General features: G+C 41.1%; 3 protein-coding genes across 5 annotated transcripts in view; 1 reads left to right on the top strand and 2 right to left on the bottom strand.

Moving 5' to 3' along the window:
* Positions 1–223: 223 nt before the first annotated feature.
* On the bottom strand, positions 224–31,808 carry LOC138632075 (LIM/homeobox protein LMX-1.2-like). The gene is made up of 8 exons (XM_069717354.1): positions 31,390–31,808; positions 29,988–30,174; positions 10,293–10,525; positions 9,973–10,142; positions 8,266–8,343; positions 5,293–5,359; positions 3,758–3,928; positions 224–2,772 (listed from the first exon to the last, which is right to left on the bottom strand). The coding sequence occupies exons 1-8, from the start codon at positions 31,454–31,456 to the stop codon at positions 2,615–2,617; spliced, it is 1,131 nt and encodes a 376-aa protein (XP_069573455.1). The 5' UTR covers positions 31,457–31,808; the 3' UTR covers positions 224–2,614.
* A 6,854-nt stretch (positions 31,809–38,662) lies between these two features.
* mvb12ba (multivesicular body subunit 12Ba) lies at positions 38,663–48,333 on the bottom strand. Of its 2 annotated transcripts, none has more exons than XM_069717312.1 (10): positions 48,033–48,333; positions 44,983–45,139; positions 44,481–44,588; positions 44,246–44,342; positions 43,973–44,102; positions 43,633–43,776; positions 43,124–43,218; positions 42,600–42,655; positions 42,300–42,359; positions 38,663–41,278 (listed from the first exon to the last, which is right to left on the bottom strand). In XM_069717312.1, exons 2-10 carry the CDS (start codon positions 45,091–45,093, stop codon positions 41,192–41,194), a joined length of 888 nt encoding a protein of 295 aa, XP_069573413.1. In that variant the 5' UTR covers positions 45,094–45,139; positions 48,033–48,333; the 3' UTR covers positions 38,663–41,191. The 2 variants fall into 2 exon arrangements, with proteins under 2 accessions (XP_069573413.1, XP_069573412.1); XM_069717311.1 differs by having other exon boundaries at positions 44,983–45,105.
* A 2,713-nt stretch (positions 48,334–51,046) lies between these two features.
* The window catches only part of mapkap1 (MAPK associated protein 1), a 13,848-nt gene continuing 3,946 nt past the window's right edge, over positions 51,047–60,948 (top strand). The window contains exons 1-8 of one of the 2 annotated variants that reach the window (XM_069717341.1): positions 51,047–51,230; positions 52,117–52,557; positions 55,164–55,253; positions 56,568–56,716; positions 57,510–57,682; positions 58,572–58,748; positions 59,474–59,583; positions 60,826–60,933. In XM_069717341.1, the coding sequence (XP_069573442.1) occupies positions 52,275–52,557; positions 55,164–55,253; positions 56,568–56,716; positions 57,510–57,682; positions 58,572–58,748; positions 59,474–59,583; positions 60,826–60,933 (1,090 nt within the window). In that variant the 5' untranslated portion in view covers positions 51,047–51,230; positions 52,117–52,274. Of the gene's footprint in view, positions 51,231–52,116; positions 52,558–54,109; positions 54,194–55,163; positions 55,254–56,567; positions 56,717–57,509; positions 57,683–58,571; positions 58,749–59,473; positions 59,584–60,825; positions 60,934–60,948 lie in introns of those variants that run through there. The other variant, XM_069717342.1, reaches the window with a different exon arrangement.

Below are 60,948 nucleotides of genomic sequence, written 5' to 3'. Positions count from 1 at the left end.
CAAAATATAGTTTAAAGCTCTGCCTACAACCTCATAGAGTTGCTAGTCCCATTTTCCATGGCTTGATGGCCCATGTTGGAATATACAGTATTTTGATGTTATATCTTACAATATCAGAGTTACATTTGATCAATTAAAATTTTGATATCACTATTAGTTGACTTTTTCTAAAAAAAAAAAAAAAAAAAAAAGATGAGAAAAAGAAGACAAAACTTCACAACAAAGCATTTTTATTTGGAGTAGCAACACTTCTGGTAAGTTTGCACATTTGAAATCCATCTTTGATAACATCCGGATGATCTAATTGAAAAAATAAATAGCAAAGTCACACTAATTTGTACAGCCATTAAAACAACACAAATACCATAAATACCAGAATCAAATCATTTGTTTTGTGGACTTTACAATGGGATCATATTGTTATTAAATAGAATTGTTTCAATATATTGTAAACGCGTATTGTGAGAAATAAATAACTTGCTGTCTGTTCTAACATAAAAAACTGGATATTACATTATATACATTTAGAAACAGATAACAGTCAGCTGGCTCACAGACTGTTGGAGTTTTACACCAGAAAAGCTTGGTGGTCAGCTATCATCACAAAAAGTAGTTTCAATGTTTTCTCAGTACCAAAATTATTTTTATTTTTTGTTTAATGCAGTGCTGATTTTTGACAAAAAAAACTAAAATATTAAGAACAGTATTGGAATAATAGTTGTCAAAACATGGAATTTAAAATTATTTTTTTAAATTAAAAGACTGCGAATATTTTTACAATATCAATGCAAGGCAGTGGAGAATCCATAAAACAACAGGAATGAATTATTGCACTATTGTGTGTTGAAACATTTTTGGCCCTAATATCCAACCAAGACGAAGGAGCTAATAAAGATCAACTCTTCTCATGTTCACATCTCTCCACTTTCACACCGCTGGTTATAAAAAGCTAAACACTGTTCAGTGTTTTCTTGTTTTTTCTTACATGTAATTGGTTTTGACAATAGATTAGTACATTAATTAAATCAATAATTGGATTATTGTAAATAATTCAACCCAGTAGCACGGCAAAGCATGAAATAGACACGCCAGTCCACTCCAGCAAAACGTGAGATAGCCACGCTTTGGGCTGTCTAGGCGTGAAAGTTACATGTTTAAATGTGTGAAACTTACAGGCATGTAAATGTCATGTGACGTGCGTATGGCGGTATAAGGAGGAAGGAAGGGTGGCTTGGTGGCATTAGTCACAGATTGCTATGCAGGGCGACAAGTTTTGAGTCCAGCAGGTGAGGACATTTTTCTAAAGTTTTTTTGTTGTTGTTTCCAAACTCAAATCATTTGTTTTTCCTAAATCCAACCACGTTTTTATCTTTTGCTAACCCCAACTATATGCTGATTTAGTAACCTCAACTTGGTGTTTTTGCTAAAAGATTAATTTCCCTGTAAATCACATGGCTTTAAGGATGCAGTAGGTTTCATTTTCATCCACTACAGGAAAACGTGTAACTTTCACGCCTAGACAGCGCAAAGCGTGGCAATCTCACGTTTTGCTGAAGTGGACCAGTGTCTCTATCTACATTTTTCTTTGATACTGGGTTGAATAATTAGGTCTAGGTCATAGTGTTATCAAAACCTTTCCCATGTGTAGTACCCTGATGTCCCCGATTGGCTTCGGGCTCCCGTTCGAACATTTATGCACCAGAAGGCTTTATCAGCATCGATATCTGGCTCTGGATTTAATATTGACACAAAGAGCTACTCAGTAAGTAAGAATGAGTGGAAGGAGGACTAAAGCAAGGCCATAGGTGACGTTACATTGTTGTGTCCCTTTGTCTTTGTTTTCCCCTTCGTCCTGCAGATGCTTTAAACAACCTCAGTGGTTAAACAAGATCTGCAAAAACAACTTCTGCCCGATGAAAACTACTACTCTGATATAAATGTTCATTTCCACTAGATATCAAACAGCGTCATGACTCAATCCAACTCCCAGGTGGAGGTTGGTGCCCCACTGACAGCATTTTCTGGTAATAGAAATAATTATTGAAAAAAAATGTACATGCCATGATTACCAGTACTGATTGAGTATGAACTGATCATTAGTAACAGGTGCTGTTGATCTGCGTACTTGTGAATGTCTGACTTTTAGCAGATTGTAATACCCTGACATTCTGGTGTTAGTATGCTGTGAGACACTGAGATATTTGCTTTATTTTCCCATTGAAAACAACTGACTTCATACTGAAACATGTAGACTGATGTTTCTGTGTCACTCTTGGATTTAGACAGTTTCTCACTCTTCGTACCCTCGATAAACACTTCTGCTGCGGTGTCTGTGCAGCTGCCTGTCCTACTAATGAATCCAGCTCAATCTACTCCGTCAAGCAGACATGTGTGATGGCTATTTCAAGTTTTCCCATTGCTTTGGCTGGTGGAGTTCAGTCAGGTGAATTTGGTGGATCGCGTCCTGCAGTCAGATGTCCCTGCTCGCCACCTCGTGTCCTGCAGGACGACCCGGTGGTCTTCGTGTCTTGTGTCTGCACCGTTGTGTGTTCACTGTCCCTGACCTGGGAGGAGTCGTGGTGGACTGGGTTGGACCAACGGGGATGACACAGTCTCAGGAGGCAAAGTAGGAGCTGTGCATAGAGTAAAGACGGTCGATGGGGTTTCCCACCGCCGCCTGCAGGGAGCCGATATCTGAAGCGGCCATGAAGCAGTCGTTGAGACTCGTTAGAGAGGCGTCACTGTCAATGTCATGAAACATGGAGTCAGTACCTGGACAGAGTAGAGAAGATGTGGAGAACACAGAATCAGCTGGACAACAACATACACTGAGAGGATCATGCAGAGACTTCATTAAGCTATCACTTATTTATTACAAATAATACACTTATCATGGGGCTACGAAGCTCTGTTGAGCCGAAGGAAACTGAAGTAATATTTCTCTGTCGGTTTGTATTTATTTATTGAAAACCAATATTGGATGGTGGTGATCTTCGGCCTTCAGGCAGCACTGCATTAAAAACAGACACTATTCTGGAGTGGAAATCACTGCATGGGCTCAGGAACACTTGTGAAAACCATCGTCTGTGAACACAGTTCATCGCTGCGTCCACAAATGCAGGTTAAAACTCTCCAAAGAAGAAACCAGATAGAAACATGATCAGAAACACCGCTGCCTTCTCTGGACCGAGATCATTGAAGATGGACTGAGGTGAAGTGGACAACTGCCCTGAGGTCTGATGGATCACAATCTGAGATTCTGTTTGGAAATCATGGACGCTGCATCCTCCAGGTTAAAGAGGAGAGGGACCATCCAGCTTGTTATCAGCACTCACTTAAAAAGCCAGCATCTGTGATGGTACAGGGATGCATTAGTGCACATGGCATGGGTAGCTTGAACATCTGGAAGGAACCATTAATGCTGAATGATATATTCAGGTTTTGGAGCAACATATGCTGCCATCCAGACAACGTCTCTTTCAGGGAAGGTCTTGTTTATTTCATCAGAACAACGTCCAACCACATTCTGCACGTATTCCAACAGCATGGTTCTCTAGTAGAAGAGTCCGCTGATAAACTGGCCTCCTGCAGTCCAGACCTGTCAATCATTGAAAACATCTGGAGCATCATGACATGAAAAATGCATGATGGACAAGAGTCTCCGGTCCTCAATGATTTAGAAAAAAAAACAGGAAAATACAGAGAACACATAACAGGAAGTCCACCCAGTAAAACAGATAGAGAACATGGTGCTAACCGTAGGGGTGCATGTGGTCACCAGGCATCTGTGGTGGGGTGAGGCCCTGCTGGAAAGGATCCGTACTGTAGCCGCTGTGCTTCATGGTCATCAGCTGCTGCTGCTGCTGTCTTGGATGTAGAGACCCTGAGTAGGAAGTGAGCAGCCCCTCCATACAACCTGACATCACCTCTGGAAGAGTCAGCGGGAACAAAGAGAACAGGGTTACAACTGTAGACTGTATCTCACACTCAGCCACCTTCACAGACTGTGAGAAAGTCTAATTTGATCCTTGAGACCACAAGTGCTCATCTTTACAGGCTTCACACTCACTGACTCTCAGACACTCAGAGCTCTGTGATTAAAGAGATCAGGGATTAGATCAACACTGTAGCAGAGCACTGCTCTTTATATGTGACCACGTGGGTCACACAGAGTGGAAGAAAACTCATCATCTAATTTGTAAAAGGGGAACACTTAAAGACTGTGTCCCAGCAGTCAATTATTATTATATATTCTATGTTCTGTTCATGCTGAATATAAACGAGTAAATGTGCAAACATCTGAGACAATTGAATATAAATGGGCTTGTGTGTTTTTATTGTGTTATTTGAGATACTTCCCTGTGTGGCTGCATAAATATAAATTTGAAATCAATGACAAGCAGTAATGAAATAGGATTTCCTTGCTCTGGGAACAAAGAGCTTAAACATCTCTAAAGACATGAACACAGACACAAATGTTTTTTTTATTTTTCTCTCCAGACTCTAAAAACTGTACAACAAATGGTTTCTGATCAAAAAAAAAAAGAAGTATACTGTGAATTTATTCTCTAAACTGGAAGTCTGTTTGATGTTGAAGATGCCTAAACAGTCATCCAGGAGGCTTCTTCACATTCTTACATCAACTTTAAATAACCCCCATTTGCTGGTTTGCTTTGCTCATTTGGTGAACACCAGCAGCTTCCACTGTAATAAATCCTGCTGCTATACCAATATTGACATGCTGGAAGTCCCTGAACAGATAGAGGCGATGCCTGCCAAAGCACTGAGACCCTTATCTAAACTGTCTGCTCATATCCGCCATGAGACCACGGTGGCAATAAGCCCGCTAGCCATGAGGAGCGAAGCTGCGGGGAGAACGCCGGCTTCGCTTTACAGCCCTGCCGGTGGAAAAAAGGATATTTACCAGCGGAGATGTGACTTTGGCTTCAGACTCATGCAAAGCCTACAAAACTGGGAGTGTTTGACGAGTGACTCCAGAGTTTACTGTTCCCAGAATAAATCTAATATTTCAAGCTGTTTTGCCAAATATTTCATAAATTATCTGTCTGTCAGTAGATGGGGGACAATTATCATGGACAGATTCAACAGTAGTACTGTTCCTTTTGTTGCATGATGGAAGGCAGCACACACACACACACACACACACACACACACACACACACACACACACACACACACACACACACACACACACACACACACACACACACACACACACACACACACACACACACACACACACACACACACACACACAGGATAAATCCTCACCTTGGCCTAGCCTTTGGCTGCTGTGTTGCTCCTGCTGTTGCTGTTGTCTGCGGGCTAACTTCTTCATCTGTAAATAAATAAAGAGGAAGCAGCTTGGTGTGTGTCTGACACACACTTAGTGAGGAGACTGTGTCAAAACCAGAAATCATGTGATGTGAGAAATCTAAATCTGAATGACATATCAAATGATTCAGATGAGTCTGAGGTGTAACATGGAAATCTATAAAATGTGCTCATCGACCGCTTTAAACGTTGTGGGATTCAGAACGGGACCCCTGTGTGTTTGTTAGCTGTTCTGAATGAATGAACTGGTGTTAAAATGCAGTTAATGAACAATAAAGTGTTTGGACCAAAGGTTATTCATGGGACCGCCACCAGCAACAAGGACATAGCGGCTCCGTTTTCTTCCTTCCAGTGGTAGTAAATGAAGTGGACACGGTCCCTCGGGACTCACGAGAGGATGACGTGATGTCAACAAGGGCATCAAACTCTCAGCTCCAAAGCGGTGAAGGTGCATTAGCACCCGGGTGAGCTGTCGTTTCAGGGGGCGGAGCCTGTGAGTGTTGAGGCCCATGATGGCTCAGAGACTTCCCTCAGGAGTTCTGGTCCCGTTGTAAGCAGCGCTGCGTGCAGCCCTGGCTAAGATTGGTTTGGACGATGCTCCACAGATACTCATCTTACTGGCAGTCCGTTCTTCAGACGGACTCCTGTCACCTCCTGTTTACGGCTCCACCATCTCCTGCCTTCTTGGAGGAGATGGAACGCTGCTGGGCAGATCCAAAGGCGTTTTCCCAGCATGGCAGGGATGCCAGGACCTTGGCCTCCATGCACCATGTGGAGGAAGCTCTGAAAATCGAGGCCCGTTGCCCCAGCAACCCACAGTGCAGGTCGCTGACACCGACATGACATCAGGTGGGGCTTGTGCAGACGCCTTCAGATGAATGGAGGCAGACACTGTGGAAGGTTCCTGTTGTTCCGGGTCAGCTGACTTTATAGCCACACAAAGTATATCTGATGTTGGACGTGCAGAGAAAACGACTACCGGTGACTACCAAACATGTCACTGATGACTTCAGTATGTTGTAGATCATGTGACTTCAGTATGTTGGAGATCATGTGACTTCAGTATGTTGGAGATCGTGTGACTTCAGTATGTTGGAGATCGTGCGACTTCAGTATGTTGGAGATCGTGCGACTTCAGTATGTTGTAGATCGTGCGACTTCAGTATGTTGTAGATCGTGAGACTTCAGTATGTTGTAGATCGTGCGACTTCAGTATGTTGTAGATCGTGCGACTTCAGTATGTTGTAGATCGTGAGACTTCAGTATGTTGTAGATCGTGCGACTTCAGTATGTTGTAGATCATGTGACTTCAGTATGTTGGAGATCGTGAGACTTCAGTATGTTGTAGATCGTGCGACTTCAGTATGTTGGAGATCATGCGACTTCAGTATGTTGTAGATCATGTGACTTCAGTATGTTGGAGATCATGTGACTTCAGTATGTTGGAGATCGTGAGACTTCAGTATGTTGTAGATCGTGCGACTTCAGTATGTTGGAGATCATGCGACTTCAGTATGTTGTAGATCATGTGACTTCAGTATGTTGGAGATCATGCGACTTCAGTATGTTGTAGATCGTGCGACTTCAGTATGTTGTAGATCGTGCGACTTCAGTATGTTGTAGATCGTGAGACTTCAGTATGTTGTAGATCGTGCGACTTCAGTATGTTGTAGATCGTGAGACTTCAGTATGTTGTAGATCGTGAGACTTCAGTATGTTGTAGATCGTGAGACTTCAGTATGTTGGAGATCGTGAGACTTCAGTATGTTGGAGATCGTGTGACTTCAGTATGTTGGAGATCATGTGACTTCAGTATGTTGTAGATCGTGAGACTTCAGTATGTTGTAGATCGTGAGACTTCAGTATGTTGTAGATCGTGCGACTTCAGTATGTTGTAGATCGTGAGACTTCAGTATGTTGGAGATCGTGAGACTTCAGTATGTTGGAGATCGTGTGACTTCAGTATGTTGGAGATCATGTGACTTCAGTATGTTGTAGATCATGTGACTTCAGTATGTTGTAGATCATGTGACTTCAGTATGTTGGAGATCTTGCGAGTTCAGTATGTTGGAGATCGTGTGACTTCAGTATGTTGTAGATCGTGTGACTTCAGTATGTTGTAGATCATGTGACTTCAGTATGTTGTAGATCATGTGACTTCAGTATGTTGGAGATCGTGTGACTTCAGTATGTTGTAGATCATGTGACTTCAGTATGTTGTAGATCATGTGACTTCAGTATGTTGGAGATCTTGCGAGTTCAGTATGTTGGAGATCGTGTGACTTCAGTATGTTGGAGATCGTGTGACTTCAGTATGTTGTAGATCATGTGACTTCAGTATGTTGGAGATCATGCGACTTCAGTATGTTGGAGATCATGTGACTTCAGTAAACTGTGTTTGTGTAACACTCACAGTGGAGTAGCGTGTTGACTGATCATTGACTCCAGTAAAAACCTGTTGGCGAGCTGATTGTTTGTGATGCTGAGCAAACAGCAGATTATAAACTGTTGATCCAGTGAAGATTAACTGATGAAGAACTGGTGTCAACAATCTAACACGTCCTCCCGTCTCCGGCATCTTCATACACGCTGTAGGTTCTACTTCCAATTGCTGCTCATGAATATCCTTGTTGTTGTTGTTTTGGCTTAATATTGTTTTTAATTCTTTTAATTTTGTTAATCGTTTTGTTTGTTTTTACTCACTTAATTGTTTAAAGTATATCTGATTTGTTTCCATTCTGTCTGATGCTGTTAAAGTCAGTGACGTCACTGTTCCTGTCAGAAGGTCCTCAGCTGTCTGAATCCTCATCAACACATCACTGCTCTTCATCTCACATTGTGAAAACAGCATCAGCAGGAACACATTACAATATGTTGACGGCTTCTTTCTGTTGGTTCTGTTTCACTGACCTTCGCTCTCTGGTTCTGGAACCAGACCTGGACCACGCGAACACTGAGTCCCGTCTCTGCAGCCAGAGTCTCTCTGACCTGCGAACCACAGAACAGTCACACTCATTTTATATGCAAACATCCTGTGTGTCTCAGTTTGGTGCATATTTACCAGACGTGAGAAGCAGGTGAGACACGTTATTAATCTCAGAGAGCTTTACATGAAGCAAACATCGTGTACTTCCTTCTGGAGTCCAGTTTTGATCCAGCAGAGTTTTTCTGGAACTCAGTAAACCACACAGCACTTGGAGCATGTTGTTGCAGACAGCAGCACACTGCAGGATGTGGAAGTGCCGGCGTCCAGCAGGGACGTGTCCCTACCAGTGTTTGGGGAGGACAACATTGTCCTGTCGGATATTTAAGAGCGCTCGTTGGTTATGTTTTTGGAGTCAGCTCGTGGGAACTGTGCTGCATGCGTGAAAAATAGGCGTCAGATCTATTTTCTAAATGATTCACCGCACACGTGAGACGCAAACGTAAACTAGTCACCACATTGATTTCAAATGTGAACCTGCTGGTTACCTGATGTCACCATGTCTTCCTCTGTAGATAATATAGACGGCTGGTAGTTAACCATGTTAACGACAATCATTTTCAATCTCCTGCCTCAGAGCTCTCGGTTTGTGCAGCAGTTGATGGAAAACAGAGAACTGGAGTTAAATATAATCAATAAAGCTGCAACCGATCTGTTAAAGAGTTATCCCTGGAAACACGGAAAATATTCACTTCATAAATTCTCATTGAGTCTCAAGCCTCACATTGCAGATTTCCTGCATCAGATCACTATGATTGCCAGATGTTCTTCTTTGTATTCAGCATGCTGATGATCTCCTGACGGTATGAGGAGCTCCACTTGCCGTCGTCTCCTGCGTCACGTCGTTTATTTCCTTTGTATCAACTCAATAAGACCGGACATGTTGACTGAGTGTTCGGCAGTGCAGTTATTTACACCTTATTATTATGCTCTCGTATTAAAAACTCAGTCAACCTCTGCTGCACTAGGTAGACACTAATATTGTGTATTCTTTAGAAACAAACTGATTTCATTTGAAATAACATCCTATTCTTTGTTAAATAATGAAATCCACATTATATTATCTGATATGAAATGATGTCGCGCTGCAACATGTTGACTTTGTTCTATTTTCATTTAAATATATGTTTATGTGATTTGTAAATCACTGTATTACGTTTTTATTTACATTTTACACAGCGTCACTACTTTTTTGGAAACAGGGTTGTATTTTATTTTATTTTATTTTATTTTAATTTGATCCGTTTTGTCTCAGTTTAAAAGAAACAGTTAAACGTGAGATAAACTGAGAACGGTACCACAACATACAGATAATAATCTATGTTGGTTATAAAATATTATTTACAACAAAACAAAAACCGAACCACATTTCTTCTTCGTCTGTTACGGTTCAATCATCACATCACACAGTGAGTCTTCTGGCAGTTTTGGGGAACTTATCATAGTTGTGCAGTATTTCTGTGACATGTTACTGGAGCTGAACGACTTCAGTCTTCTGCTGTCAGTGTGAATCCACCTGAATGACACGAACAGTCCTGCAACCGTTCTGATCCGACTGACAAGTAAAGTTTAACTGTCATTTTACAGTTGATCATTTCAGTAGAATCTGTGACTATAAAACCACCGGTGCTCACCTTCCTGCAGGGTTTGGAGGAGACCTCGAAGGAGGCCTTGAAGGCTCGTCTCTGCTGGGTGGTGAGGATGGTTCGGGGCCGTTTGGACCGACGAGGGTCTTTCATGTCATCGCTGCCTTTTCCTGCTGCGGGGAACTTCTCTGACTTCACATCCTCATCCTCACTCTTATCTGTCACCACACACACAAACACGCAGTTCTCTCATCTCACACTGCAGATCGGTCTGAAGTGTTTCTCTCTGACACCACTGATGACAAATGATACCAGCACAGCAGTAAATAACTAGATGTTACGTTGCAGTCTGCAGCCGTCTGTCTCACCTGAGTCGGAGTTGTCTGGACTGACGGCACCGAGCAGGTCCTTCGCCCTCCCGTAGTCACTCTTACACAGCAGCTGACCTTCTTTGAGAACAAACTGGTCTCCTTTGCAGAGCTGGCGCTCACAGATGCAGCAGCAGAAGCAGCCGAGGTGGTAAACCTTCTGCGCAGCTCGCATCACCAGCTCGGAGCGTTCGATCTTCTCCAGACAGCCGCTGCACTTCGAGGCAAACAACCTGGAGAGAGACGAGCGTCGTCAGTGCAGCGGTCACGTACGAATTGACGTGCTGTAGCCATGGTTAGGTTAGGTTAGGTTAGGTAGTTACTTTATTAATCCCCGAGGGGAATTTTTTTTTCGCTACAGCAGCATACAGAAGCAATAAGATAATAATAGAACAATAGAAAAGCAATAAAATAGCAGTAAAATAGCAGTAAAAATATAAAATATAAATATAAAATGCACAGTATATACAGTATATACAGTACAGTATATATCTATATATATATTATATACAAACAACCAAGAAACACAGTCAACAGTATTATTGTTATGTGATGTATTTTGCCAGAGGTGAGTTATTGTACAGTCTAATTGCGGTCGGCAGGAATGATCTCCTGTATCTGTCCTTGTGACAGCGGAGCTGAAGGAGTCTTTTGGAGAAAGTGCTCCTCTGTCCCTGCAGCAGGTGGTGGAGAGGGTGGTCAGGATTATCCAAGATGGACAATAGTTTGATCAACGTCCTCCTCTCCACCACCTTTTCCAGACTATCCAGTTTGTAGCCGATGATGGAGCCGGCCTTCTTAACCAGCTTGTTAAGTTTGTTGGTGTCACCGGCTCCAATGCTGCTCCCCCAGCAGACTACTAGAAGTACAGTTCACTGGCCACAACAGACTGGTAGAACATCTCCAACATCTCGCTGCACACATTGAAGGATCGAAGTTTCCTCAAGAAAAACAGTCGACTCATCACCTTCTTGTAGACAGCGTTGATGTTGGTCTTCCAGTTCAGTCTGTTGTCATGGAGACACCAGGTACTTGTACTCCTCCACCATGTCCACCTCCTCTCCCAGAACTCTCAGCGGTTGTGGAGCCGTCGTCTTCCTCCTGAAGTCGACCACCATCTCTCTGGTCTTGGCCACGTTCAGGAGCAGGTGATTTCTTCCCGCCCACTCCACAAAGTCCTCCACTACTGCCCTGTACTCGTCCTCCCGTCCATCCCTTATACACCCGACCACTGCAGAGTCATCAGAGAACTTCTGCAGATGGCAGGACTCTGGCAACCACTTATCATTTTTCATTCCTTGTTTGTTATCTGTTCCTTTCTCTCTCCACTCTCCGTTCACCCCAGCAGGAACGTTACAGACGGACGTCCATTGGGTTCTAGTTCTGTTGGAGGTTTCTTCCTGTTAAAAGGCAGTTTTTACTTTCAACTGTGGCTAAATGCTTTTTTCTCTGTAATATTGGAAGGTCTCGAGCTTTCTGTGCCGTGAGATGACTTGTGTAACTCCTCATTTACAATCAGCACGGTTCCTCTCCTCTCAGCACCAAAAAAAAACTTCACTGGAGGAAAACCATGACGAGCTGAAAACCCGGGTTTTGCGGAAATGTGGTCTTGAAATTTGTTATTTTTTTTCTACACTTGCAATTTTATGTAATTCCCATCAATTTACCACAAAAATCTCACTTAAAACTCAAAAATTATATTGCAATTTTTTAGAAAATCTTCCGCAAAGTCAAAAAAAAATTTTTTTATCCAACAATCACAAAAAAAACCTCTAAATCCTGGAGGGACTGAATAATAGCTGTCAATCATTAAATACCTCCGACAGCTAGAAATCCTGCAAATGCCGTGCTCCCTCTCAGAAAGCGAGATCCTGTGCTCTCAGTGTGATGCTCAGATGTGTGAGATGCTGCTGTGTATGCATTGGCTCTATAGTTTTAACATAACGACCTCACGCTGAAGAGGTGCTAATGAGCCGAGCCAAGACTGGCACTCGAGAAGAAGCCACAGTCGACAGCCAGCTCGGATCTCAATAGACACATTCTTCTTTCTGATGGTCAGAGTGAGAAACCGAGAGGAGACGGAGAGATGAGAAAAGCCAAAGAGAGAAAAAAGATATCCAAGGAACAAAAGACGAGCGAGATGTGAGGACGGGTGTGTTTGGAAGTGTGTGTTTGCGTTGGGGCAGACGGAGGCTCTATGAAGTAAAGAAGTCCTTTCTTTTCTGGACCTCCTTGTCTTGGATTGGATGTTAGTCAAATTTCAATATCTGTGACTGGAAGAAACCAACTGACTAATGGTGTGATGCACATCTGGGATGTCTCTATATTTGTTTTTATTGTTCCAAAACTACATGTTTTGTTGAAAATAAATACAACCCTGTTTGATAAAAAGTTGGAATGTTGTGTAAAATTTAAATAAAAACAGTTGATTATTTGTAAATCACATGAACCCATATTTAAAATGGAGAAACTTTGTTTTATAAAAATATCTGCTCATTTTGAATTTGATGGCAGCAACACATCTCTATAAAGTTGGGACAGGTTCATGTTCACCACTGGGCTGCATCACTTCTTCTTTTAACAACACTCTGTAAACATTTGGGAACTGAGGAGACCAGTTTCTAGAGTTTTGAAAGTGAAATGTGGTCCCATTCTTGTCTGATATAGGATTTCAGCTGCTCAACAGTTCAGGGTCTCCTTTGTTGTATTTTTCACTTTAATAATGTGCCAATTTTTTTAAATTGGAGACCACGACCATCCAATAATAGCTTTCAGCCTTGTCCCTTGTGTTCAGAGATTTCTCCAGATTCTCTGAATCTTTTAATGATATTATGAACCGTAGATGATGAAATCCACTAATTCATTGTAGTTTTATGTTGATGAATATTATTCTTAGATTGTTGCACTATTTTCTCACACAGTCTTTCACAGAGTGGTGAACCTCTCCCCATCTTCACTCTCTGAAATCATCTTTTTATACCCAATCATGTTGCTGATCTGTTGCCACGGTAACCTGATTAGTTGTCAGATGTTCCACCAGGTGTTTTTTTTTTTACAAATTATTTGAAACATGTTGCTTATATCAAATTCAAATGTTCGTCTTTGGTCTATTTTCAATTAAATATGGGTTTAAAGGATTTACAAATCATCACATCGTTTTTAATACAATTTTACACAGACTCACAAGCTTTTTGGAAACAGGGTTGTATAAATAACTCTTACCCGGGTATTATGACAACAGCTGTTCAGTGTAGGAGGCAGTTCAATGATAGAAGACAAAGAGCCAACCAAAAACATGCGTCTTATTGACCTAAAAAAATTTCATTAATTAAATGTCAAAGTGAACAAAGAATATTCATCCAATACAATGAAATCAGGAGCTGGAACCATGTTGAGGAGTGAGCAGAAATAAATTACACACAATTAAAGTTCCCGATGCAACTCATTTATTAACACATATGAGCAATTTGCTTAAAATATCACTGATGTCGTGGTGTTAATAAATTAATTGCATCCTGAAATTTCAGTGTGAATACTCTCCAATCATTACATCAATAGCCTAAACGTGAATTACCCAAAAAAATTCGTCCATAAATGACGTTGAGTCACTCTGTGGTTGTTCACGGCCGTCTAGAGTTTCCTTTTATATTTTATGTCTGAGATCGGCTGCTGCGTCATGACATGCTCCAACTGACTGATTCACATCCAATTCAACAGAGTCAGCTTCATTTTTATATGACTTACTGATTCAGAAGGTTGCATTAAAGATGTAGTTTTAATTATTGATGTGAGTGGTATTAAATACGCCGAACATCCACCAGACCTGCCTGTGAAGATGGATTGGCGTGTCGTGTGTCTCTGAACACTGAAGCCACGAAAAACAAATACTGTTCGGACTTATACGTTTCCTGTTTCTTGACATTGTCCCCTTGCATGAAGCCAGCACCATAAAGAAAAGGTTTTAGCAGTTTACTGTAGAAAAGCTCCTTCTGACATGTAAAGGGCTGTGAACCAGCGGTGACGTCGCCCACTCATATGAACGGCCATTCTGGAGCCTCAACTTTGGATGTTGGCCGTCGCCATTTTGCTATTGTGGTGACAGAAGTGACCATATTAGGATAAACTGGGAGGAGCGAGCGATGGATCTGACTGATTGGGAATCAGAGGAGCCCCCCCCTCCCACAGTGACCCCAACCCCACCGAACACCGTTCGGATGAACTGAAACACTGACTCTGATCAGCCCTCATCACCAACCATCACCAACGTGTTGGACCTCAGGAGTACAAATCTCTGCAGCCTGGTTCAACATGTGATGGAAACACTGAAAGTGAAAGCAGCATTTTGAATCCTATGCTCTTAGAATCAAACCTTCCACTATCACACAAAGTGTCTTGATTTGACATATTTTATTTTGGTGTTCACAAAGTGTTTGATTTCTGACAGAAATAATAAAAGCATTTTTCCATTGACCTGCCTCACCTTCTATTTCCACCCGACTCCTTCAGAGAAACGTGAACATCCAGAGGGTGAATCAATGATCTCATCTGATTGGTGGCTGAGATCATTTCCATGCTAACAAACATGTTGAAGTGCGTCCCCCGAGAACCTGCAGGCCTTACTCTGACTTCTTGAGCTTTGGCTGAGCAAACAGCACATCCCCACTCTCTGAATCCTTCTTTTGTTTCCCCCTGCCTCCTTCATAATCATCTTTTGATTATTCCGACTAATTAAAACTCCAACAAGCTGCCACCCCAAGCCGCCACCCACCCACCCAGCCGCCGCCTTTAGGTCAGCCAGCCTCCCCGAGGAGGGAGAACAAACAGAAGAACACACACAGTCTGTTTTTACTGCTTCATCCTCTCTCCACTCCTCTCATCCTCTCTAATCCTGTACCTCTTTATGCTTGTTAAGCTGCCGGAGCAGTGTGGAAGCAGAGGGCGGCGGGCCAGGGGTCACGGCTCCCTCAAAGAGGTGGGCCCCTACCGTCACTGCTCCGGGTCCGAGCTGAACGGAACCGTTGAGGACTTTTCATGAATCCACTCTTGGAATAAAAACCTGAACTCACACAGAAAGCTGCAGCAAACAAGCTTTTAAAACAAACAAGACTAAAAGTCTAGAGGCTGTTTGTTAAAGTCTGAAGCCTCACCGGCTGCCCAGAAGCTGCCGCGTTCAGAAGACCCATCATGTGTTGGACAGAACCAACAGCACAATCCTGAGTTTGGTATTTTTAAAGCCTCAGCATTAGGACGAGTATATTGATTTAATCTGGCTTGGAGCAGCGCCAGATGACGGTTTCTGCTGTGGTGAATCTTCCCTCTGATGCTGCACTTTAAACACATCTGCAAAGAGGTTTTTCTGGTGGCGACGCAGTTCAATAGCTTTACTGTGATAGCACACAAGGTACGATGTGATAAATGTTTTTATGGTTCTGTCAATGGTTTGTAATTAGTGGAGTAAAACAAGACCAAATTCACCAACGTCCCAAAACAGGAACACCACGTTAACCTGACTGAATAATGGAGTGAAATTAAACACAAACTCAGTCAGATCATTGAGCTGCCATCACTACTGGTGCCGTCCGTTTAGGATCGTTTAATATTAAGTCGTTCATCACATCACGAGGAAAATTAATACCAAATTATAGAGAAGTAACAAGATATTAAAGTAAGCATCCAACTGCAGCAACACTAAATCTGTTCATTCAATGCGGATTCCTTTTCAATTCTGTTTTATGTAAATAGCTCCAAAGCACAACAGAAGTCATCTTCACACAGTCAGATCCAACAGAACCTTTCAACATCACTGAGAGAAAACCAGCAAGTCAACAGTTCCCACATGAACAACAGTTGGAAGTAAAAACTCCCCTTTAACAGGAGGAGAACCTCCAGAACCAGACCAGAACCGAACCAGAACCAGAGGAGAGGAGAGGAGAGGAGAGGAGAGGAGAGGAGAGGAGAGGAGAGGAGAGGAGAGGAGAGGAGAGGAGAGGAGAGGAGAGGAGAGGAGAGGAGTTTTATCTTCTCCAATGGCGATGCAAGCAGCATATGATGTCATGATGTCATCTTGAAAAATACCACAAAGGAGACCGTGACCTCCATTATGTAATATAGAGTATTTCCTCAGGCAGGTGGGCTTCATTCAGTCCCTCTGGCCTCCATTAGCCTCGGTGTGTGATGATGGAGTCATATATTCCCAGCTGAGTTCCAGCTGCTCTTCATAAGTACTTCCTGTATAATGACAGCCTCGGGGCATCTGAGTGGCCTGACACACTGTCACGACACAGCCTTAAACATGTCTGCCTTCAGGCTCCGCCCCCGGTGCCGACCCCTCACCTGCCTTCCTCACCGCTCAGTTAATATATCATCAAACTCCCCTCCGCTCACCGCCCGGTTCCCCCCACACTGACAGGATGCAGCTCTCTGTTTCCTTTTATTTGAGCTGCTCGCTACACTGGCCGCTGCGTCATGTTGTGGGCAATGACATTAATAAACAATTTGTATTTATCCGTAAATAAAGTAACGTGTGTTTATTGCTGGGATATAATAATATTAAAGTATTTTTTTACTTCTATTGTTTCTTATGTGACAAAACAGTGACATCACCCGAAATAACTGCTGGACACATTTTATTCACTTTGTATTTGATGAGAGAAGTTGAATGGGAGTCTATGGAGCCGGAGGCTTTTTGGAGCCGACCTCTAGTGGCACTCAGTGGTATTGCAGTTTAAGACACTTCTGCATAGGAACCATTTTTCAGACCTAAAGCTACAAACTCTTTCATAAACAGTCTGTGTGTGACGAGCTGCTTTTAAAGAGACCCTGTTGTGTAGCGACATTCGTGAGTCAGTTCTTCTTTTACAACATTATTTTACAGATCTTCCGTCAGTTTACTGCCTCTCGTTACGTGACCTCATTTTAAGACATCCAATAAAATAATTTGGTCAAATTAACATTGTTTGGGCTGCAATACAACACTGACATCACGTAAATAAAACCGGGCTACTTTTGAACCCTTTTATTCCAGAGATGTTCACACTGTAGGTGGTGTGCAGAGGGCCGCAGGTTAATGGAAGCAGCAAAGAGAAAGTTTGTTAATGTAGCTCGTTATCAACATGGTGAACAGCTGCAACAGTGACATCATTCAGTGTCTGATCACACAGTGTCACACATCCGATAGATATCATGGTCTTCAATATCTATCAGAAAGTTCAGGATAAAAGTGAATCAGTGACGAATGGCTGGTCGAAAACTCTGCAACTTCCAAAATGGAACAAATATTGACTTCAACGTTTTTACCTCAAGGAATCCGTGACACACCAAAACAACCTCCATCTCCTGTCTGTTGTACACGTTTACATCTGGTCACATATGTGGAGACTTCTAAACATTTATACACACACTTAAAACACACTTGTACTCGGTCTCAACACCTTTGTTGCAGGACCTCGGTCACATGATCCCACCTCACATTACATTAACGTGCGTGTAAGTTTCACGCTTACAAAACGTGTAACTGTAATGCTTACACAGCCCTAAGCGTGTGGATTTCACATCAGTGATTCTGAAACACTGAGAATTCACTTCAATTAAAATATTTCATCTTTTTCTACAACTCTTCAGTTTCCCAGTTTTAAATCCTGCTTTATTTTGAAAGTCGAGTTGTGTAACAAAGTGTGTTTGGTGAAATGGCCTCCGACACATTAATCTGCGGGTTAACGATAAGGTATTACTTCCTTTCAGCGTGTCGGGCTGCTCAGAGCTGACGAACATCCTGCTGGGACTTAACACCACTTACACCCTCATAAAGAGGAGGCGCTGGCTGGAGGCACACTTCATTTCCCCGGGGATCTCCCCTCCTCCCCTCCTCCCATCTCTAACACCCCCCACCCCGACCCCACAGCCCCCACAGGAGCAGACAGCCCGGACACCTGGCTCCCACCCTGACAGAGAAGGTGGACTTCAGTAGCTGCTCATCTTCGATTCAGAACCAGAACGATGACGGACATGTGGGCCAACATTACTTTCATTTAATATATCTCCATTTACAAAATAAAATCATTTAATTCTGACGTGTTTCTGTTTTTAATTTGGGATAAATCACAGATATATATGATCAAATCTGAATTGTATGAGTTTGTTTACATAATTCAGATGTTGTCTTTAAAATCTGACTTTGATCTCAGAGGTTTGAATTAATTTTAGTTCAGCAGGACTGAAAGTCTTTAATGAAGTGTTTCACAGACACACATAAACCTCATACAGGAGGAGGTGATACAGGAGGAGGTGATAGCTAAAGTCACTCAGTGCTCCTGTTTCACTGGAACTAACTCTTCCAGCAAAGGTTCACATTTTAAATCATGAATGAGGCTCTGTGTGTGTGTGTGTGTGTGTGTGTGTGTGTGTGTGTGTGTGTGTGTGTGTGTGTGTGTGTGTGTGTGTGTGTGTGTGTGTGTGTGTGTGTGTGTGTGTGTGTGTGTGTGTGTGTGTGTGTGTCCAAAATCTAAAGTTTCATGAGTATTTACAGAAGTGTTGCAGTTGAGACAGGTGTCCTTGTTTGCAAAGTATATTTGGATAGTTTGAACGTATCCTCTTGAAGCAACTTTGGAGTTTGGTGGCACCAAATGGCAGGAAGTGGTGAGTGTTTACCGAACCGGAGGACATTCGAGGGAGAAGAGAAACTCAACACTTGTCTTTTCTGAAGCAGCTTTGTACAATTCAAAGAAACACCTGAATCTAGTTTTTCATCCGGTACCTGAACACAGTACGCATCATATTCATGTTTCAGATATAGAAGAGAAAACGTCCCTTCAGTCGGTTCATCAGGTGCAACAGCTACATCCTGCTGAGGGCCTTAAAACCATTCATGTGAGAAAGATTACTGAGATATTCTTCAAATATAAATGCAGCAAAACCAAAATACAGATTCAGATTTGTAAACTGTTGCTTCCTGTCCAAAACAACATTTCATGTAATGGTTTCAGCATTTTACTATCTTTATATTTCTCATATTTCTATGAATTATTTCTGTCAAGTTTCACATATTTTGGTATTTCATCAGTGACAGTTGAATATTAATTGTGTCATGTCACTCTTTATTGTTGTGTCTTTAGCTATAGCTTTTTTAAATGATATATTTATATTGTATTTTTAATCAGACTGCAGTATTGAACCTGATTTAATACGATAAACACGTGTAGTCAGACATGAATCACTGCAGTCGCTCCTTCATCTTTATCAGCTTGTTCACCCACCACAGGTCCTCAGTCCACTCCTCTACCTGCAGCCACTCAGCCAATCAGCTACTTCGACATAAATATATCTTGCTCACCTGCTTGATATTGTCATGTTGTCAGACAGAGAGAATCGTGAAAACAGTGAAGTGTGTTCCTGACGGAGTGTGTTTGTAACGGTGTGTGTGCGTGCGTGTGTGACTGAAGTCTCCTCTGAGAGCAGGGAGTTAATAACGTGGACAGCTTGGAGCAGGCGGGTTTTGGACGAGCCCTCCGGGGTCTCGTGTCGTCTCAGCCTGCTAAATGCCAACGAGGGTCCCGGGAGAGACCTCAGGGCCGATACAACGATTAGAGGGGGGCTGGGGGGAGGGGGTAGAGAGAGGGGGGCAGCAGGGGGTGGGGGGGTCTATTGGAATAGACATTCATAAGGTGCAGGGTAGTAATTATTTACTCTAAGTTAGCAGCAAGGAGAAGAGGATGCAGGCTGGCGTCGTGTTTTCAACGTCGGTGGATGTCGGTGGCTGTCGGTGGCTGTGTGGCGTCCCACAACCCTCTGCAACCCTGCAGAGTAATAAAGTCAAACACAGAGCAGACGGGGTGCTCCTGCCTCTTCTGAGCTGACACCACCAACACTCCAAACACAGAATATATTATCTAGAGACATAGGCTCCGCCCACCCAGCTGACTGACACACTAGTGAGGACGGAGGTCCATAACATCAGGACATCCAGAGGAGGCTGAGCAACATGTTTCTAACTGCTCTCAGTTCCTGAGTTACTGCACGGAGTCAAACTGACGCAAATAGATGCATTTATCAAAAGGTAATTAATTATTGGATGGAATTAAAAAATGTACAAACAGCACAAACACATCCAGGTGTTACATGAACAAACGGAGCAATTCAATGTTACAAGGAATCTGATGGATTTAACGAGACCTCCTCCTCCACAACCCCTCCTACTCCTCCACCCCCTCCTCCTCCTCCACCTCCTCCTACAACCGCCCTCCTCCTCCTCCTCCATTTCATTGAGTCTACTGCAGAAGATCAATGATGACACATACACAAAGTGAAAGTCCACCAATAAAACCCTGAGCAGTAAAGATGTGTTTTGATCCGTGAACACTTTCACTGAGAGCCAAACAGGTCAGAGGTCAGCTGAGTGACACATGATTGACATTTTCTTACGTCATGTCATCAACATCTTGACTGTAAACTGAAATATGATTTTTAAATCCAAAGTAAAAGCTGTAACAAAAATAACTAAAAGAGTTAAATCCAGTACTCTTCTCTTCTGTAATGAACAAATCTGTATTAAATGTTTATTAGTGATGTGATCCGATGCAGCTGAGTAAAAGACTCCCAGCATGCAACAGTGACACTGATCAGCCAGTATTAAAGAGTTCTGCCTCTTTTTATTGTCATGGACTCGGTCAAAGAAAAAGGGTATTATGTTTATGATTAGTTCACAAACTTAAACAGGATGATCTCTATGTAAACCCCACAGAGGGAAACAGGACCAGGAGCCTTTCTCTAAATCTCACTCAAACTTTAAACTGTAAAACAAGAAAAGAAAACTCCAAGTTTATCCTGTGAGGTGAAACCTGATCACCCTCTGATCAGATGAGACTGGGGCCCAGAACAACGCACGTCAGTGTTTGGACCTGAGGTCAGTTCAGATCGATCTGTGGTATTAAACATGATGGATGAGAGGTATGATGTTCTCATGCTGCTCGTCATCCTCCTCTCAGACGGACAGCAGACTCTCTGGAGGAGGATCTGTCTCTCAGCTGTTCGTCTGTCCCGGCGTGAGAGAGGAACGTCAGGAAGAACCAGAACCGGATCACCGAGCCGCTCCTCATTAGAACTACAAGCTGCCTGCATGTGCAGGGAGTCGATGCTCCCGGACTAGTTCAGAAACTTCTGTTATGCAACTTTTACAGATGCAAAATGTTGCATACCTTGTTTTGTTTTTGTTTTTTTAAATATCGTTCACTGTTTTTAAGGAGACATATGAATAAATAAAAGTTTGATTTACAACCCAGTACCCAGAAAACTGAATGTAATGATTTGTAAACTCATATTTAATTGTAAATAGACCAAAGACAACATATTAAATGTTGAGACAGAGAAATTGTATTATTTTATGAAAAATATTTTCTCATTTTGAATTTGATGTCAGCAACACGTCTCTATAAAGTTGTTCCAGGTTCATGTTCACCACTGTGTTGCATCAACTCTTCTTTTAACAACACTCAATGGATTGTGATCCATCAGACCTCAGGACAGTTTTCCACTTCACCTCAGTCCATCTTCAATGATCTCAGGTCCAGAGAAGGCGACGGTGTTTCTGGATCATGTTTCTATCTGGTTTCTTCTTTGGAGAGTTTTAACCTGCATTTGTGGACGCAGCGATGAACTGTGTTCTCAGACGATGGTTTTCACAAGTGTTCCTGAGCCCATGCAGTGATTTCCACTCCAGAATAGTGTGTTTTTAATGCAGTGCTGCCTGAGGGCCGAAGATCAAAATGAACATATATTTTTCATAAAACAATAAAAGAAATTTCCATTTCAACATTTAATGTTGTCTTTGGTCTATTTTTAATCAAATATGGGTTTATGTGATGTACAAATCATCACAGTCTGTTTTTAATTTACATTTTACACAGCGCCTTAACCTTTTTGGAAACGGGGTTGTCTTTGCGTTTTCTCTGGGAGGTTTTTCTCCGACGGTAGCTGCAGCCTGACTCTCTCCCTCCGCAGCTCCCTGTGCTCCAAGTCCGACTGTTTCATGTTGTCTCTGTTTGAAGTCAACGTGGGGTCAAAGGAACGGTGTTATAAATCACAATAGTTGGATGACTGAGGGAGGAGGACGACCCGAGGCTGGCGGGGTGAGAGTGTGGAGAGGTGATGAAACTCGATCCGAAAGTGTTCCCGAAGGCTTATTTTTGTAGCCGGGGGCTCGGTCGTCGATCAGCTGTGGTATCCAAACAGAGCAGCGCTTTAAGGAGCTCCCGCTGGTTCCTGTGTTGGTTCTCTGGCTGACTCTGGACACCCCCTCATCTTTTCTTTGCCCCCTGCTCCCAGGAGCACACGGCTAACTCCGAGTCCTCGGCAGCCTGCTGAGTCTGCGTCCAGGATTTACTGCTGCATCCTCACCTGCTCGGTCCGATGGAGCCCGACTCAGCAGCTCCTCTGGTTGCTCATGAAAGAAACCTGCCTGCCTGCTTGAATAACACAAGAGTGAAGAGGCAACACTATAGACATATTTCTGACCTTTTCAACCAGTTAGTGAGTCTGTTTCAAAGCACAGAGGTGTTCCAGCTCTGATTAACTTTCTGAAGTATCTTTTTCTGTGTTTGCACATGTAAATATCCTGATTTCAGAGACCTGGATGCATCCTGAACCTGCTGGTTCTGCATCCTGTGAACAAAAGCATGTAAACGTGGTTCAAGCAGGTTCGTGAACGCTGCAGACTATCGAGGCATCGCTTCAACTGACGTAACAGAAACACAAATAACGGAGAGAACAAAAGAGTCGTGAAGACGGGAGTTTAGACTTCAGATGAAAGAATTAAATGTACTTCGTCTTTGAGAGGAGACAGAATGGACGGATGACTTATTCCTGCACAAACAACATCATTAATCAGTATGTCGTACAGAGGGACAGACTGACAGATGGACAGATGCGTTTTGAAAATATATGGAGAAACACCTCCTGATCATTTCACCTCCTGGGAACATTTTAAGGCTTTAAAATGAACCCTTAAGCACCAGGCTGTTGTTGGAAACTTCCACCTGAGAAAACATCCTCAATTCAGTCAGAAACTCAGTGGATGAAAGAAACTTCAGAGGATTTTGAAATGTAATAAATAAATAATAAAGGTCAGGAAACACTGATGTGACTGAACCTTCACATCTACCAGATATGATGCAACCGAAAAGAAGCTCTACAGTGTGTTTAAGTCTCAGCAGTAAAAACAGTCGGTCCTACGGGGAACTTTCAGACTGTCAACATTCAGCTTCATACATGACACAGCTGATATAACTTCACCTGACAAACACACGGTTGAATTCAGTTCAAACACCGACATGTAGAGTAAATCTGAGCTGCTGATCTAACCGTAGTATGTTATGCTGTATGATGGATTTGTGGGGAGCTTTTCTCAGACGTGTCACGGCAGGTCACGGGAGGCGTGATAAACTCTCCACTGTGTGTCTGCTGGGTGACCGGAGGTTCACGCTGAAACACGGACATCAACTCCAGAGACTCTAGGAAGACACCGCTTCATCAGCTCATCACTCAATCATTGGATTCAAACTGATTATTACGACATAAAGCATTGAAACCAAGAGGTGTTCAGAAAAAAAACTAATCTGTGAGGACTGTTCACTCCTGGTTCTGATTAAACCCACAAACATTCATCTCCTAATGTCTTACTGTGGTTTAGATGTAACTCTGAACCTTCGCCTTTGTTCAGCTCACACAGATTTATGAATATGCATTTCGTCCCACCTCTAGCCCCGCCCACTCCTCTGCCACAGGTAGCAGCAGGTATGTGACATTTGAATCTGTCTGAATCCACGTTACGGATTCATTACGACCATATTTTGGTATGTTTACATCTTCAGGCCAGAACTGTTATCTAACCTGTAAGATTTAATTTACATGAAAGTAATAACCGATGGTTTCATGGTGAAACACACAAACTGACCATCATGACACCGTTCAACGACAACAAAAACCTTCAGCAAGTTTTCCTCACACAGGTCTAAAGGTTAATTAGAGCAACTATAAAGTGGGTCTGAAGTGTTAACTATTGTACAACATTGTGGATACGGACAAAAAAATGGACACTGGATTCAAAATGTCCTACTTCCTGTTCAGTTCAGGTTGTGGCACCGATACTTTTTGGCCGGATCCCAGTTGGCACCGTGCAGCCAAACCCCCAACCCTCACAGACCGGACTGACGTCACATGTGTGCGCAGCTGTAGTGTTCAAGTGTTCGAGTGTTTGAATGTTTGAGTCTGGGAGGGCTCGAAAGGGTATAAAAGGCAAAATGGGACACACTAACACGACATCACACACTGCTCGAAACAACACCTCGCCATCGGAAAAGAATAAACACCACACACACATATTTATATATCTATATATTTATAGATATATAATGTGTTTAATGTTTTAGATTTTACCAAATGACCAAAACTCAGTAAAGTCATTTACAAGTGAATCCAATGCAGACGTTTGACTTCAAATACAAACAACTTTACAAACATGCAGTAAACAACCACAGCAGCAGGTTCTGTCACCAACAGATAAAAATCATCCATGTTTGGTTTGTTTACAAACCTGTTTCCAAAAAAGTTGGGACGCTGTGTAAAATGTAAATAAAAACAGAATGCATTGATTTGCAAATCTCATAAACTCACATTTAATTGAAAATAGACCAAAGACAACATATCAGATGTTGAAACGGAGACATTTTATTGTTTTATAAAAAATATCTGCTCATTTTTAATTTGATGGCAGCAACACGTTTCAAAAAAGTTTAGACAGGATCAACAAAAGACTGAAAAAGTTATGTAACATTCAAACAACCACCCGGTGGAACATCTGACAACTAATCAGGTTACCATGGCAACAGATCAGTAATATGATTGTGCATAAAAAGATGATTTCAGAGAGGCAGTGAGGATGAGGAGAGGTTCACCACTCTGTGAAAGACTGTGAGAAAATAGTGCAACAATCTAAGAATAATGTTCCTCAACGTAAAACTCCAAAGAATTAGTGGATTTCATCGTCTACGGTTCATAATATCATTAAAAGATTCAGAGAATCTGGAGAAATCTCTGAACACAAGGGACCATGATGGAAACTATTATTGGATGGTGGTGATCTTCAGCCCTCAGGCAGCACTGCATTAAAAACACACTATTCTGTAGTGGAAATCACTGCATGGGCTCAGGAACACTTCTGAAAACCATCGTCTGTGAACACAGTTCATCGCTGCGTCCACAAATGATGTTAAAACTCTCCAAAGAAGAAACCAGATAGAAACATGACCAGAAACACCGCCGCCTTCTCTGGACCGAGATCATTGAAGATGGACTGAGGTGAAGTGGAAAACTGTCCTGAGGTCTGATGGATCACAATCTGAGATTCTGTTTGGAAATCATGGACGCTGCATCCTCCAGGTTAAAGAGGAGAGGGACCATCCAGCTTGTTATCAGCGCTCAGTTCTAAAGCCAGCATCTGTGATGGTACAGGGATGCATTAGTGCACATGGCATGGGTAGCTTGAACATCTGGAAGGAAGCATTAATGCTGAATGATATATTCAGGTTTTGGAGCAACATATGCTGCCATCCAGACAACATCTCTTTCAGGGAAGGTCTTGTTTATTTCAGCAGAACAACGTCCATTCTGCACATATTCCAACAGCATGGCTCCGTACTAGAAGAGTCTATTTATAATTAAATATGAGTTCATGTGATTTGCAAATCATTCGATTGTGTTTTTACTTACATTTTAAAGAGCGTCCCAACATTTTTAGAAACGGGTTGTAAATAAAAGGTAAAAACTAAAATATTTCTGTGATGTGTGATTAATATCACAGGAACTAATTACATATAACTGGTAATCAGGTAGTGCAAAAATTTTTTAAAAAAAAGCAATTTATTTTTCTCCACCTGCAGAAAATTTTCTAATTTCTGCAATTTTACCGCAAAAAAACTCTCTCAAAACTCCTCTTACGTTTGAGAAAAATCCGCAGCAAAATCAAACAGTTTCGATCGTAACAATCACAAAACAACTCTGAAAGTCCTGGAGGGACTGAATAATACGAGCCGAGTTCCCAGACTGAGTTCACAGCAAAGAAAACTGCAGCTGCGAGCGACAGTCGGAGCAGACGGGCGACTCCAACACATCCAGACAAATAATACCGAACTCCAGTTCTTCTGTGAAAACAGCAGCTTTCCTGCACGGGTACGATGTACTCGACGGGACTCACCGTTCTCCTCTGCTCCACTTCCTCAATGGAAAACATCACACAGACGTCAGGTCAAGAAACAAAGCATTCATCAAAGGACCAACAATTTGACCACAACAACCACCTGCGACGCCACATCGTACGACGAGCGCTGAAGAATGAGTCCGTCGAAGACACTGATCACATCTGTTCACGCTCATCTGGATCCTGCTGATGTTTCTATTGGTCCACACGTGCATGTGCTAACACATCTGTTAAAATGATGAACTGATCAAACATTGGGAACATTCCCAGTGATCATCTTGTGCATGAACGTATTGAAAGTGAGACGACGACATGAAACGAAGCGCGCTGCTGTTCAGTGTTTTCATCTTAGAGATAATAATTGCATGTGGAAATATAAATATGTCTAATTAGTGATTTTATTCGAACACTCTGAACTGTTTAAAATGTTCCAGATATCAACTTTTCTCTTTCACTAACTGTATTCACGACTTTATTAAATCATGTTTTGTTCCAGTAACTTGATGATTTCGGTGTTTAATTAGACGTGTTTTATCCTCCAGCCTGATATTTAGTCTGCGTTCACTTCTTCAATTACACAAGAACACAGCTGTTTTCTACTGTTGGCTTTTTTTTTATTTCACTCGGGGGAATATTAAATATGACACAAACAATCACAGAAGAATTATGAAGAAATACAAATGATGATTAGATGCAGAATTTGGTTTTGCGTTAATCTTTATATTATACATTGAATTAAATTTAGAAGACAGGAGAGGGGAGATGACTCAACATCCGCATCCTGAAAATATCATTTTTCAATCAGTTTTTTGAGGTAGTTTGTTGTGTTTCTCTTTTAAAATGAGCGACTGGACGCCGGACATGTCCCATAGTGACCTGAATTAAATATTAATGATTTTAATTCATAAAATGTAAAGCACCACAATGACACACGCCTGAGGAATAAACTTCTAAATCCTTCCAACTAAACATTTTCTGCAAATAATCAGGTCGTTCACAGTTTGGAATATACTAATATATATCATTTTCATCAGTTTATGTTTATTATTTAGACCAATATTTTTTGCTTCCTCTCAATATTTAACATATATATTTATATGTACTGAAACCATGCTTTTATTTAAAATTATTGAATTGTAATCTAATCATAATAAAGATGTGAATATTTTTAATATGACCTTATAAAGCTGCATGTGATTTTCTGCTGACCTGATTTTTGACCTGTTGACCTTCATGAGCTTCATGAGTGTCGCTTCTCTGTCGCTCTTTGTTTGTAGTTTCTATCAAATAGACGAGGCAGCTCAGCTCTGCAGCAACCGGCCTGCCTTCATCTCTATTATCTTTACTTTATTATCTTTACTTTATCTCTATTATCTTTACTTTATTGTCTTTACTTTATTTCTATTACCTTCACTTTATCTATATTATCTTTACCTTATCTCTATTATCTTTACATTGTCTTCATTATCTTTATTGTATCTCTATTATCTTTACTCTATTATCTTTACTTTATCTAAATCATCTTTACTTTATCTAAATCATCTTTACATTATTTAAATCATCTTTACTTTATTTAAATCATCTTTACTTTATTTAAATTATATTTACTTTATTTAAATTATCTTTACTTTATCTAATCATCTTTACTTTATTTAAATCATCTTTACTTTATTTAATGTATCTTTACTTTATTTAAATGATCTTTACTTTATCTAATCATCTTTACTTTATTTAAACCATCTTTACTTTATCTAAATAATCTTTACTTTATTTAAATCATCTTTACTTTATCTAAATAATCTTCACTTTATTTAAATCATCTTCACTTTATTTAAATCATCTTCACTTGAAATCCAATCGTTGAATTTTTATTTTTTGTTTTAATCCCATTTGTATTTTATTTCTCAGGTTTAATCTTACACTGATCACATATTCAATTAAAATCTTTCTTATCTAACAATTGAATGTTTTGAAGGGTTATTAAAATAAACAAAAGTATAACAACAACTGCTGATCTCTGTTTACGGATGAGCTCTATGTGCTGAGAGTTGAAGTGGACCAGTGTCTGGTGTCCAGGAGGAGCTGCAGCCTGCAGACGTCCAACAGCAGCAGCAAGACAAAGAGTCTCTGAGAGACGAGACAGACACACAGAGACCCAGCAGAGACCAGATCCTCCGGTCAGACAGCCTGCTGGCAGCGCGATGCACCGCCTGTCTGGAAGGAGCCTGAACAACAGACAGGACCACCCAGCTCCAGGACAACCCCCCCCCCCCTCACACACACACACACACACACACACACACACACACACACACACACACACACACACACACACACACACACACACACACACACACACACACACTAACATCAAGCCCATCAGACGGACCTCATTTCTACTGAGTGATATTAGCAGCACTCGGCTCATCACTCTTCTTCTGGCCCTTTTGAAAGGAAGGTGCATTTTCATCCAATCTACAAGAGCGTTAAACCGTCGGCCTGTTTTATGACATCACAAACCTGCTGCAGGTCACTCATGAACCGTCACACATTCAGGGACCTTCAAAATAAAACCAAACTCAATCATTCTGTAAACAGGTTTTAGTTATTTTCTAACAAAAAATCAAATCAAATCACTTTCATCTTTCTCCTAAATTTAAACACTTATTATTTACATCAATGCATTTTATAAACTGAACAAACTGTCCATCATTAATATTTTTATGTACGCACACATTAAAAAGTGAAAATGAAATTACTGTCAATGCTACATGAATTTATTAAATTATTAAAATTCATGTCTACTGCTGAATGAATAAAAAAGCAGCAATTCAAATGTAACGTCAGCTACATTCTGTCTAATAATCTGCATTGTTATTATTATATTGTAATGTTTTGATCTGAAGTGACTCATTGTGAGATTTTATTCAATAAAAAATTAAACTGAATTACAAAGATACTAAAATAAGAGTCCAAAATATAGAAGAACTGGTGGAAATGAAATACAAACTGACGTGTTTGAAGACAGGGGAGGAGCTTAAAGATCTTTATCGATTTATTTATTAAAGATTTGTACATATAAAATCTCAAATAATAATTGAATAGTGTGTTTTATGGAGAAAATAAATAAATAATATAAGAAGAAGAAATAATAAGATAAACAATAATAAGACAAACACGTCTATTTATTGAGGCCTATGTGTTTGTTTTTTGGTTTCTGTTGGGGATTTTTTTTTTTGTAAATAAAACTAGTCTACTACAGATTTCCGTCCACTGACGACACCACACATGCGGCGCGGTACGAGCCGGTGTGTGGCCTCGTACCGCTTGGTGTGCGGCCCGGTGCGCGGCCCGGTGCGCGGCAGGGTTTGTGGCCTAGAACCGCCCGGTTTGCGGCCCGGTGCTGCCCGGTGTGCGGTCCGGTGTGTGAGGCGGCAGAAAGCAGCTCTTACTGTTGGTAGTCGGTCCTGCAGTAGACTTTCGTGTCTCTGAAGAAGCACGTGGCGGTGAGCGGCTGCTGGCACGCGGCGCACTGCAGGCAGTCCTCGTGCCAGGACGCGTCGTTGACCCGCATCAGGAAACGGTCCGAAATGATCCGCGCACAGCCTTCACACACGGCCTGGCGGGAAGAGACGGCGTCTGGTGGACAGGAGATAACATGGGACAACATGAGACAATAGGAGACAACATGAGACACCAGGAGACAACGTGAGACACTAGGAGACAACATGAGAGGCTGCAGAGGATGGACAGAAGATGGAGAGCAGACACAGATCAGAGGTCACGAAATGAACAGACAGGAGGAGGAACAGGGACTCAGGCTGCACGAGCACTGCCCGATATCATGTGTCATTAGCATGATATATGACTGGAACATGCGCTGTGTTAAAGGGTCCTTTCACCCAAACTAAGAGGTTCAGTAAGCTGCCGAGAGTTTTCTTCATGGGACACTATTATTATTAATAATATTATCAATTATTATTATCAATAAAAGCTCTGCAGGACTTCAGAGGTGAAAAAACAAATCCAACCTGCACAGATTAAAAGCAGCTCCAGACATATTTTAGTAGATGAACCGATGACTGACAGCCTGTCGGCCCACTTCACTCCGGACCGCCACGTGAAGGTGGTCTGAAGGGAAGCAGCAGTGAACGCGCTGGACCGAGTGTCTCTAGTTTTAGTGAAGATGAAGGACGTCACACATCTGGACCCAGTTACTTTCGCCATCGGTCGCCATGGTGACATCAAACATCGCTAATATTTTATTTAATCATAAATAATGGGCCTATTTTTATTCATTTTATTATTATTTATTGCCTATTTAAGAAAATGTCCGCAAAAACCGCGAGTTTCTTTTTTGTAGCACGTGCTCTGTTTAAAGTTGAAACAAGGTGATCAAATTACTGCCCGTTTGAATACACAACAATAAATACACAATAATAAACGTCATTCAGCCACAAAGAGGAAACACAGAAGAAGCTGCAGGGTGCTCAACAAGATTAAGATAAAAAAAAAAACAAATAAAAAAAATAAAAACTCTTTTTGTCTGAATTAAAGCAGATCTTTATCTGAAAACTTGTATTAAAAAAAATCAATAAATAGATTTAAAAAAAATTTTTTAAAACGGAGTATTAAAATAATCCGCTGAAAGACGGTAAAAGGCCTCAAATTAAATTACATTCAGAAATGTCTTACATCAATTAGAGGTGGAAAGATGAAGATAAACTGAACATAATAATATCAGAATAATCAGAAGTGTTGTGTTCAGGTGCATCTCTGACCGTCAGACTTCAGGCTCATCACACCGGGCTGCTGCAGCGCTGAACAGAGGAGAATAAAGCTCCGGTAACTCACCGGTCAGACCTCCCGGTGAGCTGCTGCCGTCACTCCGCTGCTCTGACGGACTTCTGTCGTTCAGCATCTTCAACCGGCAGCACAGCGGGGGGTTCCGGCCGTCTCGCGCCTCTCAGCGCACAGCACACTTGTTGCAATTTGCATGAACCGTGAAGTCCCGGTCCGTGTAGTGCCGGTCCGTGAGGTCCCGGCCCGTGATGTCCCGGTCTGTGAAGTCCGGATCTGTGAAGTCCAGGTCCGTGAAGTCCGGGTCCGTGAGGTTCTGTTCACCTTCACCGGGTCTCTGCAGCCTCACAGTAAAAATCACGAGGATCCAACCGAACAGGAGGTCCAGAAGAAGTTTTCAGTCCAGGAAAGAGATCCAGGAGCTGCTGTGGATCCAGAGGCGGGAGGAGAACCAGGTCCAGCTGTTCTGGACCTGATGTGTCATCCTGAGCCGGGTCTCTCTCCGGAGGGGGACAGACAGGAAGTCTCCCACCGCCCTGCGGGACCGCCGGATGGATCCGCCTCCTCTGGGTCCTCCAGAACATCAACTCAACTCAACCAGACAAGACTTCATTAAACTGTGGAGATATAACTGATATCTGATCAGCCGGTTTGTTCTGTTAACACTCAAAGACCAACAGAATACTTTCATCTTTTCAAGGTGAATTATGAATCACGTGCTACAGCAGTGAGGGCGGGAAACTAAAACAGGACTCCTCCTATTTAAATGTTTTTTATTCTAAATACATTATTAGACATTTTGAGGTTTATTTCCAAACAACAAATGAAAGAAAAATCCAACATAAACAGAACAACACTGTTGGAAAGAAATATGAGTTAAAAAAATGGAAATATGCTCCAGATGATGTACAGCTGCAACATTCAAGATTCACAGGTCAGAATAAAAATTAAACAAAATTATAATTTAATATGTAACTTTTTAGCGTCTAGTGAGATTTTTTTAAGGGTTCTGTCCACACTGAATATTAACATGAGACTATATTATCTGTCATATTAGGACATGATTGCACCATGATGTGAAACTCTGTATGAATATCTAAGAAATCCACATTAAATATCATCCAGTCATTTCTTCTCTGATAAAACTTCACGTATTATAAATATTGAGTTTCAGATCAGAAGTGTTTCACCTGCTGATGTCGGTCAGCTGATCTTTCGTTTCTGCTGCTGATAACTGAGGATGATGAGGAGGATGAAGAGGAGGATGAAGAGCATGAAGTTTTAATAAACCTACAATAAATTGTTAAAAGATGTGTGGCTGATGCTGCTGTGTGTATTAAAGAGGGGATTTAAAAATAGAAATCAACAACAACAACAACAACAACAACAACAGTCGTCCATCTGAGACAATAAAACATCCTGCAGCTCAATATGAACCAGTGTGTTTCAAACATTCTTCAGTTTCACAGAGACTGATTATCTGAATTTAAGATAAAAAAATAAAACCGTTTTCAAAACAAGAATTAGGCTGAATTAGGCTGAATTATATATATAAATATAAAATAACTGATGTGCCACTTTAAATATATATATGCATATATAAAATAACTCTGATGTGCCACTTTAATAGAAAATTCTAAACACTGTATTATTGATTAAGATGTTTAAAAACACTCACTAAGGTCCTCAGAGCTGCAGTTTATTACATTATTAAAAAGAGGAGTCTGTTGCATTGATGAGAAGTGTTGGTTGGTTCTGATCCAAAACTAACAAACAGATCTGAAATGTCTTCAGGTCCAAATAAACACGTGGTTCTTTTGAGTAAATCATCATGTTAAAAATAATTAAAGACATGATGGAGGATGTTGTAACATGATAATTAACATGTTCATTTTTAAATCATTCATGTTATTAATTTCTCTGTTTGCTAAAAAATATATATCTACTGTTATATTTACTGAATTTATAATTTTTAAACCATTTTTATCAGAACAAGAATAATCGGACTAAACTAAAGAAGGTGTTAAAAATACATGCAGATATAATAAAATTAATTCTTTCATTTTTAAGGTTCTTCAACTGAAGACAGACCACAGAGGACAATCCTGCCCCCCTGTGGTCACAACCAGATGTTCACCCTGAACACAATTAATGGAGGAGAGGAACCAGTGAGCTGTGGTTAAAAGGAAATACAGTATACACAGAACACCATCATACGAGACATAAGTGAAGTTAAATGCAAATTAATTAATGTTGTCTTTATTATATAACTAGAAATCTTTAAGTTTTAAACTCTGAACTCTCCCTCTGACCAGGAAGATGATGGATGGATGGATGATGGATGATGGATGAATGGATGATGACTAACTACTGACTGACTTCTGACTAGCTGCTGACTAACTAGGTTTTTGGTTGTTTGTATATAATATATATATAATATATATAGATATACTGTATACTGTACTGTATATACTGTATATACTGTGCATTTTATATTTTTTTACTGCTATTTTATTGCTTTCTATTATTCTATTATTATCTTATTGCTTCCTGTATGTTGCTGTAGCGAAAAAAAAATTCCCCTTGGGGATTAATAAAGTAACTACCTAACCTAACCAAACCTAACCTAACCTAACCTAACCTAACCTAACTAATGACTAACTGATGACTAACTGATGACTAGCTGCTGACTAACTAATGACAAACTTATGACTGACTGTTGACTAACTGATGACTAACTACTGACTGACTGCTGACTAGCTGCTGACTAACTAATGACTAACTGCTGACTGACTGTTGACTAACTGATGACTAACTACTGACTAACTAATGACTAGCTGATGACTAACTGCTGACTGACTGCTGACTAACTGTTGACTAACTGATGATTAACTACTGACTGACTGCTGACTAGCTGCTTACTAACTGATGACTAACTGTTGACTAGCTGCTGACTAACTAATGACTAACTGCTGACGAGCTGATGACTAACTGATAACTGATGATTAACTGCTGACTAACTGTTGACTAACTGATGACTAGCTGATGACTAACTGCTGACTAGCTGACTGACTAACTGATGACTAGCTAATAACTAACTGATGACTAACTGATGACTAACTGATGACTGACTAGCTGATGACTAACTGTTGACTAACTGATGACTAACTACTGACTGACTGCTGACTAGCTGCTGACTAACTAGGTTCTTGGTTGTTTGTATATAATATATATATATAATATATATAGATATATATACTGTACTGTATATACTGTGCATTTTATATTTTATATTTTTTACTGCTATTTTATTGCTTTCTATTAATCTATTATTATCTTATTGCTTCTGTATGCTGCTGTAGCGAAAACAATTTCTCCTTGGGGATTAATAAAGTAACTACCTAACCTAACCTAACCTAACCTAACCTAACCTAACTAATGACTAACTGCTGACTAGCTGATGACTAACTGCTGACTAACTGATGATTAACTGCTGACTAACTGATGACTAACTACTGACTGACTGCTGACTAGCTGATGACTAACTGATGATTAACTGCTGACTAACTGTTGACTAACTACTGACTGACTGCTGACTAGCTGCTGACTAACTAATGACCAACTGATGACTAACTGTTGACTGACTGCTGATTAACTGCTGATTAACTGATGACTAACTGATGACTAACTGATGACTAACTTATGACTAACTAATGACTGACTGCTGACTAGCTGCTGATTAACTAATGACTAACTGATGACTAACTGTTGACTGACTGCTGACTAACTGCTGATTAATTGCTGACTAACTTCTGATTAACTGATGACTAACTGATGATTAACTGCTGACTGACTGATGATTAACTGACGAGTAAACTGATGATTAACTGATGACTAACTGATGATTAACTGATGACTAACTGCATGAGTTCCTCTACGATGGACGAGTTGTCCATTTCTACTGACTGGAGGATATAAAACTAAATATCAAACATTAATATTCAGGGTCAGTTTAGTCATTGTCATTTATTTTAGTATTTAAAATATTCTGTTGAATCAACAATAAAACATAAAGTCAGACTTTTATAAAATATGAATAAATATTGATCTGAACTGAATCTTCTCTTCCTGTTTGTTGAGTTCAAGACGAACAACCTTTAATAAAGTGACCCTGCAGCTCATCCTGATGTTTTGCTGCTGTTTCATTTCCAGCTGTGAAGAACAGATGCGGTTTGATCTTCTTCCATCAGGAACATTTACAGCCTGAAACTTCCATTGAACACATTAACGAGAGGATGAAGTCTTTGATGGCGACGCTGCACACGCGGTTTCCATCCTCGCCGTGTTTTAAAAGCTTCTTCAGGAAATCAGCAGCAGCTGACGACCTTTAAACGCGTGTTATGAAGTAGTGTGTGTGTGATGTGTACAAGCGGTCTGACACAAAGCATGCTGGGTAGTTGTCATCCAATTAAGAGTCAACAAGTTTTAAATGAGCAGAACTTTAATGTTGTTTCTGTCACGTTGTAAAAACTGTGTTGGTGTTCTGATCCATCTCACGTTTCCTCAGATCATCTGGATCTGCTGCAGTGCCACATCTGCTCACCTGCACCAGGGAACACTGCAGGTTCCACCTCCACCTGTCCAACAGTCTGTCCAACAGCCTGTCCAGGTGTCTGTCCAACAGTCTGTCCCGGTGTCTATCCAACAGTCTCTCCAGGTGTCTGTCCACCAGTCTGTCCAGGTGTCTGTCCAACACCGAAAGTATTTAAGTTCACTTAATAAAAACTTTAAATGAACTGTTATCAGAGCGTACATGTGGGATGTAATCCAGATATTTAAGTTCTAAAAAAACTGTCAATTACTTGTCTTAATTTTCATAAAGTGTTTCTGGTAATTTAGTGCAATTCAACCCAAAAGTTATAAATAATGACATCAGTTAATGAACTATGTTTCACTCACCTAACACATTATTTACAACTATTACAATAAAAACTGTAGAAACTTTCAGTTTCTCTCAGATTGAAACTGAACGACTGAATACGAGATTGTCTTGGAAGAAGGCTGTACATTTAAAGATAAATAAGAAATTACAAGAAATTCTTACAGAAAATTAGACTTAAAAGAGGATCTAAAGGAGTGCTTGTAGTTTATTATTGATGGAATTTTTGCTTGTTGTGTCCGACCTGTTAAACATTTTCCACTGTGGCTGAGATCAGTCGCTGATGACGGAGTCGTGATGCAGCAGCTGGTGTTAATGAAGTCTATAAAGCTGCTGCGGTGGCAGAAACTCGGAGCCACATGTAGAAATGCAACAGAGACTCGGACGAAGGTGCAGCTGCAAGAGAAATGAACCTCCAGCAGAACAAATCTGGTTTTTATTTTCCAAAAGCTCTCTGTGAACGAGGCTTTGAAGCTCCGACTGAAAAACCTCCTCCAGGAACCTTCATGTTGGGATTTTTTATTTCACCACAAGATTGATGGTTTGAGCAGCTTTTGATATTTTAAGATTCTTATCAGGAGAGTAATTTGTCTAAATATATATTAAATTGAGAAGGATTCATCCCCTCGGGAGACTGACAGATAAACTACATGTTGGTCATTAAGTATCTTATGAGTAAAGTTGATCATTTCACCTCAAGGTGGTGCTATAGAGTTGGAGTGATCGAGTGTCCTTACTACCTCCTGTCATGACAATCTTCCAACTGGATTTAAAAACATTATGTTTAAGAGGTGGAGGAAGTATTGTGATTCAGAAAGCAGCAATTCTGCAATATGAAAGAATAAAGTTATAAATTATTTTTCATGTATCTCATTCAGAAAATGTCCAGTGTGAGCGTTATACTGAGTTATTACTACAGATAAATTCATGGTATGGCATCCATACTGCTGTGGACAAAACTGTAACCACACTCAACAAAAATATAAATGCAACACCTTTTTTTTTCTTCCATTTTTCATGATTGAGGAATTTGACTGATTCATTTTATTGTTTTATAAAATATTTGATCATTTTGAATTTGATGGCAGCAACACATCTCTATAAAGTTGTTACAGGTTCATGTTCACCACTGTGTTGCATCACCTCTTCTTTTAACAACACTGTAAACATTTGGGAACTGAGGAGAGCAGTTTCTGGAGTTTTGAAAGTGAAATGTGGTCCCATTCTTGCCTGATGTAGGATTTCAGTTCAGCGTCTCCTTTGTTGTATTTTTCATGTCATGATGCTCCAGATGTTTTCAATGATTGACAGGTCTGGACTGCAGGAGGTCAGTTTATCAGCGGACTCTTCTACTACGGAGCCATGCTGTTGGAATACGTGCAGAATGTGGTTGGACGTTGTTCTACTGAAGTAAACAGGTCTATATTTAGTCTTTCATGTTTACTTCCTGTTCTATTTTGACATCTCACCTTCTTGTCTCCTAACTTCCTGTCGTCTTCTTCCCACCTGTCTCTGATGGTCTTCTTGATTGTCTCCAGCTGTGTGATTACCCCGAGTAGAAAGTCTCCCTCCTCTGTCAGATCATCGTTGTTGGTGTCCACTCGTTGTTCCTGTGTTTCCCTGAGTTTGTTTTCTCGATCTTCCTTTCGTCATTCCCTCCTGGTACTTTTGGTAGATCTCCAGTTTACCTGTTTTTTTTAGCTTTTTAGTCCCATTCCTGAACATATGAAACAAGCTGGATGGTCCCTCTCCTCTTTAACCTGGAGAATGCAGCGTCCATGATTTCCAAACAGAATCTCAGATTGTGATCCATCAGACCTCAGGACAGTTTTCCACTTCACCTCAGTCCATCTTCAATGATCTCGGTCCAGAGAAGGCGGCGGTGTTTCTGATCATGTTTCTATCTGGTTTCTTCTTTGGAGTTTTAACCTGCATTTGTGGACGCAGCGATGAACTGTGTTCACAGACGATGGGTTTCACAAGTGTTCCTGAGCCCATGCAGTGATTTCCACTCCAGAATAGTGTTTTTAATGCAGTGCTGCCTGAGGGCCGAAGATCACCACCATCCAATAATAGTTCACGGCCACATGGATGTTAGGTTGAAGTATAACCATCTACCAAAACATCACGACACCATTGTGCATTTCAGATGTTAAAGAAAACCCACCTGGTCGCTACTGACCTGATGCACCCGCTCTGGTCTTGGACCTCCTGAAATACTCGTCCAGCTCGTTGCTTTCTGAAGGTTTCCGCTGCAGCTTCTAGAGTTTAACACAACGTTTAAAGAACTCCGTCTGCTCTCTGAACCCTCGTAGTCATCAGACCTCCAGTATTGATCAGGCTTGAAGCTGAGTGACATCACTATGAAAACAACTTCAGATCAAAGACTTGAGTTCATCACAGTTTAATAAAACTTTCTCAGAATACAAATTCAACTAAAGCTGTTAAGTTCCCTCCGTGAATACAATCTACAGAAACAACATATGAGTTTTGATCATTAACCTACAAAAATAAGTGTGGTATCGAAACCTCATCATGCAAACTAGAAGACACATTGAAGCAGGACTTGTATTGTTACTGCAGTCATATTAGTTAGTTATTAAATGTTTCAGTTAAAGCAGCTGAGAAACGATAAATGTGGAGCTGATCAACACTATGTTCAAACACTTCATCCCTTCAGAAGCGCTCATCTCAGCAGTGCAATCGACAGTTTCATACTAAACACAGACAACAACACTCACATGGCTAATAAATTAGACAAACAAACATGAAGCAGGAGGAGTTAATGCTGCGATGACCTCATCGCTCTGCACAGTAACAGCTTCTCTTGTAACAGCTTTATGAAACAACTTTAACTTTATATCATCCTGGAGCGAACAAACATCATAATTCATCTCATCTGTGGCTTCTCTGAACAATAAAAAACAGTTCTCAGGATGAACTTTGACCCACATTGTAAATGAATCAACATGTCCACAGCATCACGTCCATCATCTGGACCAGAGGTCCTCTTCCTCCATGAAGCTGCCTTCAGACAGCATGTTTGTCTCTGAGGAGGACAGAGAGGACGTTGAGGACAGGCTCGTCTTTGAATCACTGGACTTAGGAGTTATCGTCCGTCCTTCGTGCCATCAAGTCGATACCGTGAAGCCTGTAAATATCCCCACGTTACTGATCCTCCTTCAAAATAAAAGCTCCCCAGGATCACAGAGGATGAATCCGTGTTCATTGCACCACATTAAAATGAAGAAGCAGAGTGATCAGAACACGACTTGTGTTGTCGTGATGAACTCATGCCGTGCAGTCACCGTGTGGAAGTCGTCAACAGGACGTTGTTTTAGTTTGACAGACTTGTTCCACAGCAGCTTCTTCAAACAGTTAACTGATCAGGAAACCTTCCTGATTCAAAGGCAACAAAAACCACAAACACAAATATTTAATGACTACAGGAACTAGTTACTGGTTCTGAGTTCTAATGTGTCACCAGCTGGTTCTGGTCGCATGAACAGTGACTGGTGGTCCGACTCTCTTCTTACGCAGCTGGACTGAAGTGGTCAGAAAAGAAATCTGAATGAAACTAGTTTAAAACAGGCTGAAGCTGAACAGGTCGAAAAGGAAACCAGCTGCATCACAGTAACACTGTAACACTGTAATACTGTAACATTGTCGCACTGTAACACTGTCGCACTGTAACAGTCAAAGTGTTGCACTGTAACACTGTCGCATTGTAACACTGTAACAGTCACAATGTCGCACTGTCACATTGTCCCACTGTAACACAGTAACTCAGGATTCGTCTGCAACACAAAGAGGAAGAATGTAACACACACAGTCTACTGCAAACATGAGCTTAGAGACAGGAAGTAGAACCAGAGGATGCAGCTCTGATAGTGTAGAAACATGGTCTGCTGTCAGTGTGACCGTCTGACTGAACACACAACTGTCAGATTAAAACATTAAATTCAGTTATTACAAGTAAGATGAAGAAAAGCTGTGAGATTGTTTGATATTAAACCTCAAAAGTTAAAAACATGATTAGTGGTTGTGTGTCTGTCCTGATGTTAGTGGTTGTGTGTCTGTCCTGATGGTAGTGGTTGTGTGTCTGTCCTGATGTTAGTGGTTGTGTGTCTGTCCTGATGTTAGTGGTTGTGTGTCTGTCCTGATGTTAGTGGTTGTGTGTCTGTCCTGATGGTAGTGGTTGTGTGTCTGTCCTGATGGTAGTGGTTGTGTGTCTGTCCTGATGGTAGTGGTTGTGTGTCTGTCCTGATGTTAGTGGTTGTGTGTCTGTCCTGATGGTAGTGGTTGTGTGTCTGTCCTGATGTTAGTGGTTGTGTGTCTGTCCTGATGTTAGTGGTTGTGTGTCTGTCCTGATGTTAGTGGTTGTGTGTCTAATCAGCGCTGCAGGCTCACAGACAGACACGGTGAAGGAGTGGTCAACAGGAAGCATCACACAGTCACATCAGTACACACACTAACACACTAACACACTGAGAACAGGAAGGATGTTGTGGTTCTGAGTCCGAGCTGCAGGTCGGTCCTGATCACCGGCGGACAGACAGACATCCGAGACTCACTCAGTTCATGTCCAACAGCGCCGTCCTCCACCAGAGGACAGAAACACGTCCATCTCTGGAACAACGAGTGCTTCAGACGAGTCACAGAGAAACACTCAACGGGTCTTTGAAGAAATGTGCCCCCCCCCCCACACCTGATCACTGTTGATGTATGTAGTGGTTCCACTTTGAGCTCCAATGTCATCACTTTTCATTTCAACAGCACACCTGTTGTTTCTTCTTTGTCGCTACACTTGTGTTGCAGAGGAGGTGAAGGGAAAAGGGGGGGGGGTCACTGTGGGTGTGTCCTTAACAGGTGTGTCCAGGTGTGACGTCCAGGTGTGGAGTGCTGTTGGAGGGACGCTCAGGCCTCAGAGCTCAGGGAGGTCCGTGTTGGACTGGGAGGGAGGCGGGCTGCTGCACTGTGCTCTGTACGGAAACTGTAGTCATACTGACAGAGGCAGAAACACACCTTAGTACACAGAAACATCCCATAATACTGACAGAGGCAGAAACACACCTTAGTACACAGAAACATCCCATAATACTGACTGAAACATCCCATAATACTATACATCATCTGTAAACCATCCCAACCCCAGCTGAGGACAGCACTGCCCTCTGGTGGACACAGAGTGTAACTACAGGAACATTTAACTTGGAGAGAAGCAGCCATGTTTCCATGGCAACAGTAACACTGGCGAGTGTAATATCACAACTGATGATATGATACAAGGAACTAATTGATATGATAATAAGAACTAATTATATGATAATAAGAACTAATTATATGATAATTAGAAGTGATGATATGATAATAAGAAGTGATGATATGATAATTAGAAGTGATGATATAAGAAGTGATGATATGATAACTAGAAGTGATGAGATGATGATAAATGATTATATTATAATTAGAAGTGATGATAAGATAATAAGCGATGATATGATAATAAGTAATGATATGATAATTAGAAGTGATGATATGATAATAAGTGATGATATGATAATTGGAAGTGATGAGATGATGATAAGTGATTATATTATAATTAGAAGTGATATTATAATTAGAAGTGATGAGATGATGATAAGTGTTATATTATAATTAGAAGTAATGATATGATAATTAGAAGTGATGATATGATAATAAGAAGTGATGATATGATAAGTGATGATATGATAATAAGAAGTGATGATATTATAATTAAAAGTGATAAGATAATAGGTGATGCTATAATAAGTAATGATATAATTAAAAGTGATGTGATAAGTGATGATATGATAATTAGAAGTGATGATATAATAAGAAGTGATGATATTATAATTAAAAGTGATGATAAGATAATAGGTGATGATATGATAATAAATAATGATATGATAATAAGAAGTGATGATATGATAATTGGAACTGATGATATAATAAGAAGTGACGATATAATTAGAAGTGATGATATGATAACACGTGTGCTCACCTCCTTCTCTATCTCAGTGAGGGTCTTGATGGTGATGCCCATCAGATCCACCTGCTGCAGCTGAACACAGACATCATGGTGGTTAGTTACTATGATTTACACTCAAACAGCAGCATGTGTATCTATTGATCATGTTTATTGATGAGCAGGTTCACATGCTGCTCCTGTCAAACAGGAAGTGGTTCACACCAAACTTCAGTCCGATGGCAGACTTCATTCATATAAGGTGTACAGGGAGTCAGTATGGGGGGAAACAGTGCCACCTACAGGATGGAGTGTAAACAGGTGAATGCAACTTACATCAGAGGAGGCGCAGGCAAACTTCTCAGAGATCGTGAAGGGAACTCCATCCATCGCTGGAACACATTCAGAGAAAGCTCGAATGAACCAGCGTGTTTTATAAAAGAAATAGGAGAATGGCATTTACTGGAGACTAGAAGGAAGACGATGACCTCACAGAGGGAGGAGGAAGACGACACTGAAGATGTTTACATGACCACATCAGTGTGATATCATTACAACTATAAATGTTGTAAATGATCATCGTGATACAATTAAACACTGGAACATAAAACCTGCTGCTGCTGTGATGGAAAACAGACACAGGATTAACTAGGCCTGATAACTGCTATTAACTGGTAATAATTGTCATTAACTGGTAATAAATGGCAATAACTGCTATTAACTGGTAATAACGGCTATTAACTGTAATAACTGCTATTAACTGTAATAACTGCTATTAATTGGTAATAAAGGGTAGTAATTGGTATTAACTGGTAATAACTGCTATTAACTGGTAATAATTGGTATTAACTGGCCCTGACCTGAGATGGCGTACAGGTTGGAGTTCTGGTGTTCGTAGTCCGGTCGGGTCGTGTTCTTCCCTCTGAAACTGGCAGGGAGGGTCATGGAGATGTGTCTGGGAGGAACAAGCAGGAAAACCATTCTATATTTATAAGTAGCACCCTGAAACTCCCTTCTGAAGAATATATGAAAAATCGTCTGCAGTCAGATACAACCAGGAACAGCAGAATATTGGAAAAACAGAGGACATTACTTATTATAACAGAGATTTAACAGCTTTACGTTTCTCAGCTCTGCTCCAGACAACCTCCCTCCTCTCTTTATGTCACCATGGCAACAATCAGATGCTGTTCTCTGTTTTCCAGCTGGGAGCATCACTGTGGTCTGAAGACAGAGCTGCTTTCAGGATGTTTAAGAAGCGTGAACGTCCTGGTTTCAGAGCCTCACATGAACACTCATCATCATCATCATCATCATCATCATCATCACCATCACCAGAGAGATGACATTATAAGCAGAGGGAACGTACTTGGGCATGGGAGCGGTGGAGATGGAGACAGGGCTGGAGGAGGAGTTGACGTTGTGGATGTTGTTGGTGGTGGGTGTGTGAGCGGCGTCCTGGGCCCGGGGGACGTTCCCCATGCGGTACCAGATCCCCATGTTGTTCAGCTCTCTGTCAAACAATCACAGAACCAATGAGCAGCAATCTGAGAAGACATCCAGAGATGGAGGAGAGAAGTGGCCTGAATGACGTCTTCCATTACTGTGAGAAAAATCAAGCTGCTTTAAAACCCATGTCGACCCCACAGATCTGCAGGCAGTGAAACCGCCCAGACTCCAGAACCGACCCTGACCTTTGACCTGCTCACCCTATGAAGGTGTACTGAGGCGGCGCCTGCTTGGAGCGTCCCAGGATGCGGATGTCACAGATGGCGGCCTCAGTGGAGTCCCGGGGAATAAACTTGATACACAGTCGTCTCTTCCTGAAGGCCTGCTCCTCTGAGGACACAACACACACTCACTGTCAGCAAATACACACTGACAGACACACCATGATGACACAACACACACTCACTGTCAGTAAATACACACTGATGGTTGGATGGTGTCGGCCATGTTTCCTGCTCTGGTTCAGGACTTACGGGTGTCGACGGTCTCCTGGATGGGGATGAAGCCCACCGGCAGAGTATCCTTGATGTCAATCAGCTTCATGTCCACCAGGACGTTTCCTAAATGACTCTGGAGAATGAAGGACACAGAGGAGGGGATGGATGATGAGGACGGACATGACGGGGACACAGAGGACCAAATGAAAAAGATGTGAATGAAGCCGGATGTGACTCTGACTTCATGTTGTTGGTTGGTGCATCGACTTACATTTTCTTTGGAGAAAACCCTGGTGAAGCAGAGGTAGCGAGTCACCTTGGATTTGAAGAGGCCATCTTTCCACAGGTCAGCATCCAGCCCGTCTGTTGTCGTGGAGACCTGGAGGCAGGAGGAAGCAGAGGTCATCACAATTGGACAACAGTGCCTGCAGGTCACGGGACTCCTCTCTGGTTAAATGTTGTGTGTTAATGTTAATGAGCTGGTAGTGAGCTGGTTGTGAGGTGGTTGTGAAGTGGTAGTGAAGTGGTTGTGAGGTGGTTGTGAAGTGGTAGTGAAGTGGTAGTGAAGTGGTTGTGAGGTGGTTGTGAGCTGGTAGTGAGCTGGTAGTGAGCTGGTTGTGAGCTGGTTGTGAGCTAGTTGTGAGCTGGTTGTGAGCTGGTTGTGAGCTGGTTGTGAGCTGGTTGTGAGCTGGTAGTGAAGTGGTTGTGATGTGGTTGTGAGCTGGTTGTGAGGTGGTAGTGAGCTGGTTGTGAGCTGGTTGTGAGCTGGTTACCACATCGTATCCAGTGGGCGCCCGGTTCCTGGAGGCCACCACGCCCACCCCAGTGATCGGGTCCATTGGCATCTCTGGCAGAGCTTCAGACAGGTCTCGAACTTCAGGCATCTTTAAAGAGTTCTGCAACAAAACCCACTGGGACAAGTTACCTTCTCTGGAAGGAGGAGAACGGGAGAATATAATATATAATACAAAAAATAAAACTAGCTTAGATAAAAGCTGCACTTTAAACTACTTCACACATCAGACACCAACACACAACGCACACATCAGACACCAACACACACATCACACACTCAACACACACATCAGACACCAATACACACATCAGATACCAACACACACACATCAGACACCAACACACACATCACACACTCAACACACACATCAGACACCAACACACACATCACACACTCAACACACACATCACACACTCAACACACACATCAGACACCAACATCCAACACACACATCACACACTCAACACACACATCAGACACCAACACACACACACATCACACACTCAACACACACATCAGACACCAACACACACATCACACACTCAACACACACATCAGACACTCAACACACACATCAGACATTCAACACACACACATCACACTCAACACACACATCAGACACCAACACACACACATCACACACTCAACACACACTCAACACACACATCAGACACCAACACACACATCAGACACTCAACACACACATCACACACATCACACACTCATCAGACACTCAACACACACATCAGATACCAACACACACATCACACACTCAACACACACATCACACACTCAACACACACATCAGACACTCAACACACACATCACACACTCAACACACACATCAGACACCAACACACATCAGACACCAACACACAATACTTCAATAATAGATCATAACCGACACCAATAATATGTCATTAATAGATCATAACTAGCACCAATAATACGTCATTAATAGATCATAACTAGCACCAATAATACGTCATTAATAGATCATAACCGACACCAATAATACGTCATTAATAGATCATAACTAGCACCAATAATACGTCATTAATAGATCATAACTAGCACCAATAATACGTCATTAATAGATCATCACTAACACCAATAATACGTCATTAATAGATCATCACTAGCACCAATAATACGTCATTAATAGATCATCACTAACACCAATAATACACATCAATAATAATACAATAACACCAATAATAATAGATCATCACTAACACCAATAATACGTCATTAATAGATCATAACTAACACCAATAATACGTCATTAATAGATCATCAATAACACCAATAATACGTCATTAATAGATCATCAATAACACCAATAATACGTCATTAATAGATCATTAACACCAATAATACGTCATTAATAGATCATCAATAACACCAATAATACGTCATTAATAGATCATCACTAACACCAATAATACGTCATTAATAGATCATAACTAGCACACCAATAATACGTCATTAATAGATCATAACTAATACGTCACCAATAATACGTCATTAATAGATCATCACTAACACCAATAATACGTCATTAATAGATCATAACTAACACCAATAATACGTCATTAATAGATCATTAATAGATCATCAGTAACACCAATAATACGTCATTAATAGATCATCACTAACACCAATAATACGTCATTAATAGATCATCACTAACACCAATAATACGTCATTAATAGATCATAACTAGCACCAATAATACGTCATTAATAGATCATCACTAACACCAATAATACGTCATTAATAGATCATCACTAACACCAATAATACGTCATTAATAGATCATCAATAACACCAATAATACGTCATTAATAGATCATCAATAACACCAATAATACGTCATTAATAGATCATAACACACCAATACGTCATTAATAGATCACAATAACAATAATACGTCATTAATAGATCATCACTAACACCAATAATACGTCATTAATAGATCATCAATAACACCAATAATACGTCATTAATAGATCATAACTAGCACCAATAATACGTCATTAATAGATCATCAATAACACCAATAATACGTCATTAATAGATCATCACTAACACCAATAATACGTCATTAATAGATCATAACTAACACCAATAATACGTCATTAATAGATCATCAATAACACCAATAATACGTCATTAATAGATCATCAATAACACCAATAATACGTCATTAATAGATCATCACTAACACCAATAATACGTCATTAATAGATCATAACTAACACCAATAATACGTCATTAATAGATCATCACTAACACCAATAATACGTCATTAATAGATCATCACTAACACCAATAATACGTCATTAATAGATCATCACTAACACCAATAATACGTCATTAATAGATCATAACTAGCACCAATAATACGTCATTAATAGATCATCACTAACACCAATAATACGTCATTAATAGATCATCAATAACACCAATAATACGTCATTAATAGATCATCAATAACACCAATAATACGTCATTAATAGATCATCACTAACACCAATAATACGTCATTAATAGATCATAACTAACACCAATAATACGTCATTAATAGATCATCAATAACACCAATAATACGTCATTAATAGATCATAAATAACACCAATAATACGTCATTAATAGATCATCAATAACACCAATAATACGTCATTAATAGATCATAAATAACTTTAATACCGTCCGGCAACTGTTGCTACATGTTAGCAATAGCTTAGCTTTGCGACACAATTAAGAAGACCGTCCGTTAGCATGCTAGGTGTTAGCATCCCGTTGGAGAACGTCCTCTGACGGATCATCTAAGAGCTCATAAAACACATCAGTCATTAATAAAACACATCAGAGTCATTAATAAAATACATCAGAGTCATTAATAAAACACATCAGAGTCATTAATAAAACACATCAGTCGTCGCGTCCCGCAGTTACAGACAAAAGAAGCTCTGCAGACTACAGGAGCTGCTAACAGGAGCTAGCTAGCTGGGTGTCACTCACCTGACGAGGCGGGCCGTTGGATCGGACCGGACCGCTGGATCGGACCGGGCCGCTGGATCGGACCGAGCTCCGGCTGTGTTCCTCCGGACTCTCCGTTCTCACTCCGGGTCACAGCTTCGGGGGGAACCTGAACTAAACCGTACAAATCAAAGCAGTCTGAACCGTGAACGGCTCCGTGTTTGCATAGTGTTTGGCTGCGGGAGGTGTCCGGAGGGGAGGAGGCCGTCAGAGGAGCTGCTGAACCGGGGAGGAGGGTGGGGTGTCGGGGCAGCCGCACCGCCTCCTCCTCCTCCTCCTCCTTCTTCTTTGGATTTTTGTCGGCGGGTGGCGACCAGCTTATAAAGCATTACCGCCCCCTACTGGACTGGAGTGTAGTGAGTGACTCATATTTGTTAATTATTAAAACTGAACACCACGTTTTATGACATATTTTGAAACCTGTATCATATTGTTGATAACAATGATACATGAAACACCAACAACAGAGATAGATACAATAATGATATCCTGTTTACAGAAAGGTAAACTTAAATTACTGAACAAAAATCACATAAGCACCAGAATTTGAATTAAAATAAATCTGTATAATAAAACAAGACAAGTTGAAAAGATTAAAAAAAAAATCTTAAAAAGTTAAATGTTTAGGAGTTGTTATCATACAGGAGACCAGCCTCCTCCTGAGGGTGCAGCCAGATATACATATCAATAATGATTTGTTTATTTTTATTTATTTATTAACACTTTTTTGATGTCTTTGCAGTTTACTTTCATAATAATTGATAATAACAATCCGTCACATCTGAGTGTAACTCAGTGGATCCAAAAACAGAAAACATCAGGAACTAAGTGAGACGGATGAACTGAGCACATCACATGACGTCTGACAAAAGAAGATTCAAATACAAATATAATGAAAATACAACAATGATTGTGACAGTAAGATCATTTTTTCATTTAATTGGAGATCATCAGTGTGAACATGTGTTCAGTGTGTCTCCTCTTGGGACGCCGACCACATCCGTCCCTGAAGACTCTCTGTCCTTCAGAACAGTTCTAGATGGTCCAGCTCTAGAACTGCACACCAGAACATCAGAGATCACCGGGCTCGTATTAGTGAACAGATCCAGAACCTCGCTGTACTGACTGATGATCCTTCCTTCTGTGTGTTTGGACCTTATCAACCACCGCTGCTCTGAACCTTCTCCCAGAGTAGCGGTGCATCTGACTGTGACCTCTGACCCCGGTGGGTCTGGTTCTGGACCCACCTGGAGGAGGTACCGCTGCATCCATTATCACATGAAGAGACAATGTCCTCTCCACCTGTTGGACTGTCCCCTCCACAGCGTCCTCCTGTCCAGGACTCTCTCATCCATCTGTCCTACTCATATTTGACGTTATGTTGCATCCAGAAAATCATCAGCTGCTCCCTCAGTGAAGAAACTGGACTTGATCACAAACGTTTCTCGTCTATACGTCACGTTACCTGCAGTCCAGCACCTCTTCTGGCACCGGCCCGATGCCCACTGGGTCAGGTTGTAGACGACAAGAGAGGAACCGTTCCTCCTGCTGACAGGTTGTCGCCACACGTCCTCTGAGGACCTCCTGAGGATGGAGGACTGATCTTCACCCACACACCTGGAGATCAGACAGGAGGAGGCTGAAGTGGGAGGAGCTGAGAGGAGTTCTGAGAGGAGCTGTGAGAGGAGCTGTGAAAGGAGTTCTGAGAGGAGCTGTGAGAAATAAAAACTGTTTCCAACAATAATCTCTCCCTGCTGCAGGAGGACGACTGCCTTCAACCTGTCACTGAGTTTTCTTCTGTTGTCAGACTCTGACTGCATGTTGGTGAAGGACGTTAATGATCGCTGACTGATAATTAATCCTTCATCTTCATGCTGAAGGAAAGGACAGTTATCTTTTGATGAATGTCTTTTCCTTTGTGTTGGAGATGTAATAAACTTTACAGCATCTGGATGATCCAAGCAGGCCTTCACACCTGCACTCCTAGTTGACATGCAACGTGATGGAATTAAAGACTCACATCAAATAAATAAATCATCATAAAAATAAATGTTCATATTAAATACATTTTAATACGACAGGATAGGATAGCATCCTGAGGATTAATGAGATGTTTGGTAAAAACAGCTAACATGAAGTCATTTGATCGTTGTTCAACAATAATATGATATTTCTGTGTATTTATATTGTTGTCGTCAAAAGACGGTTCAGTCTGTTAATCTGTAACAATAAATGTTGTGTTGTTTTCTGTCCTCATCTTCCAGGATGTCACAGTGAGGTCCAGCCTTGATGGTGGGTGATGATCACAGTCAGAGCTGCAGTTCACTGAAATAGTGTCGAGTTATTACCGTGGGAAACCATTTTGTTTTCTGTTCAACTGTCGGGTTGAAACAGGAACAGATGTTCAGCTTTTTATTTGCACTATCTCAATGTGTTTTGGTGCATTTACAGTGTTTGCTCGATTCTCTGTTTTACTCTGTAGCGCCAACTTTAACAACCTGCTCTGCTCTCGAGTGTTTTTCATCATTGTATTAGATACAAGGCGAGACTACCTACTAGAACGAGCCATGATGATATGAACTAAACATATTGACAGCTTTATAATTACATAAACTTGAGCTCCTCTCAGACTCAGTTAGAATTTAAGTTTATTCCCATTATTACTTCAGTTATCTTGTGTTTAAACCATGCACTTTTTAAAATGAAATTCTTGCTAAATCTAGCTACTATAAACTGACCTGTCATTGATATGATAATGATTAATAATTAAAGTAATAATGCTCAGAGTGTGTTAGACTGGTGGTTAACAACAGCTGGAGATTCTTCTGACCAGAATCTATCTGTTATACAGATATAGTTTTATACAACATTCCTTCGCATAAAAATGTTGAAATAATGTCTGCTGATTACGTGTTTGCTTTTTGTTTAAAAAAACAACTCGTAAAAGCATTTGTCTTTTATTGTGAAGAGATGGAACCGGAAGGGAAACGGGACTGGCCAGTTCCGGTCTGAGCGCAGCGACTTAGCCTGCAGTTGTATTATGATGTTAGCATTGAGCATAACGACTGATGAAGAGCGTGATTGACAGGACAGGGTGCGTGATTGACAGGACAGGGAGTGTGTGTGGATGAAGAGGAGCAGTGAGGACGTCTGTCGGCCGCGCGGATGTAATTTCTCCAGGTGGGACGTCAGTAAACAGGCTAGCAGAGCGGCTAACTGAATGCTAGCTTCAATGATCCTCCGAGATATCTACATGCAGTTTCCGCTCATTCGTGGTTAAGTGTTTAAATGTTCTTCCGGTCTGAATGTTAAGTATGTATCTTGTTATCTTTTATCTGATTTAGCTTTAGATAGTTGTAAACGAGCCGGTTAGCAGAGGTCACGAACAGCTACTGAACCAGCTAACAAGCTAACGAGGAATATGACCCGTGTTGTTTTGGTGAAGATGAAAGATGATCACACGAGATGAGTGTAAAATAAACAAACAAAATATGACCAGGCAGCTGTTTGTCTCGAGTCACTGCAGTTAGCATCAGCCTCTTAGCTTCGGACAGGAAGTAGCTTCCACACATGAACTGAAGTCCTGTTGGCAATAAGAGCTTTAAAACACGGTCGGAACAACATGCCGCTGGATTCCGGAGTTTGTTTGATAAATTCAGATTAATTTCTGTCCCTGTAGTGATCCAACATCCCGCATTTCATAAGCTAGGTTCGCTACATCATTCAGGCTAGTGTTTGTTTACGTCTCCATCTCTTTGTTGACATCATCAACAGCTTCATGTTCACAGTAGAAACAGTCAGACTGGAGGTTCAGTAGGAGGTCACGTGTTCGTCAGCTAACACCCGTTTATAATGACAACATGCGGATATTGTGAACACAGTCTTCTTAGTGTTGGATCTCTCCACACCTCGTGATCGCCGGCATTATGATGATTTATAGCCTCATTTTTAAATCAGATTTGTAAATGTCTGAACACGGTTCAGTGAGTTTTTAATCATGACCCGGTCGGTTTGCCAGAATTATTGCTGCATGTAAATGTAATAACGGTGTTCATGCTCTGAACAGGTGCTGCCCCCGCCCCCCCACCCCCTCCACCGTGGAGCTGAGAGAACAGTGAGGACAGAAGATGGAAGAAATGACGATGTCTTCGCTGCTCTCAGACAGAGACTGAAAAGAGAGGAGCGAAAACAGCTGCAGCTAAAAAGCCTGACTTTGTGAAGGAAATGGCTTTCCTGGACAATCCCGCCATCATCCTGGCTCACATCCGACAGTCCCACGTGACCAGCGATGACACCGGGATGTGTGAGATGGTGCTCATCGACCAGGACGTGGACCTGGAGAAGTGCCAGCTGGCTCTGGTGCCGGGCAGCAGTTGTGGGTCCTCTGGGTCCGGCTCCCTGTCCGAGGGGGGCGGCAGTGTGACGGACAATCACGCCTGCGACCTGTCCCAGTCCATGGACATCACCTCCAGCTGGGACTTCGGCATCCGCCGGCGCTCCAACACAGGTGAGCTCCTCTGCAGGCCGTGGGTGGGTAGCAGGGCAGGCTCTCAGGTACACCTCCTCCTGTCAGTATGGGGGTGGGGGTCAGTCAGAGACCCTGCTCTGCTGAAGGGGAGTGTGGGTCTAATCTGGGCCAGTGGTTTACGGAGGTTTAAATCTAATTGTGTGCCGTTGAAAATTGTTGCTGCTCAGGTGGAAAGAATGGGATTTATTGTGCACATTAAATAGCTCAGGTCACATTAACACTGATTAATACATTGTTTTAAATCAAGCAGGCAGCCTCAGATTCTTCTTACTGTTACGTGTGATGTTGATTCTGAAGAACTAAATAATCTTCGTGTGGTAGTTTGACAGAAGAAGAAGACATGAAACTTATGAGGGAAAGTTTCCCTGCTGCGATCTAACCGGGGCGTTCAGAGACTGAGATAACATGACAGCATCTCGAATGGCAGGTCAGAAAACAACAAACTTCCAGATTAGTCACATTCATCTGGGAAATAAAACAAAGATGAATGATGCAATAAAAGGTGATCACCTGCCGTTGGGAGCAACTTGGGCTTCAGTATCTTTCCCTCGGACCCTTTGGTCTGTGGACACTAGGACCCAGAGGTTAACGGACCATCAGTGGGCCAGTGTTGTTGTTGCCTCTCTATGCTCTTCTTTTCTCTCCCTGCTCTCTTCTCACTGCAGCCTGTCGTGGCAGACGGCCTCAGACAGAACCTCTGATCCGGTTCTGTCTCAGGTTTCTTCCTGTTAAAGGGGACTTTTTCTCTGCCGCTGGGGCTCGAGTTGAGCTGTTGAATTGGAGGGTTTCTCTGTAATGTTGTGATTTGGTGCCATATAGATAAAATATAATTGAATCAAATGCTCTGAGTTCTGGACTAAATCCGTGAGTCTAGTTTAGGGGTGTGTGATACAATAATATCTGTATGATTTTAAATATGATTGCAAAAAAATTCATTTTGTGATAACGGCAATTCAGACTTGGTGACATAACGGCGTCATAACCGTCTAACTTTACACAGCGTGGCGTTCGTTAAGTGTGTAACTTCCACAAGACCACAAGAGTGGCTGAAAACAACTCTGAGCCGGAGGAGTCGGTTCTAAAACGGGGAGCGAGACGTGGCTTGGTTCCTGAAGTCCAGATGTATACAGGGTCTTTACTGAGCCTTGTCTAACAGCTGTAACGGCGTCTTTTCATGTTCCAGGACCGTATTTGTCAGAATATCGATCCAGTCAAGTGACCTTCTTGTCCTGGCGCCTCAGGTCTGCAGCTTCAGGGTGCTAATTTAACACCAAATCATGTAATCAGTGGTCAGATGAGTGAACTGTGTGTGAGGTGGGATGTGGGTGTGTGATATGATGTGCTTTGGTTACAGTGAGTTTGAATCAAATGAAAAGTCGAAGCTGCTTTATTCGTACGGTACAGCGAGTTGTGGTGAGAGAGGGAGTCCAGAGGCAGACGGCGTGTCTCCTTTTGGCTCCCTTTACACCTGTTTGAGGTTTGGTGGCGTGCTGGTTGTGGTTCTGGGCTGTGGTGGACAGTTTCAACCCTCTGAGACTTCCAGTTGAACACTGACCTGTGGTGGCTGTCTCATCAGGACTCCAACAAGATAACAGAGAGAAACCTGGGGCTGCTGGTAAGATGAGAGCAGTGAACAAACTGCTTCATAACAACGTTTTCATGATGTGAGCTCCTCTCGGAGCGCGATACTCAGCTGTGTATGACTGTGTTTAAAGGCTGGGTGGCGTCATTCAAAACATTACGTGTCAGAGAGTCAGCGTGTTCTCCTGAAAACAAATCAGCTCATTTCTCTGTCGGGCCCGACGAGGGATGTTTGTGACCATGTTTCTCCTTCAGGATGACCTGCTGCTCTTTAAGTGATCCGTCTTAACATGTGATCTGATTTTAATCCAGGTTAATGCACTAAAGCTAATAACATGTAAACAACTGAAATCTGTTTTGTCATTATTGGGGACGTTGTGTGCAAATGACAGGATAGTTTTATCACAAAATATACAAGTAGCTGTGGATCTGATGTGTGTCGGGACTTCAGGATATCATAGTTTCATCAGCCCACAACACCTTTTTTCAGGTGAAGTGTTGAGCTGCTCTTTGTCAAACTCCAGGCACACCATGGTGTTTTCTTATAGAGAGCAGCAGTTTTGCTTTGTGTTGTCCTGCCATGGACATAATGGACGTCATGGACATCATGGCAGGACAACACAAACCCAACGGTTATGATTTGTTTGCTTTGTTTCGATTTTTTTCAGTCATTTGTCCACCCACTAAACAGTGAGTGTGTAAATAATGTATCTAACATGGACAAGAACATCACGGTGATTAATGTGTTATTTGTTAACACTGATTGTGTTTGTTCATAATTGTACCTCGTGGATATCTGACCATATTTTAAGTCAAGTGTTTACATAAATGCAGATAATACAGAGGGTTTCACTGACTGCTTTTTCACCACTGTAAATCTGAACCAAAGTCAACTTTGTACTGGTGTTTCAATTATGTGGTTAACATAATGCTGAGTTTTTCTATTTTTAGTGTTTTTGGTTTGTTTACTTGTCAGATATTTAAAAGTATTTCTTTCTTTTCAGCCCAAAGACTTGAAAGACTAAGGAAAGAACGACAGAACCAAATCAAATGTAAAAACATTCAGTGGAAAGAGAGGTCATCCTCCCAATCAGGTACTGTTCCTGGCTGTTTTTAAATACATGTATTGAATAAAAGTTGCTCATTTTGTAGCAGAACTTTTTCTCATAATAGTAGCAGAAACTTTCATTTAATTCCGTTTTGTGCTTGTAGTGACTGTAATTTTTGATTTTATACACTTTATTTAAGTAACCTTACTCTGAATTTAAAGGCTGCTGAAGAGTCTGAAAGTTAACATGTTTTTCTATGATATTCTTTAAAATATGATATGAAACAGCCAGCTGACAAACAGCTTTTAGGTGAATTGCCGCCACCTTCTGGCGGTAGTAACGCATGACTAAAAACAATGAAAAGACAAGACAGTAGTCCCATAAACTGTTTAATTAAAAAAAAAAGAAACAAAAAAAAGTGAGTTGTGATTGGAATGTACATGTGTGTGTACTGGTGTGCTCTGTTAGACTTGTATACTTTAAAGTCTACTTAAAGTAAAAAATATACTTGAAGTAAGTCTACTTAAAGTAATAGTATACTTAGAATAAGTGTACTTAAAGTAACTATACTTGGAGTGAGTCTTCTTAAAGTTACTGTATACTGAGAATAAGTCTATTTAAAGTAACTATATTTGGATTAAGTCTACTTAAAGTAACAGTATACTTAGAATAAGTCTTCTTAAAGTAACAGTATACTTAGAATACGTCTAATTAAATTGACTATACTTGGAGTAAGTCTACTTAAAGTAACAGTATACTTAGAATAAGTCTACTTAAAGTAACTATACTTGGAGAAAGTCTACTTAAAGTGACTATACTTGGAGTAAGTCTACTTAAAGTAACAGTATACTTAGAATAAGTCTACTTAAAGTGACTACACTTGGAGTAAGTCTACTTAAAGTGACTATACTTGGAGTAAGTCTTCTTAAAGTGACAGTGTACTTAGAATACGTCTACTTAAAGTAACCGTGTACTTGGAATGACAAAGCTTTAAAGTAACAGTATACTTGGAGTAAGTTTTCTTAAAGTGACAGTATACTTCGAATAAGTCTTCTTAAAGTAACAGTATACTTAGAATAAGTCTACTTAAAGTGACTATACTTAGAGTAAGTCTTCTTAAAGTGACAGTGTACTTAGAATAAGTCTACTTAAAGTAACTATACTTGGAGAAAGTCTACTTAAAGTGACTATACTTGGAGTAAGTCTTCTTAAAGTGACAGTATGCTTGGAATAGGTTTTCTTAAAGTAATAGTATACTTAGAAGAAGTCTACTTAAAGTAACTATACTTGGAGTAAGTCTACTTAAAGTGACAGTATACTTGATGTAATAGTGTTTGCTGCATGTTGTTGTTGCTCCAGTGGAAGATATGGGGAGTCTGTTTGAAAAACGGGACTTTAAAGACCGGCCGCGGACCACAGGTAGTAAATCGACGCTGTCACTGCGGCTGGAGCAGTGTCCACAGCAGCTCAACAACCCCTTCAATGAATACTCCAAATTTGATGGGAAGGTGAGTTATTCCACATTTGGTTCTGGTTTATTTTTTTTTATCCTAAAGTATGTTCTTTAAAACAAACTCCCTCAAATGCCTCCAAGCAAAGCAAAAATATAAATCAATGAATTTTTCTTTTATGCCCTTCCTTTGTTTGATTGAGTAAATCCACATAATTTATCCAGCTTCATTCACAGGTTTGCCCATTGATCATGAAAGTGAGGACAGTTTTCTCACAATTCAGAACAAGTTTGTTCCCCAATAGTTTTGATGAATGTGGGGTCAGTAATGACCAGAATAATCACAACATAAGCTTTGTTTAATTGTTAATAAAATTACACTATTAAGATAAACCAAAGTTTGAAACTTTAATAAATACACAGAAACTGCGGAAATTTTCTTTACATCTACATTTATTTGTAATCAAGGATGAACTTAAAGAATTAAATTGTCAAACGTCAAACTGTGACCATAACTCAAGAATTCATACATTATGAAAATATATAATGACAAAATTTCAGACATGTCTAATATTAAAAAAGGATTAAGTGAGGATATTTAAAAGCTCAAACAGCAGCTTCAATGTGTTTTTTTTTTTAGCCATAATTCAGCACCCTAACTCCGGAACAGAAGGGGAGCAGCTTTATTTCTCTAACCTTGAAAATATCCATACTACCCTTTAATACACTCCTGTAAAGTTTCCACTACATCCAGTGTTTTATGAGTCTGGACAGACATGGAGGGAAACCTGCAGCTGGTTGGCGGAGGCTTCAACCTGCAGGTGATGTCATCCCTCTCTTGCCATTTTCAGGGCCACATCGGCACCATGGCAACAAAGAAGATTGACGTCTACCTCTCAATGCAAATGGCCCAAGAGAAGGTACATCCGATGACGGTGGTGACCATCGCTAACGCCCGCGTCCACGACCTCATCGGGCTCATCTGCTGGCAGTACACCGGCGAGGGACGAGAACCCAAACTCAAGTGAGTACAAACACATCTGGAGCAGTTTGATATGATGTCATCATCAAGCGGCAACCATCAGTGAGGTCATCGTTGGTTTGTGAACGTTATGAAGCCTCCAGTTCAGATTCTGTCCGTCACCATCTTGCTGGTTCGGAGTGGTTTGGAGCAGGAAGTGACCATATTTGGACGAGCTGGGGGAGGAGCCAGCGGTGGATCTGACTGATCTCATTGGAAACCTGATGATACTTTGTCCCACCCACTGATAGCATAATCAATCAAACAGACACACCCCCAAAAACAGGTCTTCTTGAATCTTCTTTTCTAATGAATGAGGGATTATTTTCAGATGGACCTCCAGAAAACTAATAAGAAGGAGTGACTTTAGCTAACAACACCGAGATAACTGATGGACACATTTTATTCACTTTGGATTTGATGAGAGAAGTTGAATGGGAGTCTATGGAGCCGGAGGCTTTTTGGAGCCGACCTCTAGTGGCACTCGCTGGTATTGCAGCTGAAGACACTTCTGGATCAGAACTATTTTAGAGACCTGAAGCTACGAACACTTTTATAAACAATCTGTGATCAGTACAGATGTAACAGCTTCTGTCTTTCTCTCCACCTGTCCATCACTCTATCCTTCTGTCTGTCTCTGCACCTGTCCATCACTCTGTCCTTCTGTCTGTCTCTCCACCTATCCATCACTCTGTCCTTCTGTCTGTCCCTGCACCTGTCCATCGCTCTGTCCTTCTGTCTGTCTCTCCACCTATCATCACTCTGTCCTTCTGTCTGTCCCTGCACCTGTCCATCACTCTGTCCTTCTGTCTGTCTCTCCACCTGTCCATCACTTTGTCCGTCGCTCTGTCCTTCTGTCTGTCCCTGCACCTGTCCATCACTTTGTCCACAGTGAGAATGTGAATGCCTACTGCCTCCACATTGCTGAGGACGACGGGGAGGTGGACACCGACTTCCCTCCACTGGACTCCAATGAGCCGATCCACAAGTTTGGTTTCAGCACTCTGGCCCTGGTGGAGAAGTACTCGTCCCCGGGCCTGGCCTCCAGACAGTCCCTGTTTGTCAGGATGTAAGTACCGAATCAGGAACACATTCATTCATGTAAACAACATGCAGGTGATGTGGACAGCAGCTGATGATGCTCTCTAACAGCACTGGGATCAAAGGCTTCTCATTGATATTAAATATGTCACAGCTGTTTAAATGTAGTTTAATGCTGTTATTGTGTATACAGTACTGTATATAATACTGTATATAAACAGTATTCTAGTGTATACTGTATATAATACTGTATATAAACAGTATTATCATGTATACTGTATATAATACTATATATAAACAGTATTCTTGTGTATACTGTATATAATACTGTCTATAAACATTATTCTAGTGTATACTGTATATAATCCTGTTTATAAACAGTATTCTTGTGTAAGTTTTACTGGAGTGGACAGCGAGAGGTTTGATCTACATGGGTCTTAATCTGAGGACAGTGAAAGAACATAGTGATGTTTATTTGTGTGCACCTGTTCACTCCTTTATAATATTTTTAATATAACATCAGATTAATATCAGTAGTAACTGTCAGTTTCCAGGGTCTCTCCACATACATGGGGATTGATTTGTATTTGTCAAAGGAGACTGAATATTCATCACAACCGTCAGGATGTTAGCAGTCCTTCAGCAGTGTGTGCAGCACAGGGGGACTCCATTACTGCCAGTTTACTGCACTAATGGAACATGTGGAGTGATGTTCACTGCATCCTGACCGCTTTCCACCTTTTTCCCTTTCAGAAATGCTGCTCATGGTTTCTCTCTGATCCCTGTGGACAGTCTGAAGGTAACCATGAAAGAAATTCTTCAGAAAGCCCTGAAGAAGAGGAAAGGCTCACAGAAAGGCTCTGGTAATGATCCCTCACCTCCATATGATGAAACAAAGAAGGTCAGGAAGGAGGTTTTATTTATCAAAGAGTACAGTCCTGTTTGGTCTCTCATGGCCCTCAGTGTTTCCTACACACTGATGCTCCGCCCACAGGTGTGTGAAGTGAGCTCTTTAATGCGCGACTCATTTCACCTGTTCATGTCTGCATTAAGCATCACAACAACACAGTAATACTCCTGGTGTGAGCTCTACAGATTTATGTCTGTTACATGTCCATAAACACACATCAGTGCAGCGAGGACAGATTGTGTAACATCACTGTGGTGAAGACGTGACTGGATGTTTTGACAGATGATTGACAGGCGATAAAGATGTGTTTTCTTTCAATAAAAATGACAGAATAAAAATACAGGTAGTACAAAAATATTAAATATAAAGATTGTAAAAATGCACATTATATACAAATAAACATAGAATCATATTAAATGAAACTAAACAACAATGCAAAGTGCAGGTTATAGATGTACAATCATTTTCTTATTTAAAGAAAATGATAGTTTCTGCTTTCACCTCTCATTTTATAAGAGTCTTTATTTCTCTGTGGAGGACGAGTCATCGTATCTGAGTCTGAGGTGAAGATTAGAGTGGAGAGGAGGATATATAATAATATATAATATATATATAATCCTGAGCAGAGGGAGTGTAGCTGCAGTGACTCACTGACATGGGTCATTAATGAGTGACAGCAGCCAGAGGGCGGTCCTCTCCCACAGGAGGACACGGGTCAGATTCACCGACAGAACCACCAGGCCAGACTTACAGCCACAGGCAGAGTTTCAGGACCAGCAGTTGGAGAAAACACTGTTAAAAGCTCTTTACATGGAGGTGGATTGTGTTTACGCTTCCTGCCAGATAGCAGGATGCTAACTTTACAACTTTGAATGTGGTTGTTGTGTGATTTATACTTTTGTTGTGTTGTTTTGATCATTTTAACCTGTAAAATGTCTCTGACTATCTTGAAAAGCACTTTACAAATAATGTATTGTTATTATTTTAATATTACCACTTTTACTCATCAAAGCAATTACCACACAGTTTAATTATTACAAATAAATCTGACAGATTAATAAAATAAATATTACTTTATTGATCCCACACAGAGGAACTCCAGTCATTATAAACACGAGCTGACAATCACACAGGCTGGAAACAATCCACCAGTTTAGATTGAGACTTATTAAGACTGACGTCTTGTCTCCAACAGGACCCATGTATCGTCTGGAGAAGCAGACGGAGCCCAACGTGTCCGTGGACCTGGACTCCACCCTGGAGAACCAGAGCACCCTGGAGTTCTGCCTGGTCCGAGAGAACAGTAAGCGGTCCCAGT

The sequence above is a fragment of the Brachyistius frenatus genome, unplaced genomic scaffold (genome assembly GCF_029030835.1).
Source record: "Brachyistius frenatus isolate BFR_SWC_R1_liver_20210118 unplaced genomic scaffold, ASM2903083v1 Contig_172, whole genome shotgun sequence".
NCBI lineage: Eukaryota > Metazoa > Chordata > Actinopteri > Embiotocidae > Brachyistius > Brachyistius frenatus.
Note: the sequence above shows the minus strand (reverse complement) of the source record. Positions and strands in the feature narration are given on the sequence as shown.

Bases quoted from the DNA above. Each gene is read 5' to 3' on its own strand.
- LOC138632075 (XM_069717354.1), bottom strand. From the start codon at position 31,456: ATGCTGAACGACAGAAGTCCGTCAGAGCAGCGGAGTGACGGCAGCAGC. The intron at 3,929-5,292 runs GTGAGGATTTAT...TGACTCTTCCAG, and splicing joins CAGCCAAAGGCTAGGCCAAG to AGGTGATGTCAGGTTGTATG. The intron at 2,773-3,757 runs GTTAGCACCATG...TACTCTGTCCAG, and splicing joins TGACCACATGCACCCCTACG to GTACTGACTCCATGTTTCAT.
- mvb12ba (XM_069717312.1), bottom strand. From the start codon at position 45,093: ATGCCTGAAGTTCGAGACCTGTCTGAAGCTCTGCCAGAGATGCCAATG. The intron at 42,656-43,123 runs GTCAGGGCCAGT...AATGTGTTCCAG, and splicing joins CAACCTGTACGCCATCTCAG to CGATGGATGGAGTTCCCTTC. The intron at 41,279-42,299 runs GTGAGCACACGT...TGCCTCTGTCAG, and splicing joins TCACTGAGATAGAGAAGGAG to TATGACTACAGTTTCCGTAC.